Here is a 72,089-nt window from a genome sequence, read left to right on the forward strand (position 1 = left end):
TTACAGAGCAGAGGGGGTTTAGTTGGAACAAGACATTTTGGTTCTGTTACTATTGCTTTATCATTTAGTTGCATTAAAAGATGGATAAATGTCATTTAGGACCTATAAGGAGGTTAAATGTCATTTTTAGTCTTTAACTCACAATCATCTGGACAATCGTGATTATTTCTCTGTACCAAGAAGATCTACAAGCGTGACGTTTCTTTTTAGCTCTGTGTCAAAACGACTGCAGTAAAGGCAAATAATTGTCATCTCTACCCCTTATAAGAACATAAAATCCAGGATCTTATGCTAATTTTAAATGCCAGTAGGAACTGGGGACGTTTTTCTTTCCATAACACGTTTCCAGTTTCCAACATGGAAAATTGAGGCCATGAAACCGACAGCTACATGTTGCGGACAATAAGAAGGAATCAATTTTACATGAATGCAAGTAGCTGGAAAGTTAATAATCTGCATTCTTGTATAAAATAAACCAGGGTGATTAGAACTGCTGGCCAACATGATAAACGGCTGCTTGTTCGTACTCTGGAAGGAAGTGGGACTGATGCAACTCCAGTGGTTTTCATCTCATTGAGGTAAAAGGGTAAAGTATGGCACACAAAAGGCTTTAACTTGTCCTAGTAGGCCAGAGGTGCCCAAATCCAGATCTACTGGTCTTCAGCTTTTACATGCAACCGTTCAGAATACCTGAATTGAATGAATGGCTTCTTTTCAGGCCTCTGCAGAGCGGAATGACATGCAGATGAGGGAATTCAGCCTTTAGATTCAGATGTGTTGGAGAGAAGATGCTTTTAAAAGCTGGTTAAAGTCTAGTTAAACATGCTGCTCTTAGTTTAGAAAACACAAAACCTAAAAGAAAAAGGAAAACCAAGACGGTATAATTAGCTTTACTCATCGAAAAAAAAAAACCAAATCAGTCATCCCACCAATGGTTTCTGAAAATAACCATGTTCTTCAGTGCATGTTTCAACTGGACGCACTTGGATTTAAAGCAGGGTTGTCTCTGCAACGCACGCTGCAGCACTTTTGCAGGCTGCTGCACATCAAAGCTATATGACCAACTGACTGAAAACCCACGGGTTTCGTGAAGAAATCAGCAAGTGCAAGGAGGCAGAAGCACATCCCCCCTCCCCGAACTGCAACCACAGAGAACACGAAGAAAACACCAAGTTAGATCAAGTGGTGGTCTTTCAAATAGAAGAAACCAAACTAAAAAAAACACATCTGAAATATTTACAACAAAAATCGTTCTAAACTGGTCTTTGTCAGCTGAAACAGACAACTTCATGGATCCGTTTGAACCCGTTCAGTCAGAAAATAGGTTTATATCTGCTTCATCATCAGCTTCCTGGAAGACAATCAACACTTAAAATTTATGAGCGCATTAGAGCAAGTTTAGGTTGCAAGACTTTCTTCTCACGTGTCCAAACGCATCCCACACAATAAAACATTCCACAGCCAAAGGAAACTGGTCATGACACGCCAATGCGGAAAGTGTCCTTCTAATGCCCTTTACTCCAAACTGACCCATCAAATTATTAGAACAAGTGTCATTTTTACAGAAACGATCCCTTTGCTTACAGTAATACAGGCTTGTTGACTGATCCTGACACAAACTGTTGAAGTATTAACCTTATTTGAGGGTTAAAAACAATCATTATTGGAAGCAGTGCACAGAGGAACCACAAAGAACGTCCCAGGAGGCAACCAGGAGAACTGATGGCCCGTCTGGATGATGACGTCATTAAAGGCTGACAGGAACCAAAAGTTCATTAAGGGAAAGTTGTTTTTTTAAATACAAAGAAGAAAAAACATCACAGCTCTGCCTACACAGTTACCCTGGTAAGTAATCTCAAGCAAAAAAAGAAACTTGTGTGGCTTGATGTCAAGCGGTTAGCTCAGAGAAGCACATGCAACATGCTGGTGCGGATGGAGTTTTAGTTGTTCAGATCTACAACTTGCTCAGTTTTCCTCCATTATTTGGATTAAATTTAAATGAAAAATCTTAATTATTTCTGATGTAGTGAAGGTTTTAGTGACATGACCGGTAAAATAATCAGATATTTCTCCTTCCAGAGAAAAAATTACCAAACTAAATCATGTGATAAGAAGTATTCCAGATAGTTACATAACTATCATTATTTACTTGTTTGGAAACAGCTGGGTAATTTATTTGTATTTATCATCTTTTAATGATGCCATCTGGTTGCATACTTGTTATTTCTTGTGGTCATATCTGCAAAGTGCACTTTTTATCTAGAAAGCCTTAAAAAAAGCAAACGGACACAAGATTCAGGTCAATTTTAGTTATTTTTTCTGGATTAATTTTCATTAAAAAGGTTGTTATTCTTTGTAATAGTTATGGGAATTATTAAGTTATTCCATCTGTGACAGCCTAATTTTATTGGCTTTTATTAATATTCATGCTCAAGGGTCCATTTCCAGTCAGGTTCCACCAAGATGCTTCACAAGAAACGTCCAATCGTCATTTACTGTTGGCATAAATATCTGTAGCATGAGTATTAAAGTAACTGCAAACAAATATTTAATAAAATCAGCTCTGAATAAAAAAATAATGAGTCTGATCCATTAGTTCAGGTGGGTTTTTCTATTTTGAAGACAAAGAGATGCTCCCCGACATGCTGCATCTTCACTGTGTGTCAAACCAACTTATCTGATAGCAGAAATCCTTCCCATATAAAAGAACTATACTACTGCTGCTGACACAAAGACAAATTATGTAATAAAGTCCATTGTGCACAATATAAGGTCAACTGTTTTTTTACAGAACAGAAACCAAAGCTGGCCGCTTTTACAAGATGTGCAAGATTTAGCTCAATTTCTTCTGAAATGCTGACAGAAATCAGCTCTCATAAAAAAAAAAAAAAGACATGTATAAAATGTCACATAAACAGACTAAATTTAACTGAAATGTGGCTTAAATTTCTCCGCTTAAAACTAATGCATAAATCCAAGTCACCTCTAAAGATCACAGATATACAGAAACCACTTTCTGCTATAAATTCCTTCACATACTGCAGAAAAGTAGCCTTAAGGACTACCAGCTACAGAAATAAATGTACAAGAAAAAACCCTTGAGATACTCCCACATTACATTTTGAGGAATATTATGCAACACCAACCAAATCTAAACAGTGTCCAAGCAAACCTAAAATTTCAGTTGGAAAAAGCATGAAAATTTTGTCAAAACATGAAATGTATTTCAGCAAAATATACTGGATGCTACGGAAAACTGCGATTCTGTGTGTTTAAATGGTTTTATATGACCTAATATGTGGAATAAAAAGAAAAGATTTTTCCATTAAAAGTCTGTTTAAACAGGCTAAAAGTAACATGACAACGCAGACTTCCAGGTTGGGCTTTTTAACGCCATCTTTCTCGCAAACAGACGCCGTTTCCTTTCCTTCACATCGGCTTGGCACTGTTGCTTGCGAGCTTAAAAATTACATTTAATTACTATTTTAACCTAAAACATGCGAGTTTACCTAAACGTCGGTTGTGGAGGAGAAGAAAATACGTGTTGTCAGGAGTAAAAACTGGAGAAAGAAAGACTTCGTGTGCACTTACCACACCATCCCATAGGCGCCCTCCCCGATGTAGGAGAGGTTGGTGTACCGAGGCCCGACGTCGAAGGCCTGGCCGCGGACCAGCTCCGTTCCCGGTCCGGGGCTGGGGCCGCAGCCAGCAGGGGCAGACACCGCAGCTGTCGCCATTATGAACACTGGCTTTCTATAAGGCTATCTAATAAAAGAAAAAGCGCAAATCAGGTCCTAAAAGTGTGTGTTTTGTGTTAGTATCCGCCGCAGCAGAGGCCTTTACTACGTGTGGAGGAGTAGCGCCGGAGCGAGCACGCCGCTGCTGAGCTGTCGCAGGGAGGCAGGCAGGAGCGAACAGCCGCGGAGAGGCTGCTGCTGCAGGAAATAACGGAGATGGTCATGTGATCCCGTTTTCCTTTTTTTTTTTTTTTTCCTTCCTGCAAATCTGTTTTTCCTTTAAATACAAAAATGACCGGGCTGACCACTTCTTTATAGTTTATAGACCTTGATAGGAGTACTCAACTACCATCTGGACTAGTTTAACTAGTTTATGGATAGTATCTGCAGGGAAAACAGCCTGACAGTGATGATAACATTGTTTAAATAGTTCTTTCTGTATCTGTTTGCTTGTTTAGTTTAGATGACAGTAAAATATGCATTGTACCAGATGGAAGCTCTCTGAGATAATCTCCCTATGCAGTCCTTAAAGGGGATATTGTGTGCATAAAATCACTTTTATAAGTGCTTACAATTGTCTTGTGTGGTGTTTTAAGTCAGAAACTGACAAAAAAAAAAAACTCATATAAAAAGCAACCCCAGGACTAATTAGTTTTTAGCAGACTTTGAAAATAAGCATTTAAACAGCTTGTTTTAAAATCTCCATTTTTATGATGTCATAAACTCTTAAGCTCCTCCCTCTGTTGGTCTTCAATACCACCCATGTCTGTGTGGGGTTTGCTCGCCCGACCCAAAGTTTAATTGATATATTGGGCAGCATGTTGGCATAGTGGTTAGCACTGTGGCCTCTCAGCAAGAAGGTCACTGGTTCTATCCTTGGCTGGGGTGGGGTTTGGGCAGTGGCGTGTACGTGTGGGTTCTCTCCAGGTACTCCGGCTTCCTCCCACCATCCATGCATGTTAGGATAATTGGTTACTCTAAATTGCCCATAGGAGTGAGTGTATGTGCAAGTGGTTGTTTATCTCAGTGTGGCCCTGCGATGAACTGGCAAGTTGTCCAGGGTGTACCCTGCCTTTTGCCCAAAGACTGCTGGGATAGGCTCCAGTTTCCCTGCGACCCTTAATTGGACGAAGGGGTTAGGAAAATTAATGAATAATTGATATATCAGAGAATTGTTTCATACTGGGTATAAAGGCAGTCAATTTCCACTTAAAACTCACATTTACATTACACAAATGATACAAAGTGTATCACAAAACACTAATAGCATATAACAACCTAAAAACAACACAATATCATACAAATGCAGAAAAGCAAATCTAATCAGTACTATTAGATAAAATCAAGAAAGGCTCTTTCTGATTAAAGTATGTTTTATTCTAAAGAAGAGACTGATTCTGCTGATCTGGCCTCCTCAGAAAGTTAATTTCAGAGTTTAGGGGCTTTGACCTCAAAAGCTCTGTCTCTTCTGGTCTTCAGTCAGGACTGGAATAACTAGAGGCCCTCAGCCAGAGGATCTCCAACTTCTGACAAGGTTATAACAGCCTAAAACCAGTTCTAAAACATACTGGGAGCCATTTGAGGGAGGCTAAAACTGAAGCGATGCTTCTGATCTCTCAGTTGATCCATTGTTCATTGATATCACATCAGAAATGTTTTCCATGAAAATATGGCTGTCAAAAGCCATTTTTAAGGAAGGATAAGGATAAATGACACAAAAACTTAACTAAAAAATCAGTGGCCACAGGTATAATGGGGCTAATGAAGAGCTTTGGAAAGTCCTTCAAGAAGTCTGGAGAACTATTCCTGCGCTCTAATTACCAGAAAGTTTCTCTGAGGGTTCAGACCGTTTATTAAAAAAAGGTTGGTCATACCTAATGTTGACTTTCAAGCTTCAACACGTGTCCATATACGTTTACATTTTTGTAAATTGCTACACCTACTTACGCTTTTTCTGGCAGTAAAGACATCAAAAGCGGCTGAAGATTTGCACTACGCTGAAGGCTACATGACTTTTATTTCCTTGTAGGATGTGGCAGCCACAACAAACACATGTACCAGTTTTGACACAACACCCCCTCTGTTTAGTTCATTCATGACCAGATTTTTTAATACATTACAAAACAGATCCATAATGGGATTACTGGGCCAGAAGTCCCAACCTTTAAAATCTTTCAGACAAGTGCACAAAGCAGCGTAAATGAGATGCATGAGAAGTAGTTGCCTCCTGAGACTGCAGACATTGAATACCTGAGCTCTCCATTGCATGAATGGATGTCACCTTTTTTGTATTCCTTTTTTATCTCAGTTTCGTTTTGGTAAAACCAGTCCAGTCTGCCTCTTTTGTTCAGCTTAAGCAGCAGCCAGAAACCCTGATGCATTCTTTCACAAGTGATCACACAACAAATTCAATTCAACTTTATTTATATAGTGGAATTCAGTGGAAAATGGAATTCAGAGAAACCGCTCCTTTTAGCATTAGTGTATCGCCCACCTGGACCTTACTCTGAGTTTCTGACCGAATTCACTGATCTCTTGTCTGAGTTAGTGCTGACTACTGATAAGGTCATTGTACTAGGTGATTTTAATATTCATGTTGACGATGAAAATGATAGTTTAAACATTTCCTTTAGCTCTATTCTAAACTCAATTGGGTTTTCACAAAATGTCAATGGAGCCACTCACTCTCATGGCCATACTCTTGATCTTGTTCTAACATATGGTATTGAGACTGATAAGCTCAAAGTATTTCCTCAAAACCCTGTCTTGTCCGATCACTTCTTATTAACCTTTGAATTCACTTTATTTGATTACTCACTGACCAAAAATAAATTCTACTATAGTAGATGTTTATCAGACAATAATATTACAAAATTTAAACAATCAATTGAATCAATTTTTTCACATCTACCATGTGTTAGCATGACTGAGAGTCCCCCTTTAAGCCTTACTCCTGCTCAGATTGATCAACATGCTGATACTATAACAGCTTCAATGCGTACAACCTTGGATAATGTTGCTCCCCTAAAGAAGAAGAAGAAATTAGGTAAGATTATGAAGGCTCCCTGGTTTAATTCCCAGCTTCGAGCTCTAAAACAGGCATCAAGGCGTTTGGAAAACAGATGGCGTTCATCAGGACTAGAGGAGTCTCACTTAACCTGGAAAGAAAGTTTAATCGTATACAAAAAAGCCTTACGTACGGCAAGAACAGCTTATTATTCATCATTGATAGAGGAAAACAAAAACAACCCTCAGTTTCTTTTCAGCACTGTAGCCAGGCTTACTAGGAGCCGGAGCGCTGTTGAGCCATGTATTCCTTTCTCACTTAGCTGTGATGATTTCATGTATTCTTTCAGGAATAAAATTGACACTATTAGAGATCAAATTCACAATACTCTTCCTTCTACCTATAATGTTGAGCCTGTTGTGGTCTCTGAAGCATCCTTAGAACCAGGATCTGACTTGTGTCTAAATAGTTTCTGTCCTGTCCAACCCTCTGAATTAACTAAATTATTGCTTCATCTAAACCATCCACCTGTATCTTAGACCCTCTCCCAACGAGCCTCTTTAAGGACATTTTCCCTTTAATTAATACATCACTACTAAGTCTTATCAATATGTCTTTAGTGACAGGATATGTACCACAATCATTTAAAACTGCTGTAATCAAGCCTTTACTTAAAAAGCAATCTCTGGATCCAGAGGTGATAGCAAATTATAGACCTATATCTAAACTCCCGTTTATGTCCAAAATTCTGGAGAAAATAGTTTCAGCTCAGCTACATGCCCACCTGAGCAGAAATAATTTATGCGAGGAGTTTCAGTCAGGATTTAGAGCTCATCATAGCACTGAGACAGCATTAGTGAAAGTTACTAATGGCCTTCTTATGGCCTCAGACAAAGGACTTGTGTCCGTACTTATCTTGCTTGATCTTAGTGCTGCATTTGATATAGTCAATCATAACATTCTGTTACAAAGACTAGAACAGGTGATCGGAATTACAGGTACAGCGTTAAGCTGGTTTAAATCATATTTATCTGACAGACTTCAGTTCGTTCATGTAAATGACAAGTCCTCCTCCCAAACTACAGTAAGTCATGGAGTTCCTCAAGGTTCTGTACTTGGACCAATACTCTTCACGCCATATATGCTCCCTTTAGGCAAAATTATTAGACAGCATGGAATAAACTTTCATTGTTATGCAGATGATACTCAACTATACTTATCCTTTAAACCAGATGAAACAAATCAGCCCAATAGGCTACAAAATTGTCTCATAGACATAAAGACTTGGATGTCTAGAAATTTTCTCCTCTTAAACTCAGATAAGACTGAAGTAATTCTCGTTGGATCTGAAAAACTCAGAGCTAAATTTTCCGGTTTTGTAATGAACCTGGATGGCATTACTTTAGCTTCCAGTGCTACAGTGAGAAACCTTGGAGTAATATTTGACCCTGACCTGTCCTTTGGTCCACATATTAAGCAGGTTACTAAAACAGCCTTCTTTCATTTACGTAATATAGCCAAAATTAGGGACATTCTGTCTCGGAGTGATGCAGAAAAACTGGTTCACGCTTTTGTTACTTCGAGACTAGATTACTGTAACTCTCTATTACTGGGCTGTCCTAAATATGCCCTGAAAAGCCTTCAGCTGATCCAGAATTCTGCAGCCAGAGTCCTGACCAGAACCAGCATGAGAGATCATATTTCTCCAGTTTTAGCCTCTCTTCATTGGCTGCCTGTTGAATCTAGAATAGAATTTAAAATCCTTCTCCTTACATATAAAGCCCTCCACAACCAGGCACCACTATATATCAAAGACCTCATTGTTCCTTATATACCAAGCAGAGTACTTCGTTCGCAGACTGCAGGCTTACTTGTGGTTCCTAGAGTCTCAAAGAGCCGAGCAGGAGGCAGAGCCTTTGGTTATCAGGCCCCTCTCTTATGGAATAAGCTCCCAGTTAGTGTTAGGGAAGCAGACACCCTCCCCACCTTTAAGACAAGGCTGAAGACTTATCTTTTTGATAAGTCCTATAACTAGGGATGGTTAGCATCCCTTAGTTATGCTGCTATAGGTTTAGACTGCTGAGGAACATTTCCTGATACACTGAGCTTCTTTCTTTTTCTCTTTATCTCTTTCTTTTATCCCCCCCCCCCCCATAACAGTGTTGCATCATTAACATGTATGTCACCTGTCTCAGCAGGTCTCCCTGGCCGGGAGTAGCAGTTCCTGTTGTCTGTTGTCTTTCTGTCCTCTTCCCCCCACACAGCAGAGGCAGATGGCTGCCTGTCCTGAGCCTGGTTCTGCCGGAGGTTTCCTTCCTGTTAAAAGGGAGTTTTTTCCTTCCCACTGTTGCCAGTGTGCTTGCTCAGGATGGGAGATTGAGTTGGACTCAACTCAATCTGTTGGTTTCCTTACATAGGCTATTATGAATTGGCCTTCATTATGTTTTCCCCTCTGCCTGTAAAGCGTCTTGAGATGGCATTGCCGTGATTTGACGCTATATAAATAAAGTTGAATTGAATATAGTGTCAAATCACGGCAATGCCATCTCAAGACGATTTACAGACAGGAAAAACAACAAAATACATTTTATTTTCACATGTTGTGAGTCTGCAAAGACACAAATTACACACATACTAGATTATTCCATAACAAGCCAACATTTGGGTGCAGATAGTTTGAGACATGATATCTCAGTTATTTGAACCTTTTCTTTCCTTTAGATGAGGAAGAATGAACAATGATAGTGACAGTTTAGGACCTGCATTGCCATTGTAGTGATAGTAAACACAAAGTTGTTTAGCCCAACAGCTGTCAGCTTTCTGTTGTTCAAGGTGATGGAACCTCAATGACTTCTCTCAGTTTTAACATTTCATGAATCAGGACATAATAATGATTTTTAAAATGTCCCACAGGTCTCAAAACTACTCATACATAACTTCTAACAAATTAACATTTTACACCGCATCATTATTTACTGATAAAAGTGAAGCTCAAATGCAGAAGCAATGAGTGTGTTGCATGAGTGAATGGGATACCGGATCCCCTCGTACGATCTGTCCGGTCCCTGTACGACAGGTGTCAGAGCTTGGTTAACATTGCTGGTAGTAAGTCTGATTAGTTTCCGGTGAGGGTTGGACTCCGCCAAGGCTGCCCTTTATCACCGATTCTGTTCATAACTTATTGGACAGAGTTTCTAGGCGCAGCCGAGGTGTTGAGGGGATCCGACTTGGTGGCCTCAGGATTGGGTCTCTGCTTTTTGCAGATGACGTGGTCCTGTTGGCTTCATCTGGTGGTGATCTCCAGCTTTCACTTGAGCAATTAACGGCCGAGTGTGAAGTGGCTTTGATGAGAATCAGCACCTCCAAATCTGAGACCATGGACCTCAGCCGGAATAGGGTGGATTGCCCTCTCCGGGTCGGGAGTGAGATCTTTCCTCAAGTGGAGGAGTTTAAATATCTCGGGGTCTTGTTCAGGAGTGAGGGAAGGATGGAGCGCGAGATCGACAGACGGATCGGTGCGGCGTCTGCAGTAATGCGGGCTCAGCGCCGGTCTGTCGTGGTGAAGAAGGAGCTGAGCCAGAAGGCGAAGCTCTCGATTTACCAGTCGATCTACGTTCCTACCCTCACCTATGGTCATGAGCTGTGGGTCGTGACTGAAAGAACGAGATCTCGTATACAGGCGGCTGAAATGAGTTTCTTCCGCAGGGTGGCCGGGCTCTCCCTTAGAGATAGGGTGAGGAGCTCGGTCATCCGGGAGGGGCTCAGAGTAGAGCCGCTGCTCCTCCACATCGAGAGGAACCAGTTGAGGTGGCTCGGGCATCTGGTCAGGATGCCTCCTGGACCTCCCTGGTGAGGTGTTCCAGGCACGTCCCTCTGGGAGGAGACCCCGGGGAAGACCCAGGACACGCAAAGCTGGCAAACGTGGCTGGGGAGAGGGAAGTCTGGGCTTTCCTGCTTAGGCTGCTGCCCCCGCGACCCGACCCCGGATAAGCGGCACGAAGATGAAGATGATAGTTAAAATAAAGAAATAATCCACCAAACACCAATTTCCTAACTTTATTGTGCTAAATTAAGACAACTGGCTGAATTTCTGGGGCAAACTTGGTCTAATTTAGACAGCATGCACCCTACTTTGAATTGGACCACATTCATCTAAAAAGATTGATTAATTTGTTATTTGAAACTATGAAAACGCAGCTGATCTCACAATATAGAATTAGTCTTACACTTTTGTCTGTAGCTTTCCACCTGCTACAAACCTCCCCAAAACCCCATATTGACCATGTTATCTCACCAAAACTCTCATTTTATCATTAAGAAACACAAGGACAAGTAGTTATCTTCCAGTCAAGGTTGTAAATCAATCTGAAATCTGATTATCAATCTTTTAAATGCCTAACTTTCACTCAGCATCTGAGAATAAATGTTCTTATAATGAATATCTGTCAGAAATGTGCCAATAAAAGCAGAAGGCAGATGTCTGAAATTCACTTCTGTCCAGGTTAGTTGAGAAGCAACAGCTTCAATACATGAACCTCTGGAGGATGTTGAACCCTGAAAAAGAAAGTAATCAGCGAGGAGTCTAGCTCTTTGGTTTAACTCACGGCTGTGTGCTTTAAATCACATTAAAAGGAGGCTGGAGAGGTACAACATTAAACTAATGCAGAGGTGTCCAAAGTCGGTCCTTGTGGGCTGCTGTCCTGCAGGTTTTTTTGTGCATCTCTGTTCCAACACATCTGACTAACATTGAATGGATCAAGCAGCTTATGAAGTTCTGCACAATGAGTCAGGTGTGTTGAAGCAGGTATGCATTGAAAACCTGCAGGATTGTGGCCCTCGAGGAGCAACACCCCTTAACCAATGACTCTGGTCAGATCCAAACCTATAGATGGCAGTGTGGGTGAAATCCTACATACATGAGAGGGGAAGTAGCAGGAAGTACTTCACAGAAACGCTGTCAGCTCTGGTCAAGTTGCATGAAGTTCGTGATAACACCACTTCCTTTACTTGCATATCAATTACATTTCTTTTATGAAAACATACAGTTTGGAGCGATTGATGGAAAATGAAGAAGAAAATGACAAACAAGGGAAAAAATATTTATGGCTCACATTTAACTTTCTGAAAGTTGATAATAACAGGTGGAAAAATATTACCTTTGGATTTCCCCTCATACAAAGCATACAAAGCAAAAATGTATTTATTTAAAAATATGATTTGATGTTGATGATAATAACTGAACATCTCCAACCAGAGCTGATGGAGATCACCAGATCACGTTTAAGATTTAGCAATAGGTTGACCAATTTGGCCATGAGGAAGCAAATGGGCGTGGTGTGTTACAATATTTTAATACATTTCAAAATTACTCAAATAAAGAATGAATACATGCATTTGTATGCCCACTGGCTACTAGATGCATTATTTAAATTCCACATTAACACAAATCACTTGGCAGCAGCTCAATAGATTTAGGCATGTAGACGTGGTCAAGGTGACCGGCTGAAGTTTAAACTGACCATCAGAAGAGGGAGAAAGGAAATTTTAAGTTGTTTTGAATGTGGCATGGTTGTTGGTCTGAGTATTTACTGGGATTTTACACACACAACCGTCTCTAGAGTTCACAGAGAAGGTCTGAAGAAGAGAAAACATCCAGCGAGCAGCAGTTGTCTGGACCGGGATGTCTTGTTGATGTCAGAGGTCAGAGGAGGATGGACAGACTTGGAGACCACTGATTCCATGTAAACACCTTCAACCTTAAAGCAGATGGATCAGCAAAGAACAAGAACCAGAGGCTCCAATTAACACAGGTTCCCCAAAAATTAGGCAATAGAAGATTAGAAAAGCATTGCCTGGTCTGATGAGGCTCCACATTTAGATGGTAGGTGATGTGGAAACAGCATAAACGCATGGATCCATCCTGGCTTGTATCAGTAATTCAGGCTGCAGGGGACATTTTCTTGTCCCACATTGGGCCCCTTAATGGCATGGTTTAAACACCACAGCCTACCTAAGTATCACTGCTGACTATATTGATCTCTTTGCTGGTCTGCTAGCGATACTAAGGATCTGAAATGTTGACATTCCCTGTGTACAAGGCTGGATTATCCAATGGGCATTATGGGCGCTGGCCCAGGGGCCCAGACCCATTGGAGGTCCATGTGGGGCCCATGTAGGACAAACATCAGCAGTTTGGACATGAAATAAAATGTATATCAAAGTATAGGTACACCACAGTGTCTAGTGTATTGCTGTTGGTACCACTGGCTGAGAGATGTCATTTCACACTGTATCATTCACAATTTCTACAAGGTTATGTTGTGGAACTGGGCCCCTGGAACACTCTGTGCCCAGGGGCCTGTGCACTTTTAATCCGGCTCTGTCTGTGTAAGACATATCTTTCATATTTAATTTACCATTCATTTCACCCTGTTTTCATTTACGTTTATTATAATGTTTTTATTCATTCATATTTTATAGTCATATTCATATATATGAATATTTAAGACTACTAAAACATGACAAGGTTGCCATTTTGTTGAATCGATGACACTGAGAATTAAAACAGTTTTGGAGTAAAAAGTAGGTCCAACCCATAGACTGTGTATAAAGATATAAACATAGATAAAGATAAAGATGAAGATAAAGATAAAGATAAAGATAAAGATAAAGATAAAGATAAAGATAAAGATAAAGATAAAGATAAAGAATATAAACATCTATGGTCCAAACGGGTACTAGCATGGTGGACTTGATAAAGTTGCGTTTGACGTTTTATTTTATTTTGAAAACCAAAACCGGATACAGAAATCGTTCCGCCACTAACGTGACCACCGCTCGTGCGCTGCCCTTGACTGTCACCGACGCACGTGAGTCTTGCTGTGATGCAAAGCTTTAAACCAGCACCGTAAACCCGGCAGAACTCCACTAAACTGGACTCCAGTTCTTTAAACCTGCTGAAGTCCAACTTTACAGCCTCCGACTCGGTTCGGTAAAAATGTCCGGTACCGGGAAATCTGTCTTGTTTCTCCTGCGGCGCTGTGTCGCAGCAACACGGATAACATTACCGACCAGAAGCATCGTTCAGCACCGGAGCTGGACCTCGGCGACCCGGACCGCCTGTCCCCGGGCTTTCCGTCAGCTCCAGGCCGCAGTGAGGAGCAGCGAGCGCGGCTTCTGCACGAAGGTTTCCCTCCTACTCGTCTGGTGTTGTTTTCTAGCAAAACAAACCCAGAAGCTCTCTCTTTTTATCATCTTTTAAATCAAGCTTTTAATTAGTTCTATTTTTTTTAGACATTCTTTTTCTCTGATTGTCATTTAATATTTTTTATTTAGTGTGTATGTGTGTGTGCCATTGTGGATCCTTATTGGTTTGATGAGTGTTTTATGTGTGTATGTATCTACGTGTGTGTGAAAAGTGAGTTAATGTGTAAGACTTTGGGTAAATTCTATATTTTTGTATGTGAAGGCGGGTTTTTAACCTTGTTTTATTCTTGCTTTTTATTTTGTAGAGCAGTTTGTGCTACTTTTAGATGAAAAGTGCTATAGAAATAAACTTTGATATATTGATTGATTGAAATCTGTTGTATGTAGTTACACTGTTGTTAGTGCTGCTCTGAGGGAGTTTTCCCATCAGTTTTTCCATCTTCTTACTTCCTTGTTATTCAGCTCTACCTAAATAGTAATATTTTAATATTTTCCCAGACAGGAACTCCTTGTGAAGATGATTACCCACCACTGCCGGCCTACCAGTCTGAAACAGAGACCACTAAGGATGTGTACATAGTGAAGGTGAAAGGTCTACCCTGGTCATGCACATCACAAGACCTTCTGCAGTTCTTTTCAGGTGTCTATCTGCAGAAACATTAATCTCTGTCCAATATATTTGTGTGTATATTTTGTTTAAAGGTTGAAACTTTAATGTATAAAAAGAATATTGCTGTTCTTCAGAGTGTCGGATTCGTGATGGAGAAGAGGGGATCCATCTGACAGTGGACAGACTGGGAAGGCCGTCAGGACAAGCCTTCATCGAGATGGAGCACGAGGAGGATGTCAGTAAAGCCCTGGAGAAGCACCGGCAGTACCTCTGTTCACGTTATGTCGAAGGTGCGACTGAATGATTGTACGCAGACTCATGTCAGTTAAACGTAGACCTGCAGCCGGCAGCGTACTGAATCTGATCATAATATCTGCACTCTGTGAGCTGTTTCAGTTCAGGAAGTGAACAAATGAAAACCTCGGCCTTCATTTAAAAACAGTAATGAAAGAAAAAAAATCATTGTTTTTCCTTTTAAAATCCCAATTGGAAAATGGATTTGTGCATTTTCTCCATCTCCCTCTGAGCTCTCCAACTACAACACAATGTTATCTTGATTTTTATCTCATCTTTTACTCCGTCATCCTTCTGTTTCCTCTTTTCGTCTTGAGTTTCTTTGCTGAATACGCCACGGCATGTGTTCAAAACGACTCGTGGGTTTCTATCCGCTTGCTAATGTGTGACTCACTCAGCATCCCAGAAGAAGTTGTCCAGTGTGGTTTCTCTTTGATTCATGGATTTGAGTTAAATATTGCCATATCTTTCACACTTGACGTCTTTTTCCTGGTACCAATGTGTGTTTCTGTGTTTAATTTAGTTGCATTGGTGTGTCTGTAATCTCAGAATGATTCCTCTGACAAACCACGGCACACAACATCAACTTGAGTCTATGTAGATAATAAAAAATAAATATTTATGTTCCGTTTTAGTGTCTGAAGTGACGAACAGCGATGCTGAAGCCATCCTGAAGACCACCGTCCAGGCTCCGGCGAACGACGGGGTGGTGATGCTCAGAGGGCTCCCCTTCTCCTGCACCGATGACGACATTGCACACTTCTTCTCAGGTATGCTACCTGAGCATTTTCAACTATTTTAACTTTAAAAAAAAAAGAGTAACATAGCTCTCTGTCTTTCCAAAATAAGCATGTTATTGTTTTAACCTAAATCAGTTTAAAATCAGACAAATTCTCACCTGTTAAGGAAAATGTTGAACGCTTTCCAGAGGATCTTGTGTGTTTCTGCAGGTTTGGACATCGTGGAGGATGGGATCACCATCGTCAAAGACTTAAAAGGAAGGAATTCTGGAGAAGCCTATGTTCAGTTTTCCTCTCAGGAAGCAGCTGATAAAGCTTTGCAGAAAGACAGAGAGCTCATAGGACACAGGTAGGAAGCTGCAGAAACAGTGCTGCTCATTAAGCCTCAGGAGATGAATGAAAATAAATCTGTTCAACCTGAAGATTTTGATTCAAAGATAGATTTTAAATGTGAGTTTTAGGTCCAAGATGTGCTTATTTGGTGATTAATTCTAATTTTTGTTTCATAATGGAGAAAATTTTCAGGTAAGAACTGAAACAAGCTAACCAGTGAAGGTTGTTGTGGGTAGTGCACCCCCTGCACCACTCTGAGCCCAAACAGGGTGAAAGATTTCTCCACAGACTCTGTAAAAAAAACAACCTTGCATTGTTTTTTTACAGAGTCCGTTTTAGTGTCTGAAGTGACAAACAGCGATGCTGAAGCCATCCTGAAGACCACCGTCCAGGCTCCGGCGAACGACGGGGTGGTGATGCTCAGAGGGCTCCCCAGCCTCCAGAGTTTTGATGCTGAACTGATAGTTTGAACTAAGAGGAGCTGACGGCAGATTTCATACCAAAAAGGACGGAGCGCTAAAAAAGCTATTTGGAAATGAAGCTGGGGTGACAAACACAGGACCGTCTCCTTTAGTTGATCTATTACTTGATCACAGAGAAGATATTTGTCTGCTTTGACTTTGGTCTTTTGCACACCAGAGGAAAGCTCGAGGACCAGTGACCAAAACAGCCAGTTATCCCACCTACTTCTTCCTACTCCTTTTCCAACATATAGATTGTTCCCTTGTGTATATATGTGTGTATATATATATATATATATATATATATATATATATATTTATTTTATTTTTTTTATTTGCGTCACATGTGACCCCTTAATTTTGTTTGCTTTGTCGTTTTATATTCATGTTTGAGTTATAATCTAATTACTGTTTGAAATAAACAATAAACTATACTACTGCATGTCTGCAGCTGCCCCCTAGTGGCGGCAAAACGCCACAACATGCAGCATGGATAGGATGCCAGTGCAGACAGAAACTACTGTCCTAAACTCCGTCCCACTAATCAAATTTTAAATGTCCGTAGGTACAAAATAATTTTATTATTTAAATATTTAAAGTTTATTTATAAAATGTGTTTATAAAATTGATTGATTTCATATACGTTGTCAGTGTTATTTAACCTTTTCTGAGCCAAGGTACATTATTTCCATTGAAAAGATCACAGGGCCACAACACAACCACAAACCGAGAATGTTGAAAAATGAAACTCTGTAGCCAACATTAACAATATTAGGTTGTTCTTGTCAAAATATCTTGAATAAGATGACTTCCTATGGCACACCAGCAGATTTAATAGATCATGTTTGCTTTCATGACAACTGTGGGTGGAGTCAAGGTTTTTTATTTTAACTCCTCCGTTTAGAAGTAATTTAATTGCAAAGTTTGGCATTATAAGGGGCGTGTCCTTTTGATTGACAGGTAGCCGATATCCCGCTGCAAAACGGTAAAGTGAAGCACAACTGCAGTTTCTAGCTGGCTGACAGCGTGATGCTTTAGCCCACTTACCTCCGTTAGCGGGTTAGCTCTTAGCTACAGAAATGATGTCACTGAGGCTCCGCCCATCTTTTCTACAGTCTACGTGTTTTTATTGTGTGTTTGTTGTTGTGCTGTTTGCAGATACATCGAGGTATTTCCCAGCAGAAGGGACGAGATACGTTCGAGTTGGAGGAGGAAGATGAATCAAGATCTTCCTCAGTCTGCCAACAGGAGGACCGTGTTGGCCTCGCAGACCAACCTCAGATCGGTCGCCCCTCAAAGCTCACATGAGCCGATGCACTACGTCCACATGAGGGGTCTTCCTTTCCAGGTTTCTGGAGAAGACATTGTGAAGGTGACCAAACTTAAAAAATGGATTAAATGTCCGATGTTTCATGTCATGTTACTGAAAGTCATCTGTTCTCCTGCAGTTCTTCTTTCCGTTAACGGTGGCCAAGATCCTGCTGGAATGTGGACCTGACGGGAGGCCGAGCGGAGAGGCTGACGTTTACTTCAGCTGCCACAAAGACGCCATGGCCGCCATGTCCAGAGACCGGAGGAACATTGGTACATGATCATGACGTACCTTATGAATAATTAACCGTAAATTTAGACGCGTTTTCTAACCCTGACCTGCTGAATGTGACGTTATTTAGTGGTTGCACTGGTGGGCCTGACTTTCCTTTTCTCTCTGACTGTCTGTTTTCTGAGTTTCTTCCTCACCTGAGCAAAAAAAAAAAAGTCCAGTGAAGAGGTGTGTCTCCACCTTTGATTGGCTTGTTTTGGTTTGAAATTAAGACGGACGTCCCCCCCCCCCCCCCAAAAAGGCTTGGTTAAAAACAAAAGAAGAAGAAATCCAAAGAAAAACTGGAAGCGCTGCATCTGTTTGTGGCGAAGCATTAGAGGGAAAATATTCTGGCTGATAAACATCTCCAGCTTGTGTCAGACTCACCTTGTGTGTCTGAGCTGCTGCTGGAGGCGTCCTGCAGAAGATCTGCAGAAATAAGACTTTTAATCATGGTTTTATTTACATAAACATGTAATTTTTTTTCCCTTAAATTCAGCCCAAGTAGATAATTATCAGGAAAAAGATTAAATGTGAATCCAGAGAAGGAAAATTTGCCATCATAATCTTTCAATTCAGTGAAAATGCTTGAATTTGTTTTTTAAAATACTTTTTATTGTTTGACATTTATGCTTTAAATAAAGATATTTTCCTAAACCTCTTTTTTTTTTTTCCACAATAAGTTAAATAATTATCTAAATGCAGTGATCAGACACAATCATTAAAATGGATTAAAATAAGCTGCTGAAAATTCCCTTGCTGCTCCACCCAAATGAAAAAGTGGTACACCAGTGTAACCAGTGCTAAACATAGTCCAGAGCCCTGGGTATGGACCTGTTCTAATGGTTTTATATTTATTGATCAATGACTGGTTCTTCTTTCCCTTGTAGGACACCGATACATCGAGTTATTCCTCAACTCTCTACCAGACTCTGACTGACGGTGAGAAACACGAACTTGCATCCAGAAAGTCACAACTTCTTCATGGAAAGTCTAAACGTTTTAATTGTGAGATTAGGGCTGGGCGATATATCGAATATACTCCAGATATCGTGGCTAGTCCCCTGTGCAATACAGAAAAAGGCTATATTCCTCATATTGGAGTAGCCTGTCGTCATGCAGTTTTTAGCTTTAGGTTTTCTCCCTCTTCTTCGACTCTCTGCACCGCTTTGCACAGAGAGTTAAATCAAGCCCACCTCGTTACGTACATAACGTGAGCCACGTGCTACGTCATGAGAGGCAGCGTGTAGCAGCTTTTCTAGCAGAGATTTGGTAGCAGTAGCAGCGCGAGTTACAAAACCTGGAGGAAGAAGAATTTGTTCTGAAGAAAAATAGTACAGGACCATCATCTGGCGGTGGTTTGGATACCGGAGAGAGGATGCTGACCAAACAACTGTCATATGCAAAGTATGTCGCTACAAAAGGGAGTAGTACCACAAATTTAAAATGTGTTTCTGCCACTGCTTTAACTGTTCAATAAATACGGTTTTGATCAATTTGCTTCGTTACAATTTCATCCTTTTGGCATGAATGTTTAAAATCAGCATATCTTAATGCAGTATGAACAATTATGTTTTAATGGAGACACAAAATCATCTAACTGATGTGATTGTATGCACCAAAGCATTCATTCAAGGCTAAGGTAAGTATCGAGATATTTATTGTAATATGCCATAAAAATATTGGGATATTACTAAAAGGTCATATCGCCCAGCTCTATATGAGATCTATTAAATCATTTTTATAAAAACACAAACTTTAAAGGGATGCAGTGTAACTTTTGGCCACTAGGGGCGCTAAACCTCCCCACAGGCCAAACGACGCTGCTGCCAGATAAACAATCTCTTCTGTAAATAATAGTTTTGAGTTTGAGATGAAGCAGTAATTCATGTTAATAACTTATTGTTCTTAAATGATAGCATTAGCTTAGCTTGTGGGACACAGACTGTATATAAAGAGATGGATGAGGTCTCCTTGACGTCACCCGTAGCTACAGAACTCCGAGCTTTCTGTAGCTAAAAGCTAACCGAGCTAACCCTGAGATAACAGGAGCTAACCAGCTAACGGAGGAAAGCGGGCTAAAGCTAAGTCACGTTGTTAACTGGCTAAAAAACCACGGTTGTTCTACGTTCTTCTTACTTGAAGCCGGTGATCAGGTACCTGTCAATCAAGAGGACATGCCCCTAAATATGCCGAACTTCGAGATTAAATTACTTTTAAACGGGCGAGTTAGAGAAAAATTCACTCCCCCCACAGTTGTCATGAAGGTAAACCTGACCCATTAAACCTAAAATGGATTTTAGAACCAGGTTGTAAACATGTTTATTTCTGCTGTGAAGTTGGTCTTTTTAATATGGGAGTCTATGGGGATTTGCTCTGTTTTGCAGCCCCTAGCGGATGAAGGGGGAACTGCAGTTTTATGCACTTCACGTAGGCTTCACTTTTTACCGCCGGAGGTTGCCGCTTGGTGGGACATTACCAGGCCAGTTGCTACTGAAATTTCTGGCCTATAAGATGCTACTTTTTTAAGATTTTAACCCTGCAGCTTAAACAATAATGCTGGTTATGTATGAATTTTTACTAGCCAAGATACTAGCGATCGACGTGGTGTTGAAGATGGAAATGGAGCCAGAAATCATCCATTTTTACTCCCATTATCACAGCCGGTGGGAAGTTTGTCATTCTGTATTTCTTCTCCTCTGCAGGTGAACGGCAGCACGCAGATCCGAAAGACACAAAGGATTTTCCTATTTATTCTTCAAACAATAAAACAAACAGATCAATAAACATTCCTGGTGTCAAAGAAAATGTCACTTTTGTCTTGATTTAATAGAATTTAGTAGTTTTTCCCTGTGTCTTTGGCGCAGTCTGGAGTTACATGATTTTTTTCCCCCTCAATCCCCCCATGATACTAATCAGTTCTTATCTGTTAAAAGGCCGTTAAAAGGTAAAGCTGGCTGCGGGGCCTCAGCTTCAGTTTGGTTCTGTAATTCTTTTTGTCATAAATATTCCATGTCTGTATGTCTAACTTTGTACGAAGTGGCTTGAACCGTGATTTTCCCCTCAGGGATGAATAAAGTATCTTTGATTTTTTTGCAGAGATTTTAGTGAGTTGAGCCCAGTTTGATTTATTTTTAGGGAAACTTGTTGAGACATCATGGTTGCTTCGTGCCACAGGTTTGATACCAGAAAAGACGACATGGGAAGACATGAAGTATTTCCTAGTTTTCTTTCAGTTAAATGACACTGAAAATACGGACAGAAAGATGAATACTCCTGCTGGATCGAGGACCAAGGAACTGGCGTGGTCCTGGTTCGAGACTTGGCCGTGCTTCAAGTTTCCTGCAGAACTTTGCTGTTGGTGGAATTTTCTGTGTGAAACTCAAAACCAGAGAAAACTTCTGAACTCAGCACGAAGATTTTAGCTTCAAATCAGGGCTAGAGTAAAAGTTTGTACGCTGACCAGTAGGGGTGGGAAAATCGAATTTAAAAAAAATAAAAAATCAGGATTTTTTGTTTCACAATTTTAAAATATTTTTGTGAAAAAATTATTTTTTTTCAATTAAATTAATTCATTATAAATTTTTTGTCATTTTCATTGGTTCTATTGATCTTTTTACTGGTCTTCTTGGGTGTTATAGCAGCAGAATGATGATCTGGCTACTGGGTTGTTTTCTCCCAACTGAAATCAAGAAAAATGACTAGCAAAAAAGTTTTATAAAAATTTTTTGTTTTTAATCTACAAAAATCAGCAATATTGAAGAATTTTAAGAATTGCAATTTAAATCGAATCGGCACCCAAAAAAATCGAATTGGGACAAAAGCGTATCGTCACATCCCTAATGACCGACCACTTAACCAGGTACAGTTGTTTACACACTTAGATCCAATCGACCAATCATGTGGCAGCAACTCGGTGCATTTAGTCCTGCTCAAACGGAGCGTCAGAATGAGGGAAAACAAGGAGATTTAAGCAACTAAATGCAACTTGCAGACAAATGTGACGGTAGGAAAAAGCATGCTGATACCTGGAGTGTGACAAAGTTTCTGCTCTGTTGTGAAAAAATGTTTGTGACACTCAGCTCTAATTTTCAGATGCAACTGGATTTCACACAAACATTAAAACTATACATGCTGCATAAATGCAGTGGATTGGCCTGAAGGTCAGCGGTTCGAGCCCCACATGATGCAGCTCTGAGGGGGTGGGACATACATCTGACAGCTGGTGGATGGTGGGGGTTGTGTCAGGATTAAATATTTAATACACACACATAATTAACCACTCATCTGACATTCTGGTCCACATTCCTTACCAGTAAACTGTAATGGGATTTATTAGTACTCTTATCAGTATCGACAAGTACTCAGATTATTTAAAAAAAAAAAAAAAAAAAAAAAGTGGCATCGTTGCATCTCTAGTTTTTAGTTTTCAGGAGCAAAAGAGGTGAAATCAGAGATTTCTGCTCCGACTCGTCTGTAATTCTGCATCTTAAAATAAACATTTGTACGCCGTTAAAATCTGGTAAAAGTTTATTGTGGATCTAAGCAGCGCTTCCATCTCACACATTCATGAGCTCAACGAGTGCCTAAAAGGTTTTTAACTAGTTTTCCTCAGCTCCAGATGCAGATAGCAGCAGCACGGGTCCCTTCTGCCAGCAGAGCATCTCAACACGTCAGCTTGATGTTCACACATCCACATGTTGGAGGTTTTCTTTTTCACCTTTTTATTAATGCCACGTTTAACTGATGCAGATTAGCAACACAAACACACAAAAAGAAAAAAACCCAAAAAAACCAGCTTTATAAACTTCCAGCCTTGAGATTGATCAGTAAAACATGTTTACATTGAGATTAGCATAAAAATGGCACACAGGAAAAACTGAATCTGATCTGGCATTTCCTCAAAGCATGCAAACAGAAACCGCAACAAGTATTTATTATAAATGTACTCAACTGATTCTGTGTCTGATCAGTAACTTGGTTGAGTTTTTTCTTTTTCCTCTTTGTTTCTGTGCAGCTGCAGCATGTTGTAAACTCATGACTGGATTTTTGGTGATTTTAACTTGCAGTTCTTTTACTTAAAACTTGTTTCCACCTGTTTGTTTGTGAAGCCGCTGCATTTTGCTGGAAACTGAAGTCTAGCTGCTTCCTTCTGTTTCCAGCTACGCTACGCTACTGGTCTGATGGATCAATTTTCTGTCAGTTCTGTATCTGATGATCAAATACTGATATCAATACTGCAATACGACACTAGATATAAAGGATTTCATTAATTGTTGCAACATCATAAGACTTAAACATTTGCCTTAAATTCCACTCAACATGCTAAATTCTCTGAGAAATAATCTTTTAGTTAAATTTATTCTCTAAAAAGCTTTTCAACACAAAGTTTTCACCAAAATACTGAAACTTTTAAAGTGATTATTTTTGGTCTAAAGTGTTAGACATGATGGATTCTGTGAGAATTCCCCTGAAAGCATAAAAAGAAAACCACACCTGCATGGATGCTTAAAATACTGACTAACTCATCCAGTTTATCTGTTTTAGCTTTAAAATGGAGCTTAAAAGAACAGTTTCTATGCTTTTTGACGCCTGAGATGATCCAAACTGTCTTTTTTTTTTTTTTTTTAAATGTTTTTACTTTCAGAGCCACATGGCAGCTAAACTTACTGGTGAACACACTGAACCAGTAAAGGCAGCAGTTCAGTTTGGACTCCGCTAACTGAGCTCGTAAAAAATCTTCCACCGCGTTTCAAAAGTGCTTTTTTTTCCTCAATGCCTTTCATGTCTCATCATCATCATCATCATCATCATCTTCTTGATGAGGGCTCATGTTGGCGTTGAAGCGTACTGGTGGAGTAACTGGGAGTAGCAGGAAGTGCACACCGTCTGTGGGAGGATAGAAGAAGGCAGCGGCAGCTCGTTGGAGGCGCAGCCCTCGCAGAAAACGCCGCTGCAGTTCTTGCACTGTCTCTGGAAAGGAAAGAAATATATCATCTGATTGATAAAACCTTGTTATAAATGGATGTTTTGGCGCTCTGGGGTTCAGGTTGACTCTGCAGAGTCCTGGGAATAAAACTACACTAAACACCACACAAGAAGCTGGTCCAGCCTCGCAGCAGGTTTTAGCTTTCATCACTCTTCAAATAACAATAATTTCCACCTGATCGTTACAGAAGTTCAGAGAGTCGGAGGTTTAAACTCCGCAGCGGTTTTTACCTACTATTTATTTAGTTTGTTTTGTTGTTTTAATTCCGTATTCCTTGCATGACCTCTTGGTTTTTTTGTGTTATTTATTTGCATTTGAACTGTTTTATTCTGTTTTTATTTTGGCCGATTGTGTCCAGCATTTTGTTTCAACTCTGGCTGTTTTAAAGGGTGTTTCATAAAGTTATAAAGAGTTGAGCGTCAGTCCAAGATGGACAAAATATAAAAACAAAAAGGTGAATGCTGACTTAATGCTGACTGACTCGCAGGCTTTGGAGCAGCTAAAGTCATGCTGTTCATGAAAAGGACGCCTAAAAACCGTCAGGAGGAGGAGGAACCTCAGAACTGCATCCCTGCTTGTTGCTGACATTTAAAGATCCAGACCCAGACCCGAACACGTCCCACCCTGCTGTGGACGAAGTTTCTCATGAAATAAACCGGCTTCATTGCACGTAAAAGCACAGACGTCCCCCTGAAGGGATCCCCACCCCGTCTCAGACGGAGCTTCTCGTGGAGGATGGACCGACCAGACGAATCTCGCTTCTTGTGTCGAGACAGGCTGTTAAATCAGGTGTGTTGGAGCAGGAAACATGGACATCCTGCAGGACAGCAGCCCATAGACATCCCTGTCCTACTGGGTAGAGACCCAACACCAGGGCCGCCGTGCTGCTGGTTTTACTGGTTTACCCGACTCAAACCAGACGGATGCAACAGCTTGTTGTCAAGTTCTGCATGTTAATGTGAATCAGGTGTGTGTGCAGAGAAACACACAGGTACCAGAGGAATTACCCATCTTTTCTGATCAGGAACAACGCTGTGACCCACAATTATTGACTGGTTTGAAATAATATTCAAAATATTTAAAATGGAGAAATGAACATACTCGTTAAGAACTCAGATAATTTCTACTTCATTTGGAATAAATGGATTCATTTTATATCAGGAATGACTTTAGATAACTCCAGGTTAATTCAACTGTTCATTTTTTTATTATATATTTATTATATACACTTATATACATAAGAATATGTTCTGCATCGTGCGCTGTATTATGTGGATGGATGTATTTGTGTATACCTCTATAATACTTTTCCAGGTGACAGACAGCATGACTGTAAGCCCCCTGTTCTTTAAGTGTATTATTACTGTTGCTGTTTTCCTTTTTTTTTTGGTGGTTTGTTTACTTTATTATTATTACTATTATTATTTTCTTTTTACAAAACTGAAGAGAAGGAATTTTTTACCTGAAATGCCACTCTTCCTAATAAAAATGTTAATTACAAAAAGGAACAACGCTACATGTACGTACATATTCACACGAGTCTGGCTGAGGTGAGGAAATCCGACCTGCCTGCAGTCCAGACGGGGCGTCCAGAACGTGGAAAAACAATAAATACATGCGATAAATGATGCTCCAAACTGTTGAAACTACGGATCATCCTAGACTTGAACTTTTCCAAACAGGTCTCCTGAAGTTGTGAACGTTGGTGGAAGAAACGACGACCCTCAGAAGGATCTAAAATCTCCCGTTGCAACATGATATTTTTGTTTGTAACATAAACATGAGCCATCATACAGGGTTGAGGTTTTTTCTGTCCCTCCGTGCTGATTTCATTTCCCAGCGGCCATTTGGATCCGCCCCAGTTTGTACCTTTGCTTTCCGGAGAGACTCGTCCTGTTTGCACAGTGAACACATGGTAGGCGGGCTGGACTCCACCTGGGACTCTTCCTGAAGCGCAGACATGAAAAAATCTTATTAGTTAACATCTCAGGATCCATTTCTGAGTCAGATCGGAGCTTTAAAGTCTCACCTGCTGGTCTCCAGCTTGTGACAGCGACCTTCAGGACAGTGAGACGAGACACATGATCAGTTTTCCCTCCATTACTGTAAAATCAGAGTCTGACCTGTGGACTCACAAGCTGGAGCTCAGACTGGTTTTGTCCTCCTGTCCACTCTGGAACTGGTCATTCCCCCTTTTGATGGACGGCGATTCGCGGAGACTCTGTTCAGAGAAGCAAACATCACGTTAAAAGATGAAGCCAAGGGTTCTGCCTGAAGCTTCGGCTGCATCTTTCTTTCCTAAAACAGGAGAAATACCTTCGGCGGGCTCTCCGGGAGCTTCTTCTCCCTCCGAGCAGAGCTGGACTGTCTGGATGCAGCAGCCAGATGCTGCTCGGCCTTTCGCTCACGCTCCCGTCTCAGCTCCTGCTCCAGAATACACCTGAAACAGACGGCAGGATGGCCGAGGATCAACGAACGGATCGTTTTATGTCGACAGTTACGATGATTTGCTTCGCTTTCAGAAGAAAAAAAAAAAGAAAGCCTTGAATGAATAAAGATCACCTGGAAAAATCATCAACAAGCATTTTTCACTTTAATTTTCATCATTTTCTGCCCAGTAGATTAAAACTAAGTATATGTGACAGATTTCTGCTCAGGTGTCGAGCTTTTTTTTTCTGGTTTAAAAAAAAACAAAAAAAAACAACCTTGTTTTTCTGAAACAAGGAAATTTTGCACCAAAAATTTTCCCAAATGAGATTTACCAAAAAAAAAAAAAAAGTTCAGTTTTTTCAGTTTCAATTTTTTCATTTACAAGATCTGTTTTGTCTGAAATGACATTATAAAAATATCTTTAATTAAAAGGTACAATTTTACATTAAATAAATGATAAATTTATTTTCCCAGTTAAGATTTCTCTGAGCTTTTATTCCATTCTGACAAGTTTATAAAAAAACAATTTGCTTGTTTTATGTGTTTTTTTTTAACATAAAAAAGTCCTTTTGTTTTCCTGAAGTAAAGCCCATTACTTCTCCGGCATTTAGACACTAAACAGGATGTCTTATTAAACATTTACTGATTTCACTCTTTTTTCTTTCTTACTTGGGTTTTATTGCATTTTTACTGTTTTTTTCTGTGTTTTTACCAGTTGTCTCCTTAGTATTTTCTATTAAACCAAAGATAGTTTTTATTGATATCATTAGGATGCATACTTTTAATTTGATGTTAATGCTGTTCAGCACTTTGGTCATCGCAGGTTGTGTTAGATGAGCGACATTAATAAAAGTTGAAATGAACTGAACATTCTTCCAACTTCTGCAACCATTTTTTCCTGCAGGAAGCAAAGGCAGAGTTTCTTTATCGCCTGCAGAACAGAGCTTTCAGCATCACGCTGGTCGTCCATTATCGTGGAACTTTAAAGTACCTCAGAAAAGAATTTCTTTTAGTTTAAATAAAAAAAAAACAAAACAAAACAAAAAAACCACATTTCAAAGTCTTAAAAAAAAAAAAAAAAAAATCACATGTAATTTTATTATTTGTTGTGGTATTTCAGATAAATCTGGCTTTATTTATTTTCCGTGCCTCTAACTGGCTTCAGTTGAAGGCAGGCTTCACCCCGCAGAAACTTTTATAAGATCTGTTTTTTTTCTAAAGACTTTCTAAAAGTTTCCCATTTCTCAATGAAGAAACCAAACAAACAAACAAACAAAATAACCTCAGAAACGATGACCATCGTAAAAACAAAACTGCTCTTCTCAAAAACCCCCCGAACACCAATGCCGCCTCCTTCACACACACACACACACACACACACACACACACACCAGATGAGCTAAAAGATGAATAAAGACAAATGTCTTTACTGAAGAGGAAATGAGACCCTTTGCAGTGTTTCTGTGATTTTCTGTTTTTCCAGTGGAAACAAACGCAGCATCCTGTAAAACCATCATAGGAAACATTCTCTCGTGACGACAGAGTTATGTGGGGTAGGATTAATATACACAAGTTTATCACATTCCTTCTCCTCTGATTTTCCTCTTTCAACCTTCTCTCTGGCTTTTAGATTCATTCAGAAAAACCCAGAACAATCTCCCTCTAAACATGTCAGAGTCGACACGTATTCCTCAGTGCAGGGTGATGCACGTGGCCTCATGTCTCTATACGATACATGGTCGTCTGTAATGATGAAGAAATGCACCGTAAGGAGGTTAAAAAGTCTGAAAATGAGGATTCAAAGAAGAATTTACTGTAAGAAACGTAAAAAAAACAAAACAATCACATTATCATCATTTTCTAGAACAAGTGTCGTACCTGTGTTTCCTCAGCTGCTCCAGCTCCACCTGCAGACTCTCAATTTTATCTCCAAACTCCTGTTTGAAGAGCCGGTTCGCCTCCGAAGCCAGATCCCGCTCCTTCTCGGCCTGTTTGCATCTGGTGTGGGGTGAGCGGGTTAAAAACAAACTTATGACAAAACAAAAACCTGATGAGGCCAAACAGGATCGGGAGAAAACGTCAAAATAAAAACTGAAGTTTGGAGAAAAATGTGAAAGAAAGGAAAGTCTAAAGACTGAACTTCAGCCAAAGAAGAGGAATCAGGCCATTTTGTTATTGTTTTATTAGCCTAATGATAACTACGGTTTACATCAACGTTATGTCCACGTACAGTTGGAAATTAGTCAAATCATTTTGCCCTTTCACGTCTTACTTCATCCTGCTTCTGTGCTGGCTCCCCACGCTCGCATGCAGACCCTCACATGACAACACGATATCAGCCCGTATTTTATTCTCAATCCGTTGGTCAAAAATATTCAAGAACAGTCTGTAAGAGGGGCTGAAATCTTTGGGATGGGGTTACAACAGGTCTGCTACCTCACAAATATACGAAATCTTTCAATCTTTCAGACGCCAAACCGTCTACTCGCCAAAAAAGGAAACAAAAGGCAGTAATGGGGGAAGTGTGAAGATCAAATCGAAGCGTAAACCTGATGTGGCGAGCACATCTGTCGGGTAACAGAGATGACGGGAAGCTAAAAGGATCAGTCCACACTAAAAGCTGAAGCTGCAGGACTCCTGCAGGAGCTGGGAAGATGGTTCTTATCATCGTCAACAACAAAGAGGGACTTTGTACGGAAAACAGAACATCCTAGTTTGGTTATGTCTATATTAGGCGGGGCTGAATGTCTACGGGTCTCTACTGCTGCAGCTGCAGCAGCTTCCCCGCCGAGGAGTTCAGGTTTCTGGCCTGCTTCACTAAATGTTTCTCACTGACGGAAACAAAACAGAGCGACAGATGATGAACAAAACAATGAGAATGAAAGTGGGAGGAGAAAAGAGCGACACCATGGTGAGAAGTTGGAGCAGGGAAACACTTCTGTGATGAAACGCCGCCGGCCGTGAAGAGGAAACTGGACTCACCTGGTCTCCAGTTGCTTTATGGTCCCTGACATCTGGTTTATTTTCTCCTCGAGGCGAGTGATGACTTCAGTCTTCTGTTTCGAGCTGGCGTCGGCGCTCTGAGGAAGACGAGGCAGTCAGACAAAGTCCTTCCTCAGCGGTAACTCACATCCAAAACCACATCAGGAGATTTTAGGAGAACTGGGATATGTGATTCACCTGCAAGGCCGGCGGGATTTCTAGACTTTATCCTTTTAAATCCAGGTGAAAAACATTTCTTTTTTCATGCACGACGTCTGATCTTGCTTTTAATCATCTTAATCTCATTTATTTTATGGTCATTTTTGCTATTTGTGCTGTTTTCTTCTCTATAAAACATCTGTAAAGCTTCTGATGTTTTTATGTAAAGCACTACAAATTGTTTTGTAGATGAACTGTGCTTTACAGACAAACTTTACGTACCAAACCTAAATAAACAACTAGCTATAGTTAGTACGGGTGTCCCAACATGCTTTTGTCCCCATTCCATCCTGATTTTTTGGGTGCCCATTCAATTTAAATTACGATTCAAACAAATCTTTGATATTGCTGATTTTTGTAGATTAAAAACAAAAACAAAAAAATGATAAAACTTCTTTTTGCTCGTAATTTTTCTTGATTTCCGTTAGTAGGAAACAACCCACTAGCCAGACCATCATTCTGCTGCTATGATGCACAATAAGACAATTAAAAAAATTAAAAAAAAACTATAGAAATTACAAAAAATTTATAGTGCATTCATTTTATTTATTTGAAGAAAAAAAAAAAAACGATTTTTTTAACAAAAAAACCCCAATTTTAAAACTGTGAAGAAAAAAATCCCGATTTCCGATTTTTCGATTCGATTTTTCCACCCCTAATAGTTAGTAACCCATCAGCTAAGTTTAGTTTCACCACAGATGATTTTCTCCTCATATTTGTCAAAGAAACAACTGAGAAGTTCAGTAGCAGCTTCTTTAGAAAGAAGCATCACAGATACGTGGATTTAACAAACAATCCCAGTGCATTAAATGGGTTTAACTGGTGGAAGCCAGCAGTGCTGGGCTGCATACTGGCTCATGTCTACAACTGGTCCAGACAGCCTCAGCAACATGTATGAAGGGGACCTTTTCCACTGCTGCACCGGTGGAGCGGTGAAAATGGACTTAAACATTTATGTTTATAGTTGTTGCCGTAGTGTCAAACAAGCTTCGCAGACATTAAACGCCGCGGTGAGGCGCCCGGACGGACGCCGCCTCACCTGCGATTTGTGGCTGAGCTGTTGGTTGATGGTGCGCAGGTCCTCCAGCTGTTGTCTGAGCTCCACCAGAGCGTCCTGCTTCTCACAGATGTCTTTCTCCAGCATCTTCATGGACAGCTCCATCTCCTGCTTCATCCCAATCTGCACCTCAAGCTCCTTCTCCACATCCTGCAAACACACACACACACACACACACACACACACACACACACACACACACACACACACACACACACACACACACACACACACACGTCAACTTTAGACAAGCTTCTCACAACCAATGTCTTTGTGCTTCCCATTTCTTTTCACATTAAACTAAATAAATTCACAAAGTACTGACTGCATGAGCAGCTGATTGGATTGGATGGTTTTTTCTGGGATAATAGTCATAAAACTATTATTTCACTGTAAAAATGGTCAATCTAACAGAGTTCTACAAGCTAATGTCAAGCTAAAAAGTCAATTAGAGAGTTATACATAAAAACCAGAATGTGTGAGATTATTAATGTTTGTCTTTTTTTTCTTACCTACTTACTAAAGTGAGTTTATTTATTTGCTTATCAAGTTAAATCCCCCCACAGAGACACTGTTAGAGTTCACGTTGGACCTTTCACACCCAGTTTTAGCTGTAAAAACCTATTTCTAGGCCTCCAGGTACCAACGAACAGACACTGCAGAAAGGAAATGTCTTAATACGAGAAAAAAAGACTAAACATGGTAGGATTTCCTGAAATAAGTCAAAATGCTCAGACTTTAGAGAGAAATATGTTAAAACAAGCGGTGAAACACAAGTCTGTTATTACGTATGAACAGCGTTGCCAACTTAGTCGCTATATCGAGCGAGTTTTTGGACATTTTCTGCTTGGTGGCACAGCCACATGCGGCCCAGAACCAACTTCTATGTGGCCCAATTTATGCAAAGAATAATGATATTTATAAAGAACCTTCTGGACTGATTACTATTTGTTTATTTTTTTGTCAGATTAGAGCGCCAAACCGATGTGTTTAATATGCAATGAGTGTGTGGCGTGTGTATAGATTGTAATGTGAGGAGGCGCCACATTGAGAAGTTTAGTTTGATATGATCTTTTTATCTGGAAAGTTATGAGAAAAATAGTTTTAACTGGAATTTTCATTATTTTATTTTGTGCATTTGCCCTTGTCTTGTGGGACTGAGTTTAAAATAGAAAAATTAATAAACTACTTATTTTTCTAAATGTAAATTTATTTTTTTTTATTTATTATTTGTTTATTTTTACAGCTTTAATTTTTCTCACTTTATTTACTGGTTCTGACCTTTTTTTTTTCTCTTTTTTTAAAAAAAAATCTGGCCCACCTGAATATCTAACTGAGTAGCCCTGCTCTAAATACTCACTAGGAGTGAGTGTGAGTCTGAGTGGTTTGTCTCTCTGTGACCTGTCCGGGGTGTAACTGCCTCTTGCCCAGTGATCACTGGTGATTAGTGGTTCAGAAAATGTCTGACTGGCTATTTCTGCTGTCACTGGAGACTGACATGAAAGCAGGTATCTTTGATTTATTTCCAACATGCCCCTCCCTCATGCAGAAGCCCTGAGAGGAGGCCCCGTGTTCACCCAGCTGCAGTCAGAGCAGGAAGTGATCGCCTCTGATCCGTGACCAGACTGAAAATTAAAAGATGGGCGGGGCCTCCGTGACGTCACCCGTAGGTTTCTGAAGAGCTGAATTGAAGCTCGGTGGGCGGTTCCTACCATCGACATCTTGGCAGAGGCATGTGTGTCGTCTCACCAGGAAAATACAAATATGGGCAAAGAGGGGGGCTGTGAGCATCATGGCGGATGATTGACATCGAGTGAACTCCAAGCTGCCTGTAGCTACAAGATAACCGAGCTAACCCGGAGATAACAGGAGCTAGCCAGCTAACGGAGGTAAGCGGGCTAAAGCTAAGTCATGTTGTTAACCAGGTAAAAACCGCGGTTGTTCTACGTTCTTCTTACTTGAAGCGGGAGATCGGGTCCCTGTCAATCAAAAGAACACGCCCCTAAATTAAATTACTTTTAAACAGGTGAGTTAGAAAAAAACATGTTTATTTCTGTTGTAAAGTTGGTCTTTTTAACATGGGAGTCTATGGGGATTTGCTCTGTTTTGCAGCCCCTAGTGGATGAAGGGGGAACTGCAGTTTTATGTACTTCTACATAGGCTTCACTTTTAACCGCCGGAGGCTCCGTCCATCTTTCATATACAGTCTATGGTTTCAAAACTGTACAAACAACCTCAGAACCAGCCTGTTAAAGACGCACTACAGCACTGTTGCTGTTTTCTCAGTCACATGACCCCTATTGACGGCTAACTGGGCATCCATTTTGCATCTCTCCAGCCAGTAAAATAATCTCTTGTTCTGGTCCCTTCCCTCTGAATCATCCACAGTTAAAACTTTCTAAACAGCCAGTGTTTATGTCAGTCTGCTAGCGTGCAAAGCAACAGGAAAACTCATAAAAGATGTCACCGTGTCATCAAACGAGTCTAGGAAGTTACGTAAGGTGTCTTTAGTGAAGTTTCTTTTTACATTTTGAGAGAAAAGATCTTAAAACAAGAGTGGAACGACTGGAGACGCTACGATGCAGGTGGTGTTAGTGGTTTAGGTGGGACAGCAGGTTGTCCAGTAACTCCGGGTCCTGGTTCATCCTGGCGTTCCACAAGCCTCCATACAGACCTCGTTTTAAGACCTTCTCTCTCAGGACAAAGAAACAACACTAAAAAGAGGCAGTTTTAGTTTTTATTTCCTTGGTACTCATGTTAAAGCAGCAGTGTGAGCAGCAGGAGTGTGAGCCGAGTGTCCAGAAGCCACAACTCACCAACCGAAGCTGAGTTTCCTCTTTGAGCTGCTTGCGAGATTCACTGAGTGCCTGGCCGTCTGTGGCTGAATCACTTCGTGTCGCCTGAAGGAAGACAGGATCACTCTGTAATGTGTGTCGGACAGATGTTTAACAGAACATTGTTTTCTCAGCTGCCTTTATGTTTATTTAAGCCTTATTTAGTCAGGCAGCTTCAACCCGTTAAGCATAGAATAGAATAATAGAATAAACTTTATTGTCATTGCAACAAGTACAAGAAAATTTAGAGTGTCATTTCAGTTGATGCCTGATTTATTAAATAAAACATCATATAAAAAGATAAAGATAAATAAAATACACAAACAAAGCAGCAGTGTAGCGTCTGCTGCCGCAGCTCAATCATCTATGATTGGCAGTATTAAAAAGATGACTGTCGGGTAAAAACTGTTCTGACATGAAAAAAGTGACGTCTTCACACATCTTATAATCCCAGAACCATAATCTCAGATGTTCGTCAAATTCATGCTATAAGTAGGTAACAAAAGATCCCATTTAAAGTCACCTTTCTGGACTCCAGCTGGTACGAGCTCTCTTCCTTTACTCTCTCCACATCTTCTTGTAAAGTAATGATCCGGTTGTTTGCAACTGCGAGCTGCAGAAACCAAACATTTCCCAACATGAGTAACAGGAAGGAGAGGAAGTCGCTGCAAGGTGAAGGACAAGCACTTTAAGTCACCTCTTCTGTCAGCTTGGTGTTGGACTTTTCCAGGGCGTCCACCTTGGCCTGGAGGTTATTAACCGAGGCGCTGTGAGCGGAAAAAGCAGGGAAGTGAATCGTGAAGATCAGCGAGGAGGAAATGATGTGAGACGATCGGTGGGACGAACCTTAAATGTCTGTTCAGCTCTTCCACGTAGTTCTTCTGATCGAGTATCGCTGTGATCTGGCCGTCGCTGGAAGAACACACAAAAACCAATCAAAACCGGTTCGTGTCAAAGTTTCACACAAACGGAGCTGCAACATGAGCCAGAATGGGGACTGGGATTAATGGTTGCTTTAAGTTTAAGGATTAATTCAAAACAATGCAGACTGTAACAGAAGATAAAAACAGATTATTAAAGATTCATTTAATATTTAATGATAAAAAAATCATTTAAACCCAACAAGCTCTGCAAGTCCTGGTCCAGCACATCATCTGCTAAGATCAGGGCAGCTGCTCCACCATTGTGCTGCCATTAAGCAGCGTCTCACTGGTCGTGCTGGTGCGCCAAACTTTTTCATTTTTCCAGTTTTTACAGCAAAGCTCAGCAGCTCATTTTATGGAACAATTTACCAGTGTCAATCAGATCCATCACTTCTCAGCAAGGCTATATAGCAAGCTATATGTGTGTGTATATGTATGTGTATATATATATATATATATATATATATATATGTATGTGTGGCTATATTGCAAGGGCAGCTATATTCAGCTACTTACAAACAACTTGCTCTTGCTTCTGATATTGTTTTATTCTTCTAAACAATTTTACTTTGGGTTCTGCTGTAGAATGGCCCATCAGGATTGTTAGTTAAATGTGTAAGTCCATGGATATACTGTACTTTTCTGGTAAATGTATTTTATTTGTCTTGTACCGAGGGTTTATAGGGGCGATTAGAGAGCTTTTGTCCAGTGTTTATGTCTAAGTAAGGACTGGATTGTTATCTGTATCTGTCTGTCTGTGTTGAGGAAAACGAGATGTATCATCTCAAGGGGCTATCCTCTCAATAAATTTCAAATCCACACTTTTGATCACATAGTCATTGTGTTGTGATCAAGACATTGACGGTATGTCACATGCATGATACAAGCGCACAGAAAACACACCGAACAGCTGGAATTCAGACAAACGTTTCCAGAAAGATGAACATGGACGGTCCAGATAGTAGTAGTCAGAGTATTTTTCCTGCTCCGGTGTTGGTGGAGAACATCATGTTCATCACGGGGAAGCACTCAGAGGAACCATCAGTGGGTTTAAATGGATCCAGCGGTTTTATTAACATCAACGTACTATATTCTGGAGCTGCTGAATATCTTCGTGTATTTATAACCTGTAAGCTGCCGCTGTACGTCTGACCACGGCCAGACGGAGAGCTACCGAGGTCAAAACATATCCAGCTTTTCTGCGTTGACTTGCTCAGACACGAGAGAAAACTCTTAAATTAGTGATGATAAGGGAGAACAACCAGGTTATGGTGAAATTTCTCCATATTCCATTTTTTACAATTAGGGCCGTGACAACATGCTTTTGTCCCGATTCGATTCGATTCCGATTTCTTTGGGTGCCGATTCGATTTAAATTGCAATTCTCACAATTCTCATTGATGATTTTTGTAGATTAAACACAAAATAAATGTAAAAAAAACAACAACAACTTTTTTACTCGTTATTTTCCTTGATTTCAATGAGGAAAAAACAACAAAGTATCCAGACCACCATTCTGCTGCTATTAAGCCCAAGAAGACAAGTTAAAAGATCAATAAAAACAATCAAAATTACAAAAAGTTTATGGATTATTTTTATTTACTTGAAAAGAAAATGGATTTTTAAACAAAAAATTGATTTTAAAATTGTGAAGCAAAAAAAAATCCAGATTTTTGATTTTTCGATTCGATTTTCCCGGCCCTATTTACAGTCGTTTCCCGTTTCAGTGATTCTCGTCTGTGTTGTTCTTTGCCGTACGATGCTCTTTGTTTTAAACCAACGACGGCGTCCAGCTGTGGATCAGAGGGGAAAACTTTAAACGGTCTTTTAGCCGCAACACGCGAAGCAAAATTCCAAGATCCTGACTCCTGTAGTTGGCAACAAACTGGCGAACCAAACAAGCGGCGGCCTGAACTCGCCACAGTAGATGACGTCATGACGCAGCACTAACTCGGCTCTTTGGGTCCAAACCAGAACCGGTTCTTTGGAAGTTGATCCAGCTTAGCCGTGGCTCTGGCACCAGCACCAAACAGCAGACTTAAAAGACAAACTAATGGCTGAACCTACGTTATTGTTCAGGTTACAGAATCTTTTTGGGTATTTTGCTGCACTAGAAGCCCTAAAACTTGTGGTTTGGGTCTTAAACACAGGTTAAATAAGAAACAAAGCCAAAAAAAAACACAGATATGAGATCAGAAAAGAGTCCTCACCCCTCTGCACTCTTGCTGTGGTGTCCCCCATCTTTGAGGTACATTGAGAAATCAATCACGCCAACCTGCAGAGGTGATGCCATTACGGCAGGATAATGATCACAAACAGAAGCCGAAGTACCAGAGAAGAGAAAGAACTGTCTGACAGGAGGAATCTTTTTACTGCCAGTCACTTCCAGACCCGACAAACTTACAAATGAGGAGATTTCTGAGCAGAAATGTGGCTGAAAAAAGCCCTGTTTGATCAAGTAGAAGTGAGAGTGAAACCTGCGAGTCCAGGTCTTCTCCCTTCATGCACAGATTGGCATCGATGACGTTCAGCCCAACAAGCAGCCCGGCAATGACGGCGCCCTCCTCCTCCATCATCAACGCGTTGGGCTCGTAGAATTCGCTGCAGAAGCGACAGAAGACAGTCGTGATCCTGAAAAACACCTTTAATGTCACCCTGGATGCCAGGTGCTTTCAGGAAACGCACCTGAGCAGGTCTTTTCTGTTGATGATGGTCTTCATGTAGTCGGAGAGCTTCTTCTGCATCAGGGCCAGGCGTAACCAGGCGCGTCCTCTTCCCAGAGGAGTCCTGCCATCCAACACAAGATAGCCCACACATCAGCTACAATATGGCCCATGAGGCCTAAAAATATAACCCGGGTTTTCCATCTGGCCAACCAAACTGTAAAAAAAAAACAACTAAAAATAAAATTAAATAAGTTAATTACAAAAATAAATGAGGATAAAATGAATCAAAATGAAAATTAAACAAATAATAAAATTTAAATCCTAAATTCAATGAATAATAAAAGACTAAAACAAACGAATAAACTAAAAAAATAGAATTTAAATAATAAATTAGAACAAAATGAATCAAATGAAAAAATTAAGAACAAAAAAATGAAGTTTTAATCCTTAATTCAAATAATAAAAAAAAATAAAATAAATAAACTTAAATAAAATTCAATGAATAAATTAGAACAAAAAAAAATCAAATTGAAAAATTAAGAACAAAAAATAGAATGTAAATCGTAAATTCAATTAAAGAATAAAAGAAAAAAAACTAAAAATGAAATTCAATAAATAACGTAGAATATAACAAATCAAGTTAAAAAAATTAAGAACAAAGAAAATAAAATAGAAATTCTAAATTTAATCAATAATAAAAGACTAAATAAACCAATACAAAAGTACCAGCACCATGTTGCAGTTTCTCTTCTGGCTAACACACAAACTCAGCGTGAACAACTGCTACGCTGGCTCTACTGGATACACATTAAGCGATAAATCAGGATTTTCATGCATATTTTTTCCGCTTTGAAGGTTTTTTTCTCACTCCATAGCTGCATTTATACAACTTTATACTCTACTCAGTGTCCATTAATTCAAGCAGCCAAACATATTTATCTCCACAACCTTTTTATTTATGTGGAATCATAAAGATTATATTGTTTTTAAAGGAAAGATGTGTTATGAACAGTTAGGAACATCAACCTCCTCTAAGCTGGGCAGGAATGGAGCTGCTGTCACATGTTTGTTGTATGACTATTAGATTTTATTTTGGCTTTAAACAGCTGACATTTGGACTTGTCAAAACTGATGAGTAAATCTCACGCTGTGTAAATGTCCGTCTCCCTAAGGTGCCCGGGTGGCAGCGGGACTTTTAGCTTTCATTTACACTTTACAGATGCAATTCTGCCATTTAATTACTATGAAAAATGATTTGCTTTTTAACATTTATGAAGTGTGTTACATCGAGATGCATCAGTTAAACGGTGAATCGGCGTTCCCTTAAAGAATATGAATTATGAAAACTGGACTCACTTGAGGCCAGGCAGGTCTTTTACACTGGCAGTGATTTCTCCTGCTTCAGGCGTCAGCTTCTCCACCAGCTCCAACGCTCCCCAGAAGGACTTGTTCTGCCCCAGGAAGGTCTTCTTAGCTGATGATCGACAAGGTTTCTTTATCAGTTTTTATTTGTGGAAATCAGCTTAGTTTCCTTCCCGTCTGAATCGGATTTGTTGGTTTATCCGTGACGAATACTTTAGAAAAGCAGCTGATGGATTTTACGCTCATTAAGAGGTGAAATAAAATGATCAGGACCGTATATTTAATATCAAATCATTCCAGGCTGAAATCACATAAAAACAGCAGTTTTAACAGGGTAAAATTTCCTGCACACACTTTTTAATCCGTGCTTCAGACAGTGCTCCATCACGACGAAGAACTGCTGGAGGGGTGCGTAGTCGGAGTCGAGTGTACGTCCGAGGTTGAGCGCCGACTCGATCAGACCCTTGATGCTCAGTTTGGCCATGTTCATCAAGTTGAGCCTTTCGATTGCAATCGGATCCTTGGGATCTAGAAGAGGGGAGGAAAGGTAGAGTGTAAGCCTCGTTATTCTCAAACTTTCCATTTCATATCATCACACTATGATATAAACACGGTCAGGTCATGAAAATGGAGTCATTTCTTCACTGAAATCTTGAGTCCAGGTTGCCATTTGTGCCAAAATTTGAAGAAATTCTCTGAAAACTTTCCTCATATAAGGTGTTGCTGTGATAATGGGGAAAGCCTAATGCCTCTAGCTAAAGCCATGCATGGTGCAGGTGCAGAAATAAAGGTGTTTTATAGCATTTATGATGACAAGAGTCGCATTCTGACAGCAGGAATCTGAAAGATGCAGTGTTGCAAGTATTATTTAAAAAACAAAACATTTTTCTGATCAGGTAGTGTATATAAAGTATATAACACAAATTAAGAAAAACAAGCTAAAAGCAAAAGTTCATCCCTCTGAAAATTGCTTTAACAGTAAAACTTTACTTTTACCTGGTTTAACAGAGAAAATAATGCAAAGCTGATAAATTCATCAGTTAATTCAAGGTTTGATCCGTTAAAACATATCTGTGGTTAATTTATTATTTATAACAGCACTTAACACCAGCAGGCTTTTAGTGGAGCTCCACCATGACATGCTGCCATTATTTATATTACTAATGGGTTTATACTTTGCTTTCATGTTGTTTACTTCGGAATAAAACGCAAAAAAATTTAAAACACTTAATAAAAGTCATCTTGAGATGGCAATAATTAGTTCCATTAAGGCTGCTGATAACTGGTTAAAAAATAAAAACATTGATGTGAAACATGATTTTTGTTTCCTTTTGGTTCTTTATTGTTCTGATAGACTTGTAAAGATTTTCTTATTGAATATAAACCTCCCAGCTCTTCATTAAAATAATCTGCGACTAAAGCAACCATCAGTGAAACGTTTCTAATCTGCAGAACTTTTTCACATTGATGCCAAAACTCGTGTCTGATCTGAACAGGAAAGCTTTCCTCACCACACCAACCTGCAACCTTCAAAATAAAAGCTTTATTCACTATAGTTAAACTGGAATATATTTATATTTCCTTCCTTGTTGTGTTGAGCAACATGTAGTGACACCAACTGAATATCTGCTGGCTGGTTGAAAATAGTCCAAATACAAGTAAAGTAATACAAAAAGATCAAAGTAGAAAAAAATAAACGAGAGAATTAATTGAATATAATAAACAAAAAATAACAATGTAAATTAAATATGATTGAAATAGTATAAAAATGACTAAATTTTTAGAAAAAGGTAGGAAAAAGTAACAAGATATAACTATAATATTTTAATTTTAATCAAATAAAAACATAATAAAGTATGTTTGTATGTTAATTGTAGGCTAATGCAGGGATCTCCAAGTCAGGTCCTCGAGGGTCGTGTTCTGCAGATTTTACATGTTTGCCTCCTGCAACACACCTGATGAGAATAAAAATGATCTCCACAGTTTATTGTCAAGTTGTGAAGAAGTCTGTAAATGAGACGTTCATGTGAATCAGGTGTGTTGCTGCAGGAATGCATCCAATACGTTGGCGGACCGGGTTTGGATCCCTGGGCGACTGTATGAACAGATCAACAGATGAACTGTCGAATCTGTGCACGTGAAATACTTCCACAAAAACACAGACATTTTCCCACATATTTCTGCACAAATAAGACACAATTTTCACTTCTAAAGAGAATTTCTAACCTCAAACTGTTTAATGAGCTCAAGTAAAGAGCAACATGAGTTATTTATACTGTTATTATTTACTGTTATTCATACACACTGTTTATATATACTGTTATTTGTACCTACTGTTATTTGTACATACAGTTATTCATACACACTGTTATTCATACATACTGTCATTTATACACAGTTACTTATTCATACTGTTACTTGTACCTACTGTTATTGATAAATACTGTTATTTATACATACTGTTATTTATAAATACATTTACTTATACACTGTTACTTATACACATAGTTATTTGTACGCATCGTTATTCATACCTACTGTTATTTGTACTTACTGTTATTTATACAAAATGACAAAACTAAAAATGAGATGATTACCTCAGAAGAGAGAAAAGATGCCTAAATTCAGCATTAATGTCATTTTTAGTCCTGCCTGTTGAACAGATTTTCTGGCAGAAAATGTGTAATTATTTATATCACTGTTCTGCTGTAAAATCCTAAATTTAACTTTAAATGTGAAATGTTTTAAATGCATTAATGAGGTTTGTTTCGTTAGTGCATGCAGTGTTGAAAGTTACCATGGTAACTTGTTACCATGTGTAACAGAGTAACCCGGCAATGATGCGCTCAGAAAGTGACGCAACAGTGTGATGATTTACGCCGAAGATTGCACGTGTGAAGTTTTTACAAAACTCAACATCAGCTTTAATTCAGCAACAGCTAATGATTGATAGACAAAGCTGTCTTCAGGATGATTCCAGCCGTTTTAAAGAAGGAAACAAGTTTACACAAAGAGAAAGTGCCAGAAATCAGCTGAGGAGGCTTGTTGTTTGGCTGCATTGGAGAGAAAGTGAAAGGACACTCCCCGCTGAAATGCTTGTTGAAACATCAAACCGTGAACATAAACAGGAAGGGGTGGGAGACCTTAAGAGGGACAGGAGAAACATCTCCATCATCTGGTCGATAATCAGCAGACATGAAAGTGGTTCCAGTGTTGTTTCTAAATGACTAGGAAAAAAAAAGTTTCTTCAGGAAGATCCCAAGTCTGACCTGGATCAGGAGACGGATGAAAATGTGCGTTTAGTTCCACTTCCAATCATTAAATTTCCACCTATCAACACAACTGTGAAGCTAATAAAGTCTCTGAACAGAAGCAGCACTTCCTGGTTGCTTTGCTGCCAATCCCTGCCTCATCTACAAGCGGCGTCATCCTGCTGTGCAACTCTCAGGAACATTCATGATGACACAGCTCCCGCAGGATGTGCCATCCCAGGTCACGGTGGGAAGCTCGTAGCATCGCCACGCCCTGAGAGACGCCACCAACCTCCACAGCTGAAACGGCTCGGCTTTACCTTCATGCACCGGCTCCGGGTCCGGCGTGAGCGAGATGTCGTTGAGCTCGCGCAGGCAGAGCCACTCGCCATCCACGGAAACGCGAAAGTTGCAGAGATAGATGGTCTCCCGGGCAGCCTGGGTGATCTTGTCTGTGGTGGGAGTCGGGGTTTCGCTCTGAGGCGTCAGATCAGACATGATGACTCAGCTTTTGTCGGGCAAAAAGGAAAAATCAACCCTACCAAGAGATGGGGGAGAGGAAAAAAAAGAAAAGGAAAGGAGAAAAAGGCGTCGCAGCTTTTGTTCTGGGAGCTGAAAAATACAAAGAGGATGGGGACGACCCACAGCAGCTGGTGTTGGAGAACGGGGCTGCTTTTTCTTCCTCTTATGTCTGCATCCTCTCCTCTTCCTGGATGCAACAGAGAAATGCACTGCTGTCTGAAGAGCAGCCTTCCCCTCACCTCCTCCTCCTCCTCTTCTTCAGCCTCTTGTTATCCCTTTTGTATCAACGAGGGGTTTAAAAGGCAGCAGAGCGAGGTGGTGGAAATCACAGCCCTCCTCCGGTCAGCTTAGCCCCGGTTTGCTGTGGCTGGGGGGGTCTGCCTTGTGCACCGCAGTCAATGCACTGGGTGGGTGTTGACCAAGATGGCTGCCAGTAGTGCTGGGCACAGCAACACACGGTCACGTGAGCAGTCGGTGGTGCATGCGTAAGTAAAAGAGGGAACGAGGGAGGTGGGGGGGGGGTCCCCAGAGTAACCAACCAATGCTAATGATGCAGCAGAGGACTCAGCTGTCTGTCATGCATCAACAGCATCCCTCTGAGCTGAAACAGAAGCCTGTTGTCTGACAATGCAATTACTGGGATGGATGCAGCGGGGAGAAGGCGTGATGAGGCGAAAAGTCCAGGAGAGGTGATATCAGCTCAAATCTCATCATTTTAAAAGTGATAAATGTGGAAGAAATGAGAAAATACTTTTTTTTTTTTTTTTTTTTAGGAGAAAACAGCTGAAATAAAGATTTCACTCAACTGCAATTTTTTTTATGATGAGACACAAATAAATCCTGAATATAAACAAAGTACCAATTGCTTCTTGTTAAAAGAAACTGTGTAAAAAGAAGGGGAAGAATTTATTTGATAGAATGAAAAATATTCTTTCTATCTGCTTAAATTGCTTCAAAGAAGCTCTTTCATATAAAAGAAAAACTTTAGTCGATGAGGCTTCGCGCTGCTGATCTAGGCTGCAAAGCTACTAGGGTGGATATGCTTTTGTCCAGATTCGATTCGATTTTTTGGGTGCCAATTTGATTTAAATTGCAATTCTCACAATTCTTCCATATTGCTGATTTTTGTAGATTAAAAACAAAAACAATGTATGAAACTTTTTTTTTGCACGCCATTTTTCTTCATGTCAATGAGGAAAAAACAACCCAGTAGCCAGACCATCATTCTGCTGCTATAATACCCAAGAAGACAAGTAAAAAGATCAGTAAAAACAATAGAAATCACACAAATTTTATAGTGCATCAATAATTTTTTTTTTTTTTTTTTTAAATCAATTTTAAAATTGTGAAGGAAAAAAATCCTGATTTCAGATTTTTCGATTAGATTTTCCCACCCCTAAAAGCTACCAGGAAAAAACCTTCAATTTTAATATTAAGAGAGCGATTTCTATTAACTAACTTTTTTTTCCTGTCTGTAAAGCGTCTTGAGATGGCATTGCTGTGATTTGACCCTATATAAATAAAGATGAATTGAATTGAATTAACTATGAACGTGGCGTGGATGTTGGTCTGAGGATGTCAGACACGGAGAATTTACACACAACCATCTTTAGGTTTGCAGAGAAAAGATCAAATATCCAGTGAGCAGCAGTTGTCTTGTTGGTGTCAGAGGTCAGACTGGTTGGAGATGACTGAAAGGCAACAGAAACTCAAATAAGCACTCAATCTAATCAAGATCTGCAGAACATCATCTCTGAACACACAACACGTCCAGCCTGGAAGCAGATGGTCTCCAGCAGCAGAAGACCACACCAGCTTCCCTTCTGTCAGTAAGAACAGGAAACTGAGGCTACAATTCACACAGACTCACCAGAACTGGACACTAAAACACCATAAGCTGCCTGAGTCCTGCTGCTGACCATGTCCATCCCTTTCTGAGCACAGTGTAGCATCTTCTGATGGAAACTTCCAGCAGGATGATGCACCATGTCACAAAGCTCACATCATCTCCACCATGACGATGAGTTCACTGTCCTCCACCAGATCTACATCCAGCAGAGCATCATCATGATGTGCAGCAACTGTGTGATGCTTCATGTCAACATGGAGAAAATCTCTGAGGAACGTTTCCAGCATCAAGAATTAAAGCAGTTCTGGAGGTAAAAGAGGGTCCAACCCAGTACTAGTGAGGTGGACCTAATAAAGTGGCCAGATAAAATTAATCATCTTTATATGATCAATGCCTGACAAGTAACAACATTGGAAACATTTTATATATTACTGACAACAGATCACCAATTACATATTCATTTTCATAACGCAGAGTTTTTGCTTAATTTATTTCATGTATGGGGGAATGTGTCTTCTTTTTTTTTTTTTTTTTTTTAAGTCATTTACCTCTTATTATTGATTAAAGATGAAAAATATTTTATATATTTATATCTATATCATGTAAAGCACTTTCAGCTGCTTTTGTAAAATGATGTTTTATAAATAAAGTTTTATTTGATTTAAAAACAAAAGGAAAACAAATGTACTGAAGGTTTAATTTACAATTACATGACAGATTTTAAGGAGGTAGCAGCAACATCATGCACAAATTAAACAATTAACCATGAAAGAGGGAGGTTATATAAAAGGTGCAAATGTTTTATTCTTCATAAAAGTTTCCAATTAGATGAATGATCATGTGACCAGTCCGAGATTTATTTAATTTCAGCGTGATGCTTTGAGCCTAATTTCAAAAGTTTATAACTTTAGTGACTATAACTTAATCAATGAGAAATGGATAGTGAATGCACATGAGTGATTGTGTGGAGAACATTTATCAACTCACAAAAGTGAGCTTTGTGTAAATACAGCGTTACAAGTTGAGTAACAGGGACTTCTGGGTCCTGCTTGCTAACAACACGACCAAGGCCGGATTATCCAATGGGCATTATGGGCACGGGTCCAGGGGCCCACACCCATTGGGGGCCCATGTAGGGCATATATCAGCAGTTTAGACATGAAACAAAATGCATATAAAAGCCAGATAGTAACACCACAGTGTCTAGTGTATTGCTGCTGGGACAACTGGCTGAGAGATGTTAGAAATGTCGTTTCACATTGTTTTATTCACAATTTTCACAATCAGTGTGTTTACATGGGAGTTTTAATCCCTGTTTGATTCTGAATAAAAGTTAATTCCACTTTAAACTGATGAAAAACGACCATGTAAACATTTAATTCCTAATGCTAATTTCTAGTCAGAATTAAACTTAATTCCGATGTAAGTGTCTGGTTTATTCGCATTTTAGTTCCTAACTATTTAATCCCTCTGTCATGTAAGCCTTCATTCCCCTCTAAATTAATTCCGGTCGTTCTGAGCATGCTCGTTACCTTGTCCTGTCCTGATGACGCGCGTTGTTTTTCTTCTTGTCTTCGGTGGTCTATCTTTCTTCTCCTTCTCAGTTGCTGCAAAAAGTGAAGTAGTATGCTCGTGTTGAGCTGCTACTTCAAAATTGTAAGAAATATAGCGGCGAAACTGGTACTTATGTTGTTTTTACAAGTAACAACCATAGACTGTATATAAGAGATGGACGGAGCCTCCGTGACGTCACCCGTAGGTTTCTGAAGAGTTGAATTGAAGCTTGGTGGGCGATTCCTACCATCGCCATCTTGGCAGCTACGAAGCTAGAACCTACAGCTACAGCTTAGAAGCTAACCCTGTAGCTAAGAGCTCACAGAGCTAACCAGCTAACGAAGGTAAGCGGGCTAAAGCTAAATCACGCGGTTAACCAGCTAAAAACTGCAGTTGTTCTATGTTCGTCTTACTTGAAGCAGAAGATTGGGTACCTGTCAATCAAAAGGACACGCCCCTAAATATGCAGAACTTTGAGATTAAATTACTTTTAAACGGGTGAGTTAGAAAAAAAGTCACTCCCCCCACAGTTGTCATGAAGATAAACCTGACCTATTAAAAAAAAAATGGATTTTTGAACCAGGCTGTAAACATGTTTATTTCTGCTGTGAAGTTGGTCTTTTTAACATGGGAGTCTATGGGGATTTGCTCTGTTTTGGAGCCCCTAGTGGATGATTGGGGAACTGCAGTTTTATGCACTTCCGCATCGGCTTCACTTTTTTACCGCCGAAGGCTCCATCCATCATTCATATACGGTCTATGGTTACGATTGAAAAGACGAGAAGCAGGGAGCGATCTTTGTTCATTTCTGGTATACGTCAAACGTCACGTGCACCCTCTGTCCAATCAAAAACCTTCCCAACCCACCACTCTAAAGAGGAATTAAGTGAGGACGTGTTTTATGTAATCGTTTATTCGGAGTTTATTGCGAATAAGCTAATTCTTAGTTATTTAATTCCGAATTAAAAAAACACCATGTAACCATACCCATTGTTATGGTGTGGAAGGGGGCCCCTGGAACACTCTGGGCCCAGGGGCCTCTGCACTTTTAATCCGGCCCTGAACACAACACACAGTTATGATACCAAGGCCAAGAGTTAGCTTCAGAACAACTTTAACTGACATTTTAGAGCTTATTATGTTAACCTTGTTGGAAAAAAATAGATTAGAGGATGAGATTTCTCCAAAGCTGATATTTCCTACTTTTACCATCTTGAGTGATTGGTGGGAGGAACTTGTCTGTTTAGGGAAGTTAGTTAACAAACAGCAACGCAAAACTATGGAAAATCATGTTATTCTGAGATTGAAAAAGCTCACATTTGCTTTTGGAAGTTTGTAAACACTTACTTCTTGTCCTCGACTCGATTCTTTCAATCCTGAAGTCATACTGTCGAAGCGGGGTGGCTGACAGCGAAGTAGCCTTTCCAAAAGAGCTTAAAGCCTCCTTGAAGTAAATCACAGAGGTCGGGGAGAGAGTGTCATCTGGGCTGTCAACGTGTCCGTTTTCATCTGAGGAGTTTTGTCTCTCTGAACTTTCTGAAACCCCTGAAGATGACTGTGGTGGCACATCTCCAGGCTCTGCCATTCTTCCTCTGGTCAGACCTGCTTCATGTGATCCGCAGGTCGGCTGTCAGTCAGCGGGCAGATAGCCAGGTGCAGATAGCCATGCGCCGCTGTGGTTAGCTAAATAATCAGTCAGCAAATTCCAAGATTTCCTCAGTGAGTACTCCCCCTTTCCGACCTGTTTTCTACAACCTCCTCCAGTCCCGGAAATAGCAGGGTATTAGCATTTTGGTCAATGCTGTTGCTAACTTCGCGAGAGTTTACGCGGTCCAGCGAGCCTTTACATGGTCAGAGATAGTAAACAGGGTAGATGTGACGCTAGTACAAAATGCACGAATCGCCACTGTCTTCCCATGGTTCATTGCGGCACCAGTCTAGTGTTGAGAGCACTGGGACATCTTTCTGTTTACAGTCTCTGGACTGGACGTAATCTGTGTCACGAATTCTTTAGTTTCACTTGTTTTGCCTCATAATGATGACTCAAGAAATTAATATTTAAATAAATATGCTTTAACATTAAAGGTGCAGTATGTAACAAAAAAAATCTGCATATGGTTAAAAACTGTGTTTTTATTGGTATCTTATTTCTTTATTAAATAAGTATTATTGTTTCATTTATTAATGAGAAATTCAAATAGACTCGCTCACTGTGGGTCCATATCATGGACCGTACATGAAAGATGGAAAAGTGAAGCCTATACAAAAATTAATTTTAGGTTTAATAGGTCAGGTTTACCTTCATGACTACTGTGGGAGGAGTGAATTTTTTTCTTTAAAAGTTTCCGTTAAAAGTAATTTAATCTCGAAGTTCGGCAAATTTAGGGGCGGGTCCTTTTGATTGACAGGTACCCAATCTCCTGCTTCAAGTCAGAAGAACGCAGAACAACCGCAGTTTTTAGCCGGTTAACAACGTGACCTAGCTTTAGCCCGCTTACCTCTGTTAGCTGGTTAGCTCCTGTTATCTCCGGGTTAGCTCGGTTAGCTCTTAGCTACAGAAAGCTCGGAGTTCGCTCGATGTCAATCCTCCACCATGACGATCACAGCCCCCCTCTCAGCTCCACCTCTTTGTCCATATTTGTATTTTCCGGGTAAGACGACATGCATGCCCCTGCCAAGATGGTGATGGTAGGAACCGCCCACCGAGCTTCAATTCAGCTCTTCAAAAACCTACGGGTGATGTCACGGAGGCTCCGTCCATCTTTTTATATACAGTCTATGGGTGTTTCTCAATTCAGGGTCTGCACACTTCCAAGTGCGCAGACTGCGGAGGCAACGAAGTGTTCTACGTGGTCTGCACACACCGAAGTGCGCTTATTGCCAGTAAAATGAGACGGCCTATCTAGTGGACGAGAATTACCCATAGTGCTCCAGTCCTCCGTTGCCTGGCAACTACATATGACAAGTTTATCTAAACATAAACATATGTATACATATAATTTTTTTCTTTTTTTTTTTAAATCCTTTGTTTTCACTCCAGATGTTTTCTGTTCCTCTCAGTCAGACTTCTGCACCTGTTGACAGGTATTTTGTCCCACTGTTCATCAGTAAAATGCTCTAATTTGTCCAGGACTGATTTGTGTTTTTTTCTTTTTTTTTCTTTAACTCAATTAAATGAGAAAACAGTGTCTTATATCAACATGAGGCAGTGTCTTATATCAACTGGATCATAATTTAGCACATTTTTAATTATTATCCATTATTTCAGTCTCCAGTTATCTGAGTGACTAATAAATTCAGCATTTTCTTGAATGAAAGCTGATGAAGACATCTGAGGACGACTGGAATGAAATTCATTTGTGGTAATTGGACACAAATACGTGTGTTTACACAAAAATAAATACATAAACAGTCTCGCTGGTGTGGTACCTACACCACCGCTCTGCTGCTCATTATCTTATATCAGGAACGCAATGAATTCTGGGATAGGAGAGGGTGCAAAGGATACATCTCTTGTATCCTTTGTTTTAAGCTAATCTGGAGCCAAATGAAGTGCGCATTTGAAGGGTGGATTCGAAGGAGCCTTTGAATTGAGCCAGCACTTAGCGCGCCACGATGACGCATGCAGCCGACGAATCCGCACTTCAAAATGTGCAAACTCTGAATTGAGAAACACCCAATGGTCCATATAAATTACATCTGCCATTTTTTTCCTCACTTTAACTACGGCATCTCTGAATGGACAAACAACTCTGTGTGTGAATCTCTAACCCCCAGAGCTTTAAAACTGCAGTACTAGCTTTGCTTGAGTGAAGTTTGGGATAAGTCACTGAAAGGGCCATAGAGGAAAGCCATAAAAATGTACACAATTTTGAAGTAGTTGCCTGTAGTGAAGTAATTGTTGCACCTGAGAGCTCTCGATCAACTCACAGATGAAAACATATTTATGTCTGGAAGAATTTTGGCCTCTGACAGCCACCGTCTATTTCAAACCGCGCTTGCTATTTGAAATAACCAGATTTCAGTAATTCATACACACTTTCCTTTTAAAGTTATTAAACACACACACACACACACACACACACACACACACACACACATTCATACACAATTTTACTAATATATGACCATTTTTTTTATAATACACATTGATAAACAAGTAAAACCCTAACCCAAAACGGCAACTGTAAAGTGTAACAGTGAGCATCTTTCCACTACAGTGCTTTCAAATACATAGATTGAACTTTTACACTCAATATAGCGAATCTAATGAACTTAGAAATGGTAGAAAACTTTGTGGAATGCAACTGCAAGAGTCATGTACTCTGAAACAATGTAAAGACTCAGGAGATAATCAGCCTATCAGATCTCTGCATAAGACCATTGTTTGTCAAAATACTTAGGTTTTAGAGCAGTACAAGAACTTGTACACCTGAATGCTTGATTAGTTTAAATGACCAACACTGTTACTGCATATAAGAAGATGAGAAGATTCTGCTTTGTGAAGAAGCTTAGATCCTTCAGAGAATGCAATGAGACTCTGGAGATGGGCTAATCTGTCGTGGCCAGTGCATTTTACTGTGCATTGTTCTGCGGAGGAGGCAGCAATCATAGCAGAGATGCCAACAGGATGAAGAGACCCATTCATAAGGCTTGAAAAACATCAACTAGAACTTGCAGACATTTGGGTCAGGGCTGCAGGTCACAAAACAAACTTCTCTGCATCGTGGAAAATCCATCCCACCCCATTCATGAAAGATTCATTCAGCTCCACAGTCAGAAAAGTCATTCATCACTCGCCCGCAGATCTCAGCCCTGCACAAGTGAATCCTCAACTGAGTTTACATTTATGTGTAGTTCACTTAAATATATAAATTCTCTAGGCCATTTATGTACAACTTTCTTACATAGTTGTTTGTATAAAATGTTTCATTAGAGACAAACAGGGACAGGGATTATTTAAAGGAGTCATAACCTGGTCTTTTCATGTGCCCACTGTGCTCTAATGGTTTTTAAATAACCGTTTAAAAACTTATTAGACAAAATTTTTTTATAAAAGTGCTTTTTCTGACACTTTATTCATAATAAACATTTTCTCGCGAGAGTCCACGCGAGATTTTAATCAACCTCGACATCGATTAAAATAATGTTAATGAGGTGCTCGCTGATTGGTCGCTGGAAGTCCGGAGTCGGAAAGGGGGCGAGGCCAGTAGTCTCCTTGCTAAAAACATTAGCGGCTAGTGATAGCAGCTAACCCGACAGCGGCATCTTTCTGAATTCAGCATTGATGTTTGAACCGGACTCTGAGCCCGAGAGAGAAGATACCGAGATGGTGGAAGGAGCACGTTTACAACAAACTGTCTCTGAATGGTAAAGTCCTCATTTTAATGTCTGCTCGCCTTGCCTGTTCAGATAGCATGTTGACAACGAGGCATGTCGTTCATGTCTCAAAAACGTCTCAGTTTTATTCCGTGTTGGACCGTTTTTTAAACAACAAATGTACTTTTTTTTTTTTTTTTTTTACACAATCCGAAGTTACAGATGTAAAAAATGAAACGGATTTTGACTGAACCGGTCGGTACGTTCAGTGTTCAGCTGCCGGCCGGTCTGCACCCAGATAAGCACACACACATTTTAACCACACGGAGTTTCACGGAGCTGCGCTTTTTATCGAGGTTTTATTTACCGTCACATGTTTTTCTTAATTAATTAGCTTATTCAGATTTCCCGTTTTAGCCAGGAGTGTGAAAAAAAAAAAAAAAAACAGCAAGATGATATTACTGTGCTTAGAAAATAAAATCTCTCTTTTTATTTCCTTAGGTGCTGAGAAGGATAAAGCAGGTCCAAACTCCTCCATGTCTGACTCAACATCCTGGCGTGGAACCAGTCTTCTTCAATGCTTTTTCATTACAAAATGCAGGAAACATTTATGAGCAGGATTATGTACATTTACCTGTCGGAGGGAATGAGAGGAAAGTTTCTCTTCAATGCCCCAAAATTCAGAAATAAAGCTAATCAAATGGCAAATAACTGTAAAATAACTGATTATGTTCTTGCCATTTCATATTACATATAACAAATGGTAACTTGCTGCAGTCACTTAGGACAATAGCAATTGAATTAAAGTAAATACACAACTTTACCATATACACATTTATGCATCTGACTTCTGAAAGTAACATGTAAAGCTGAAGTTAAAAAAAATACAGCTCTTTAAAAACACAATATCTTTATTAGTGTACAGAAATAAAATCAATGCTCATTTTCAATGTAATAAAATAAAAATGATCATTTTCACTCTTAGTTATTGATTCTGTTGACACAGTAGCTGAGTTTTCTGGGTTTTATGTGGACTCTCGTGGTTCTGGAGCCGGATGAGCAAGCCTACACACCATCTTCATCCTCATCTGACTGGCTGAGATGTTACCTTCACTGTTGTCATCTGGGTTCCTTTTCTGCACAGAACCAGATACTGACATCAGAACAAGCAATAAAAGTGCCTCTTAGCTTCCATTAAAAATGTATATGTGTTTGATTTATTATCATTATCTGTATGTAAAATTAATCAAACAAATGACAAACCTGTATTTCTGAAGAGAGGGTGGAAAGTCCTTGATGACAGCTGTGTTCCAGTTGTTGCCTGCATTGTAGGGTCAGTCTGCTCCAGCATCAACTTTTAGACATCAGTAGACCGCTGGTGCTGCGCATGGCGTGAGATGTGCTGGACTAAAGTCTGCAAATACAAGTTATAAAAATATCAGATAATCACATAAATAGATTGTAGGTGTAAATAGCTGCAGTTTAAGAGTAATCAAATATTGTAATAGAAAAAGATTAAATCAAACTTTATAAAGCACTTTCATGCCAAAAGCAACACAAAGTGCTTTGCATACTTTTATTTTTAAAAACCTGATTAAATAAAACAGGTTTTCACACACTGAAATGTTAAGATAGAATTTTAAAAACACACTTATTTTATTTCGCACAGTTATACACAGACACGATTTTCCCTAACCTCTGTGTCTTCACTGCATGTAGATAAAATAAAACATATCTTTCAGATCCATCATACCAGGAGTCAGACCTCCACATCCACAGAGGCTGCAGCTGCAGATATTATTCCTGCACAGCTCCCGTTTTACAAACATGACGTAAAGATGTCAGAAGGAGGACGAGGATTGGAAATAAAATATCCTCCCTGCCGATATCCTATAGGTGCCAATATCAGACTACATGATGGTCACCTTGTTAAATTATCATTATGATTATTACAACTGCATGTCATTTTGGGGAGAGCAAGCTACATCCATCATGAGTACTTACTGTGTGGTAACAGGCGTGAAAAATAATAAATAGAGAAGTCATTTACAAACATTTACGTGGCAGAGCATAGGATAGATATAGGAAAATAAAACCTGGGGCTCATTTGTACGCCGCAGAACGTTAAACCTCCAGGCTCGTCCCGTTAGCATATCCGTTAGCATTAGCATTACCGTGATTAGCTCAAGTCACGTCTGTCACACAAAGCAGAACTTTATAGCAGTAGTGACACTTACCGACTGCATTGATGCTGAGCCGCTTACAGCTGCAATTGCCCCTCTTTCTAACTGAGTTGATGCTGTCTTCACCTGGTATTTTCCCAAATGTTAGCAAAATGCGGCAGCCGGCAGAGATGCAGGTGCATTATCAGCAAAAAATAATGTAATCCATATGTCCCTGGTAGTTTGGTCCGCTGATGAAGGGAGAGAAAAAAAAACCTGCCGATGTTGGTTTTGCTAACAGACAACCGAGCAGTGGACATGATCGCTGCTCGCACATCTTCACACAGCTTGTTGCTAATAGCAACTGAGGCAGGTCCAGCAGGTGTATTTAGGCTGGAAAAGGGGCTGGTTAATGCAAATAAAAAATTTTCTCCCCGGGATGAAAAAAAAAATGCGTTTGCGAGACTTCAGCCTTGCAGCCAGTTTTGCTGCAAACAAAGCGTCCAGACGTAAAAACCCGGTCGTCTTCAACAGAAAGGCTTCCGGGGATGTTACCACTTCCGCCCAACACTAATACGCACGTTCTCTTTCATAATATTTCGCTAGATGTCTCACTATGGGATGCACGCCTCTGTGCAGCTCTCAGAAGCATTAATCTCATTACGCCAATCCTGATTGGCTGGTGAACGTGTCCGTCCGCATCAGGTAGTGCCATCTACCTTAAAAAGCTCATGCGGACGGCACCGCCTCATTCAAACACCTCTTCTCACTCGGAGCATATCTCGGGTCTGGGCTAGCTAGCTAAACTGTCCGCAGACTGACCTTTTAGCTTCGGTCGCCGGGCGCTACCTAGCCTTTAGGCACATTTTATCGCTTCGTTTGGTCACACCAGACCATCTCCTGTGCTTCCTTACCCCACCACGGCTCGGTCGTCACCATTTTTCAGCCTCACCACGGCGAAAAATAAAATTTACTGCCGAGCATTAGCACACCAGCTAACTCCTCGGCTCTCACGGTTAGCACACCAGTTAACCACCTCAATTCCCCGCTCGCTCACCAGCTCGCTGGGAATGGAGGCAAAGAACCCTCACACCAGAGGTGATGGAGACTCTGGGGCCCGTTCCTGTCGATGCGGGAATAAAATTTCGAGCAGAGACCCACACCAGGTCTGCTCGTGCTGTCTGGGGCTGGAACACGCCCGGCTAGCAATAGATGTCCCGGGCTCGTGTCAACACTGTGCGGTGTTCACGGTAAAAAGTCTCCGCAGACGGCTAGCTCGCCAAGCTAGCCTGTCTGGACATGACCCTTATTTCACCTCCACCGACGTTGCCGTCGAAAGGGGAGGGGATGGCGGTTCCACTGCGGTAGTGGTACCGGAGGCCAGTGTCAGCTGGGGCTCCCAGCTCGACCTGGCCACGGACCCCCCACAGGAGGAAGACGTCCTGGACCTGGACTATGGAGAAGATGAAGATGTCGCCTCGAGTCTCCTCATATCAGAGGACGAGGAGGAGGACGACATCTTTAGTACTTCGGCCCGGGCTGCAAAGCCCACGGCCTCCACCACCACTCGGGATGGAGGCGAGGGTAGCTCACCAGCTTCTCCCCTCCCCAGTTTGGACATGCTCGACGTGTGTAAACGCGCTGCTGCCCGTCTGGCTATCCCCTGGCCGGCTGTTGTAGCGGAGACCGCCAGGTCCCGCTACGAAGGGAAGAAATTACCCTCAGCTAAGATTGTGGCAAAACAACTTCTCCCCGTCTTCCCTTGAGCTGCTGGACGAGGTGACGCGCTCGTGGAGGGACCGCCCGTACAGCAGCAGGAGCCCGGTTCCCGGGGCCTCATCCCTCGACTGTGAGGCGATGGAGAGCTTGGGCCTGCTCCAGATGCCTCCAATGGAGCCACTCGTGGCAGCTCACCTTCACCCCAGGCTGTCAGCAGTGTCTTCCAGGAGCCCCAGCCTGCCATCCAAAACTGACCGTTTTCAGTCAGCCCTGACTGAAAAGGCGTACAAGGCGGCTGCGCTCTCAGCCAGAGCGCTCAATGTCCTCTCCCTGCTCACAGCGTATCAGGCTGAGCTGTGTGAGGACTTTGGACAAACCCAGGACCCAGCAACGTGGGAGGAGATTCCGGTTGTTGCATCGTGGCCGAAATGAAGGTGCAACACCTCTCAAATTCTTAGCTCCTTTATTCTGCACTCTCGCACATGTTACACACACGGTTCTTCTCCATGCGGCATCTCTCTTATTCTACCGTTCTTCTATGTAACATGGCATACACAACATAACATAAAGGCAAGGTCGCCCTCTACTGGTGTAGCGTATAAAATACATAAACATAACTAAATATACCTAATAATATCCACGATACCACATCTCCCCCACCTTTAAGCAAAAACCCGTCCTGCTAGTAACACAAAAACTCTTAACAAGTATAGCATTCATGTTATAAAACAAACACAAAATGACTTAGCTCATGACTAAGCATAAGAATGATGAATAACATTCTAACAAACAAAATCCTTAAGGTGCCCAGGAGCCCGTCTCTCTCTTTGAGAACGTCTTAACTCTGGCTCTGGGGGTAACACTTTCTCTGCCTGAATATTCGGAGCAGGGGGTATCCCTGGCTCTACCTCCGAACTAGAACTCTGTTGTTCCAACATTAGCGGTTTGTACATTTCAGGTAAAGAAGCATCAGACGTAGTGTCTGGATACAACACTCCCTCTCTGTCAACCTTTAGCTCTGGATCAGGTAATCTAGACCTGACCTGATCTACATGCCTTTTCACAACTTGACCAGAACCAACACAAACAGTATAAGATAAAGGTCCTGAACAGTCCTGAATAACACCAGGAATCCATTTCGGTCCATAGGAATAGTTCCTGATGAGTACATCATCTCCTGATGTAAATCCTCTTCCTTTACTGTGTGCGTCGTGACACTCTTTCTGTTTCAGTTGCTTTCGTTGAACTTTGGTCTTGACATCCGGAACCATCAAATCCAACGCCGATCTCAGTCTGCGCGACATCAAGAGTTCCGCAGGCGACAAACCCGTCGTTGCGTGCGGTGTGATCCTGTAGTTGAATAAGAATCTTGACACTTGTTTGGATCGTCCCTTCTTTCATCTTTTTCATCCCCTCTTTGAAGGTTTGAACTGCTCTCTCCGCTAGTCCATTTGAAGATGGGTGAAACGGGGCAGATCTCACATGATTAATACCATTCTGTGTCATGAACACCTCAAACTCCGCGCTCGAGAAACACGACCCATTATCAGACACTAGCATTTTTGGTATTCCGAAAATACTGAAACTTTGTCTGAGTTTTTCAATAGTAATCTGGGAGGTGCAAGAGTTTGTTGGATACACATCCAGCCACTTTGAATGAGCGTCCAAAATCACAAGAAACATCTCTCCCAGGAACGGTCCAGCGTAGTCCACATGAATTCTTGACCACGGCGATTCAGGCCATTCCCACGGGTGCAATGGTGCAGGGGCAGGTGCTTTCTGATGCGCCTGACACTCATGACAAGCCTGAACAGTTCTCTCGACATCATGATCCATGCCTGGCCACCACATGTACGATCTAGCCAGCCCTTTCATTTTAGTCATCCCTGTGTGAGCCTGATGCAATATTTTGAGCATTCTACCTCTTCCTCGTGTAGGGATTATTACTCTAGCTCCCCAGAGAACACAGCCATCTCTTACGCTTAACTCCCTTCTTCTCTGGTAGAAAACTTTGAGGTTTGAATCAAGAACTGTAGGCCACCCTTTTAGGAGGTACTCATGTACTTGTGATAAAACAGTATCCTTAGCAGTCCACTGCTTTATTTGATCCGCTTGTATCAATGGTTCATCCAACATGTCCATCATTAGAACTTGCTCAGTCCCCTCCTCCTTTCTCAGTTTAACTGGGACTGGCAATCTGCTCAAAGCGTCAGCGTTTGCGTGATGTTTGCCTGGTTTGTAGACTATGTTATACTCATATGCACCGAGTTTCACAGCCCACCTTTGCACTCTTGGTGATCCCATTTGTGGTATTGGCTTCTTCTTGTTAAACAGAAAAATCAACGGCTTGTGATCTGTATAAATCACGAAGTTTCGTCCGTACACATATTTGTGAAACTTTTCGATCCCAAATATGACTGCAAGTCCTTCTTTATCCAACTGCGAGTATCTCGTCTCGGCAGGTTGTAAAGTACGGGACACAAACCCAATTGGTCTCTCACTTCCGTCTTCCATGACGTGAGATAATACCGCACCTACTCCATAAGGTGAAGCATCACACGACAAAACCAATTCTCGGTCCGCTGAGTAATGTACCAGAACATCAGATGTGTTTAGCATGTCTTTTGCGTTTTGGAAAACTTCTGCTCGCTCTTTGGTCCATTTCCATTGAACATCCTGTCTCAAAAGTTCATGCAACGGTGCCAACTTAGTTGCAAGGTTCGGCAAGAACTTGTTGTAATAGTTTAACAGTCCCAAGAACGACTTGAGCTCTGTAACATTCGTAGGGGCAGGGGCCTCCTGGATCGCTTTGACCTTTTCCTTCACAGGGTGTAATCCTTGTGCATCCACTCTGAACCCTAAGTACTCCACTTCATCTTGAAGAAAGGAACACTTGTTTCGTCTGAGACGTAGACCCGCCTCCTTCAGTCTCTTAAGCACAATGTCCAAATTCCTGAGGTGATCAGCTTGGTTCACTCCACTGACCAAAATGTCATCCAAGTACAAAGCGACCAGAGGAACTCCACTTAAAAGACTCTCCATCGTCCTTTGGAATATGGCCGGAGCTGAGGCCACACCAAACGGTAGTCTGTTGTAGGTGAATAATCCTCTGTGCGTGTTCACTGTAAGGTATTTCTTGGACTCTTCATCCATGAGTATTTGTTGATAAGCATGACTCATGTCTAACTTGGAGAATTGCTTCCCTTTAGCAAGTGTGTTGAACAAGTCCTCTACTCTGGGTATTGGATATTGCGCCAACGATGACACTGTGTTTACTGTCAATTTGTAATCTCCACACAATCTAACTGTACCCACTGGTTTCAGGATGGGAACTACCGGGGCTGCCCATTCTGAATATTTCACCGGGGTGATGATGTCATCTTTCAGAAGTCTGTCAATTTCCTCGTCCACCTTAGCTCTCATAGCATAAGGAATGGATCTGGGGCGGAAGAAACGTGGAACGGCATTTTCCTTCACGTGAATGGTAGCTTTGGTGCCTTTCAACGTACCCAGTTCTTCCTTGAACACTTCCTCATGTTCACATAGCACTTCTTGTAACGTCACAGTTTCCTCTTTAGTATTTCTTTCAGAGCGAATACTATGAACTTGTCTTGCTTTGTCTCTGTCTTTTATTTCTGTCCAATCCAGTTGAATGTCCTCCAGCCAGCCTCGGCCTAATAAGGTAGGTCCATCACCTTTTACGACCACTAGGGGCAGCTTAGCTCTTTGCTTACGGTACTTGACCTGGACTTGAGCTGTTCCCAACACTGTCACGGGATGCCCTGTATAAGTTTCTAACTTAATCCTCACTGGTCTGATGGTAGGGCTTTTCCCTGATTTCCACATTGTTTTAAATGTTTTCTCACTCATCACAGTCAGACTGCAACCAGTATCAATCTCAAAAGTCACTCTTTTACCATTTATTTTCATACTCTCCGTGTATGGCTCAACTTTTCTCAGAGATCTTTCACTCATGCTCCCTAGCTGGAACTTCATTCTTTGTAATGTGAAAGAATCTTCATCCGAATCCTCCGAATTACTTTCCTCAAGCTTTTCTTTGACTTTATGTGCACGATAGCCTGCACGAGCTTGTTCCTTTTTAACTCCAGGTTTAACATTTCCTGTTCCCTTGGTTTTATTCCGACAAGCTTTGGCAATATGGCCCGTTTTTTCACATGCATAACATTTCTCTTGTTTGAACTTACATTCGGATCCCTTGTGTTTTCCTTTACACCGGTAACACTCTGGAACTCGGTCTCTCGTGAACGTCTCTTTGTTCATCTTGAAGCACTTCACTGTTACTCTTGGATTTTGGAGGTCCTGTGCATTCTTATTTGCAGTTTCCGCAGCCACGGCAATGGATAAGGCTTTCTCACAGGTTAACTCTGTTTCTGCTAGGAGTCGTCTTTGGATACGGTCGTCATTAATTCCACACACGATCCTATCTCGCAACTTTTGCTCTAGCGTGTTAGCATAATTACAGTCCTGTGCCAGTCTACGCAGTTCAGCTACGTAATCCACAACTGATTCATTTGGCTTCCTACTGCGGGAATCAAACTTGTACCTCTGGACGATTTCACTTGGCTTTGGGTCGAAGTGGTTTTTTTAGCAACGATACTAGCTCCGTGTAAGTCTTCTCTTTTGGTTTACTCGGGCTGAGGAGATTCCGTATTAATCTGTAGGTAGATGCGCCGACCACAGAGGAGTATAGCTCTCTGCTTGTCTCCATTATCTATCTCATTGGCCTCAAAAAACTGATCCATTATTTCACAGTATTCTTCCCAGCTTTGATTTTTAGCATCAAACGCCGCCAGAGTGCCGATGGTCGCCATCTTGTCTGTACCTTACGGTGCTCTTTCCCTCACCCTTAAGACTTTAGCACGACAGCCACGTCCTCACTTCGCCTCTACATCCGCCAGTTCATCCACGTCGCCAAAAATATCCTTGACGCCAAAAACATCCTCGTCGAGTATCCCATCCTCGTCGCCAAAAAAGATGTTGCATCGTGGCCGAAATGAAGGTGCAACACCTCTCAAATTCTTAGCTCCTTTATTCTGCACTCTCGCACATGTTACACACACGGTTCTTCTCCATGCGGCATCTCTCTTATTCTACCGTTCTTCTATGTAACATGGCATACACAACATAACATAAAGGCAAGGTCGCCCTCTACTGGTGTAGCGTATAAAATACATAAACATAACTAAATATACCTAATAATATCCACGATACCACACCGGTCATCACCGACCTGTGTCTCCGCGTCCAGCGCTGCGCAGTCCAGGCCACGGGGAGAGCGCTGGGAACTATGGTGCTGCAGGAACGGGCGCGGTGGCTCAACCTTGCCAACCTGTCAGACAGGGAGAAGGACGACGTCCTCGATTGTTCCGGAGGGAATTTTTGGCTCAGCATTGGCCTCAATGCAGCAAAGATGTGAAGCCAAAAAGAAGGAAGACGAGGCTCTCCGGCTCTGCCTTCCCCGAAAGCCTCCTGTTCCCTCCCCCCCCTGTGCAGCGCAAGGCCCCTGCGCCTGCTGCCCCCATGTTTCGCAGTTTAAAATGCCTAAACAACCGAAACTTCAGCCCGCCCCGCCAATTTTGCCCGGTCGGGCCAGCTGGCCTAGGAAACCAGCGGCTACAATCGCAGCTGCGCCGGCACCCCCCGCGCAGGCTGCCACTTTCCAGGCCAGGAAGAAGAAGTGAGCAGCCTGAAAGTTGCTCTCTTCACCGGTGCAGCTGGCAGTTCCCCGTTCACCAGCTCTACCTGTTTGGTTTCCGAGTGTGCATCCAGGGCTTTCCCACGCCCCCACCTCCTTGCTGCCACGGACCGTGCCGAAGCAAGACGAGGGAATTGGACATTGGACCGGAATTCGCCCGATCCTGGATCTACGCGCTCTGAACAGACACCTGAGGAAATACAAATTCCGGATGCTGACACATGCATCTCTGCTGCGCCTTGTTCGACAGAACGATTGGTTCACTTCTGTCGACCTTAAAGACGCGTATTTCCACATCCCAATTTATCCTCCCCACAGGAAGTACCTGAGGTTTGCCTTCCAGGGGATCTGTTACGAGTACCTGGTACTCCCCTTTGGCCTGTCTCTGAGTCCGCGAGTGTTCGTACGATGCACAGAGGTGGCGATAGCCCCGCTCAGGCGGCAGGGCGTCCGCTTGGCTACATACCTGGACGATTGGCTGCTTTTGGCACAATCAGAACAGGAAGCCAGGGCTCACACACAGATTCTGGTGTGGCACCTGTCGGACTTGGGTTTCAGGTTAAACACCGAAAAGAGCAGGCTGTCTCCGGTGCAAAGCATAATCTTTCTGGGATTATCCCTGGACTCGGTGACCTTCACAGCGCGCCTCTCGGCAGAGCGGGAGAGAGCTTTCAGGGCGTGCCTCGCACTTTTTCGTCTAGACAAATCTATTCAATTCAGATTATGTCTTCGATTACTCGGACTGATGGCATCTGCAATTCTTGTAGTCCGACTTGGCCGCCTCCACATGAGGGAGTTTCAGCTTTGGGTGGCCTCGTCCGGCCTAGACCCCGTGCGTCATGGCGCACGGAAAGTGCTGGTCACTCCGAGTTGCGTCAGGACTCTGCGCCACTGGCGGACTCCGTCCTTCCTGACGAAGGCCAGCCTGTGAGGGGGCTGTGGAGTGCGGACCTCCAGAAAACTCACATCAATTTCCTGGAGCTTTTGGCGGTGTTCCTCTCCCTGAAACACTTTCTTCCGTCTTTGGTCGGACATCATGTTCTGGTCAGGACGGACAATACAACGGCGGTAGCGTACATCAACCGCCAAGGAGGATTACGCTCCCGTCAGTTACACACACTGGCACGCAAACTGATCCTTTGGAGCTGCGGCCAGTTTCTCTCCTTGAGAGCGACGCATGTACCGGGAGCTCTGAACACGGGCGCGGACCTGTTGTCCAGGGGCGCGCCGGTTTACGGGGAATGGAGGTTGTGCAACAGATCTGGATCCGTTACGGTCGGGCCACTGTGGATCTGTTCGCTTCCAGGGACAACGCGCAGTGCGCGATGTTTTTCTCCCTGCGCAGCATGGATGCTCCCCTGGGCATCGACGCGTTAGCGCACGCCTGGCCGCCCGGTCTTCTTTACGCGTTCCCTCCCCTGACATTGATACCTCCCACTCTGTCCAGAGTGAGAGAACAGGGTCACGACCTGATATTGATAGCTCCGCATTGGCCTGCGATGCATTGGCTGGCAGAGAAATATCAGCTGCTGCGCTTGCAGCCCTGGCAGCTCCCGCTGCGCAGGGACCTGCTGCTGCAGGGGGGAGGGTCGGTCTTTCACCCACACCCAGAACGCCTGGCACTGTGGGCTTGGCCCCTGAGTGGCACAACTTGTCAGCCGTGGGGCTCCCACAGCGCGTAATTTCCACTATACAGAGTGCGCGGGCCCCCTCCACTAGGTCATTGTATGACTGTAAATGGAGGGTGTTTGAGGAATGGTGCCGCAAGTACAGCCACATTCCTTTTCAGTGCTCGGTGGGGACGATCTTGTCTTTTTTACAGGATCTGATTGACAAACGGAAAGCCTTCTCCACAGTTAAAGTGTATTTGGCAGCTATTGCTGCCTGCCACGTGGGGTTTGGAAAGCTGACGGCAAGCCAACATCCGCTGGTCTGCCGTTTCATGAAAGGAGCACGTAGGCTTCTTCCTGTATCCAGACCATTGGTCCCGCCATGGGAATTGGCCGTGGTCTCGGAAGGGTTGAAGGGTCCCCCTTTTGAGCCTCTGGAAGGAGCGGATTTGAAACACGTGTCTCTCAAGACAGTGTTGTTGCTGGCTTTGGCTTCAGCGAAACGGGTTAGCGACATCCATGCCATTTCAGTGCATCCTTCGTGCGCTAAGTTTTTCCCGGGTGATGTGAGGGTAATTTTGAGACCCAACCCGGCTTTTGTGCCCAAGGTGGTGGGCTCCTGTTCCCCTATAGACTTGGTCGCCTTTGGTCTCTCCGCGGGAGAACAGAGGTCGTTATGTCTAGTTCGTGCAGTCCGCACTTACATGGATAAGACTAAGAGTTTCAGAAGGAGCGATCAATTGTTCGTGTCCTGGGTTACTCCTCATAAAGGAAAGCCCGTCACGAAACAGCGCCTGTCCCACTGGATGGTGGAGGCAATCGCTCTGGCCTATACGAGTCAGGGTTTGCAGCCTCCTGGGGGCCTGCGAGCACACTCGACTCGGGGCTTGGCCGCATCATGGGCCTTATTCAGGGGAGTTTCGGTTCAGGACATCTGTGCCGCAGCGAGTTGGTCCTCGCCTCTCACTTTTGTCCGGTTCTACATGTTGGATGTCTCCGCCCCGTGCTTAGCACGCGCGGTTTTGACGTCCTGAGGACTCTTTCCTGTAGGTTGGCGGACGCTGGATAAGCTTGTCTGGCAATACGGGAGCTACCACATCCCATAGTGAGACATCGAGCGAAATATTATGAAAGAGAACTTTAGGTTATTTACATAACCCCGGTTCTCTGAGTAATATGAGTGAGATGTCTCACCAGACAACCCTTCTTGCTTGCGCGAGTGAGAAGAGGTGCTTATCTTGAATGAGGCGGTGCCGTCCGCATGAGCTATTTAAGGTAGATGGCACTACCTGATGCGGACGGACACGTTCACCAGCCAATCAGGATTGGCGTAATGAGATTAATGCTTCTGAGAGCTGCACAGAGGCGTGCATCCCATAGTGAGACATCTCACTCATATTACTCAGAGAACCGGGGTTATGTAAATAACCTAAAGTTTTAACTCGAAAAGGTGCAATTTCCGGGTGGTGACTCCTTTAAATACACATTGCTCACAATATTTTGTAACTAGAGATCAGGTTCTTTAATTATGGTTTTCATATTTCAAAATATAAGATTATGTGGTTTTAAATTATTTTTTGGGAGTCTGGGCTCATGAAATGTAGTTGTGATTTATTTGTTTTCTCTTCTTAGTTAAACAAGTGGAGGTTCTGCTGTAATACCCATCATAGACAGTAGAGGGAGACACATGACAAATTAAAGACAATGGGTGAGCTCAGTTTCTTTCTCTGTAATTATCCAAAATGTAATTTTTTAAATATGAAATATAATTCAAGGCCACGAATGTTAGCTGGCTGATAAAATTTTTTGAATGTGGTACCAGGTTTTAGAAAAGTAACTTTCATAATGTTATAATAAAAACAGAATCTGTGAATTTCCCCATGGGGATGAATAAAAAAAAATCTGTCTAATCTAAATGTAACCTGGTTTTGTTTTTTAGATTATACTGCATACATAAATAGATTTTTGTGATTTTTTTTTTTTTTTTTTTTTTGGCAAAACATCTCAAAAGTTTGCCAGCTTGACCTTAAGTCCTTTGAACAATCCACAACAACTACACGCTCCTCCTATTTCTTGTGTTTATAGTAAAACACTAACGTACTACTTTGTATAGTTACAGTAAGTACAGCTGGTTGCAGAGTTTTGAGGATGATGAACAAATCCAACCTGCATATTTTCAGCATGCAGTTAGCTATAAATATTCAGACAGTACATGTGCAATGCTTAGCATACATCTATACCTAATGAGCTTTAAATTTCAGAAATGAATTTTGATATTAATGTATTACATTGCTTGAAAACCATATTAAAGATGCATTATGTAAGTTTTTGACCTGAAAAGTCCGCCTTGTTTTATGACAGTGACATCTATCATGTGTATTTCTGGAGCCGCTGCAGCAGCATCCCAAGTCCAAGAAACCAATATTATAGAACTTTTACATCCGGGATGTGACGTGATGTTTGGCTTCGTGACAAAACAAGGAACTGGCTGTTTTTCAAATCAAATCAAATCAAATCAAACTTCATTTATAAAGTACTTTTTCTACAATAAAATGTAACACAAAGTGCTTTACATTATATAAAAACACAACAAAGAAAATTCATCAGCCCATCCCTCCTCACATTCAAACGCATACACACTCATACACACACCCAAACAACATCAATTTTCAACACTACTCTTAAACATTACGCATTCACCTACCTAGTTATTTATTGCTGAGCACAGATGAGCCTGGTAAGGAATACCATCGCAGGAGCCATCTGCACCAGGAGTCGATCAGACCACAGTACCAGGGGCACTATTACAGACCAAAACCATGAAAGGTGCTCCTGCAGCCATGGCCATTATGACACCCGGTGCAGAGGACTCCCTCTGAGGAAACACCGGGAAATATCCTAAAAATGATAAAACACATAAAAATATAATAAAATAAAATAGTAGTTATAATAAAACAAGAAATATTTCAAGTAAAAACAATACAATAAAGATTATAAAAGTAGATTTAAAAAAAACCCCAAAAAACAAAAAACACACAACATAATTGATTCAGCAAATAAATGCAAGAAGATTAAAAAAAGAGAAAGAAATAAAACGAGTTGTATTTTTCTGGCTGGAGAGAACTAACAAGTCAGGTAGGATGCAAGATTGATGAGATTAGCCGTCGATAGGGGGCACGTGATAGGAATATGGCAAAAGATCTGTAGTGTGTCTTTAAGGGTAAACTCTAGCATATTAACCCATTCCTCATTCTCCTTACCATTCTCTCATAGAGAAGTTACAGACACATTTCATGTTCTGTGAAAAGAACATTTAGTCTGGTCTACAGGACCTGTCTTGGTATGTCAGACAAAACCTCAAAGGCCACAGTCCTGCAAGTGTTTCAGTGCTGCAACACACCTAACACAAATCTGACTTAATTAAAAGACTTGTGCAGAGCTTAACATCCAGTGTCAGGTCTGTTGCTAGCTTCAAATTACTCATACCTGCAGAGTGACAAGATTTGTTCTCGAATTTTAAAATGACTCAACATTTGTTTAGTTTTTGTTTCCACAACATGAAAACTGGTGAATTTGTAGCATCAAAACAACTGCTTTGCTTTGCTAACACCATTATCATCTTTAAGTTAATCTCCCTCTCTCAGAAAATAGCAGGGTTAGGGTTCAGTTCAGCTCTTTCAAATAAAGGCTCTTCCCACAGGGCAAAACCTTCTTGTTGTTGAGCGGCTGCACATAAGGAGGTTCGCTGGAATAACATAAATGAAAATTATGTCACTGGCTAGATATAATCTTTTAAAGACATAAACTTTTGTTTCTTTTAAAGCTGGGGTAATCCTGCTCAGAGACATTTTTTTGTTACTCTGGGTGAAGTGGTTCCTCATCCTGATAGTCGTCCATACATTCTGTAATCATGAACAAAAAGAAAGTTTACTCAGTTTGCTGTAAATCTGTAAAAACTCTGACCAATCCAAAGGTTCAGACCCAAATGGAGTTGTTCATTTCTTATATTTCGTAAGCTTCTTCTCTCGGCTCCCCTCCTCCCCCTCCAGCAGCGCATACCTGATAGCCACACCCTGCATATAAACAGCGTGTTAGGATGAAAATACAAAGTAGTGAAGAAGAAACTCGGAAGGCAAACATGGCTGAGAAAATGCAGGAAGGATTTCCCGACCCGTCTCCTCCCGCTTAACAGCAGAGAAAGAGAAAATCGTTGGTGGAAAAAGCTGCGAATAAAAAAGCCTTGGATCACGCAAGGAGCAGAACCAGAGGGGGAGGAGCCGAGGCAGGGGGAGGGGCCAAGATAAGAGGAGGAGCCAAGACAGGGTGCTACTTTCACATCTTGCTAGTTCCCCAACACCAGATTTAAGTATTGTAGATTAAATGATTCAATTATATCTTGCCAGATTTGCGTTCACATGTCATACCCTATCACTTTGTCTTTGCTGGTTTTCTGTATTTATAGACTTTGGCTTAATCCATAATATTCTTTTAAGAAATTTTCCTTTTGAGATCAGCCTTTAAGTCCTTCCTCTGCACAGTTATGTTTCATTGTCTTGCTGAAATATGCAAAGCTTTCACTGTAAAAATGACACTTTGGTCCAGAGAAAGATGGCAGCAGCCCATACAGTGATTTCTAGCAGAAGCCTATATTAATTTTTCTGTCAATTATTTTAAAAATAAACTTCTAGAAAAAGGCCTGAAGAACCAGTATTGATGTGTGCAAAGATGTCTCCGAATTATACTACACCTCATTTGCAGTTTCCTTAACCAGAAGAAAAACATTGAAGCGTAAAAGAACTGTGGTAAACATCCACCAAAGGACAATGGGAAAACCTCGTTTAGGAATTATTTATGATTAGAATATCCTAACCATTATACCATATTAGACATCAGTCAGTCTTCTAATCCAATCCACTTGACTCATTAACACATTATAAATAACACATGGATATTAATGTGTTATACATATGTATTCTAAACACAGAAATTCCCCACTTCAAAAACACTAGAAAAAAAACCACTGAAATGTAGAAACTTCAATTGAAAAGAAACATTTTTTTAATAAGTGACTGTAAGGAGCTGGAAATTCACCCCACACACACACACACACACACACACACACACACACACACACACACACACACACACACACACACACACACACAAACACACACACGAGTAGTAGTAGAAAACACAGCTTTATTAGAGCCAGGGGATGAGTCTGATAAGACTTGGCTGGTCCTCAGGATCAGAGGGAGCTGAAAAATCCAGAAGGTCAGGAATTGGGCAATAGTCAGAATCCAGAAGCAAACCGTACTTAATAAGGCGCCAGGCGGGGTTCAAGGTCGAAAGGCAAGGTGTGGGTCGACATCCAGAAGTCCAGAACAGGCAGAAGGAATCCGATAAGGAAAGAGGGGAAATCCGGGAATCAAAGCTGGTTGGCATAGGGATCGAGGTCATCTGCTTGAGCAAGCGTCGAGAGTATGACAGGGAAGTGTTGCGAACGTTGTTCCGATAGGTTGATTCAGCATGCCAAAAGTCACATGAGCACACTAACCGGGGCCTCGTGACGTCAACTGTGCATGTCGAGTACCTCGCAGGAATTTTGAGGGGGCTGGGCTTGTCAAAATCGAAGAGGAGGAGGAGGTTCTGGTTGCGGTTCTGGTTAAAAAAAAAAAAGCGCTAAACAGATTGAGGGAAAGCATCATATTGGTATTAGATTAGAGTAGATCATATTTAGTTGACAGACATTTACTGACAGACATACAGGACAAATAACACATACACTCACAGCCATTTACATAGAAGCATATAGTTAGAGTAAGATATTGAATACATGTAGAGCAGTGTTTCTCAATCCCGGTCCTCAGGACCCCCTGCCCTGATTGTTTTATAGGCAACCCTACTTTAACACGCCTGGATGAAATAAAGGCTGCAAAGAACTTCATGAGGAAGTTCAATAATCTGACTCTTTGGAGGAGGATCATGTCTAAAATATGAGGGCAGGGGGGCCTGAGGACCAGAATTGAGAAACGCTGGTGTAGAGAGTGTTTGTGAGGTTGAAAGAGATTGTGTGATGACTGAGAGGTGTGTGTGTGAGGAGACAGACAGTCAGTGGTATTTGGCAGAACCCTCTCCAGAACTGAAGACCCACTCAAATACTGAGCAACACAAAAAACTTTGTACCCAGACCTCTGCAGACTTGCTAAGAGACATTTGCAGTTACCAGCTTCATCTGTGCCATGTGAATGGCTCTTCTCCAAAGCTGAGGTAGAGGTACTTAGAGGAGCAGATTAAAGCCCAACATCATTGAGAAAATTCTGTTTTTTTAAAAAATAAAAATCCACGACAAGTCAAAGTTACACAAGCATGTGTCAGAAATCCTTTTTATTCAGCTGTATGAAATCAGTAACATGATCACCATTGCACAAGCACTCCTTCCCATCCAGTGGTTTAGTCCAGGGTATACGTGGGTATACGCAAGCATACCAACTTCTTTTTCAATCAGCATTGAGCATAGCCACTTCTAAACCCACTGTTATGCAGCTTTTACAATTACATACGTCCCTACACATGTACCTACGTCTCCCAGCACCTCAGCTAGGGTTACCAATGCTACACTGGTGCAGGTAACCATCAGCTGCATCAACTTTAGTTTGAACATAGACATAGTAAAGATATATATATATATATATATATATATATATATATATATATATATATATATATATATAAAATTATATATATATATATAAATATATATATATATATATATATATATATATATATATATATATATGTGTGTGTGTCTGAGCCTGTCTCTCACCAGTCTGTGTACTGGTTTAGTCATTTCATAACTCTTCCTCTCTGAGACCAAAGAGCAGAAAATGTGTGACAATGAGCAAATATACTGATGGATTTTTGGGTTAAACTATATAAAGTAGTCTTACATGTCACTTTTTCAGTTTTCTGGGCTATTTTTTTCCCTCTGTTTTTCTTTTTTTTTTTAAAACAAGGATGAAAAATTGAGAGTATACCCACTTCATAAGGAACCACACTACTGTTCCCATCTGTTTACATTTACAACAAACGTCATTGCAAATGCTACTGTGATTATAGATTTTTTTTTAAATTAAATACAAATTATCTTGTTATCCACACTAATGTCACATAACAGCCTTATTTTATAATTTCTATGGATGCTATATAGATTATATAGATTACACATTGTTTATTGAACACTTAGTCAAATGAGACAGCGATGACAGTGCTTTCCTTCTGATGCATTACGCACCAGATTCAACAGATGGAGCTCTTTGACCAGGTCAAATGTTTCAACACAATACATCAATTTCACTTAATGTTTCATGAGGCCTCCTTTTCACCATCCCTAGGCTGGCAATCTTGAAGTCAGTCAGAGAATGCAGGATTTCAACTTGGCTAGAAGCTGTGCTGATAATAGGTGAGGTTATATAGTGGAGACCAGGTGGAAATTTAGGAAATCCAGGTGGAATGGGTTGTACTGACTGTCAGAGTGGAAACCATGGCAAGAAACAGAATGGCAGTCAGATGATCAGAGATGAATTGTATCCACTGATTAACCCCGGCAGAGCAGAGCAGAGAATGTGACAAAAATACTATAAAATAAATTGAAAGTCATGAAATAAACTTTAAAGATTAAAATGCACAACAAGAAATTACAAGATTACGTTACATTAAAGTTAAAAGACTAAAATGAATCAGGAGACCATAGTACTGCCATGGTTCATGCTCTACCAGGCCTCTCATGTTTGCCTTTTCAATCAAGTTCATTTCTTCCACCTGGGCTTCCCTCATTGCTCCCTTTTCTCACCTTTCATTCATTTTCCGAACCGCTTATTCCAATTCAGGGTCGCGGGGAAGCTGGAGCCTATCCCAGCCGGCTTTGGGCAACAGGCAGGGTACACCCTGGACAGCTCGCCAGTCCATCGCAGGACCACACACAGAGAGACAAACAACCACACTCATGCTCACACTCACTCCTAGGGGCAATTTAGAGTGACAAATTAACCTATCATGCATGTCTTTGGATGGTGGGAGGAAGCTGGAGTACCCGGAGAGAACCACAGTGCTAACCACTGCGCCACCGTGCAGCCCCCTTTTCTCACCTGTCCTCCTCAAACCTTCTCCAGTCTGTCTGCTAGATTATTTACAGCCTCGTTAAAAAAAAAAAAAAAAAAAGTTCTGTGCTAATTCATTAAGTCAAGTGAGCTGAAGCAGAGATACATAGAGAAACTGCAGGATTTTGGCCCTCAAGGACCGGAGCTGGTCAGCCCTGTCATATGAATCTTATAAGTTTATTTTCCTGTTAAAAATTCAACTCATATCAATCAGAAATGTAACTCAGACAGTTAAAGCTTCTGAACAACAAAGATAAACAGGATTATGATCCTTAATACATGACAGAATGATGAAAAAAGGATATTGAAGGTTATGAAAGGATCATGTAAAACGTGAGCTGATTTATATAATCTTCTAAGAGGAATCGAAACGTCTGATTATGGTTGAACTCACAGTACCCTGGGAAGAGAGGATGGAGGAAGCCAATGAGAGGAAACGCTCAAAGTAGCAGGAACTTGTGGAGGAGTTCAGGGACATTCTGTAAGCCCATTGAAGTAGGCTGCAGAAGCTTTGCAGGTTGCTCTCTCTATAGTCCTTGGCCAACTGGGAGGGATGGGGGCAGCCAAGAACAGGGCCAATAGATCCGCTAGCGAGGTAACAGAAAAGACCTCGAGGTGGCTGTGGCTGAAAAGGGCAGATCTGTGGGTAACTATTGGGACGTAATCCAGGACTTGATCACCCCGGCTGGTTGCCTGGGTGAGGGTATTTGATGTAGTGAGACCCAAAACACCTGATGAACCCTGGGATCCATCAATGATGATGCGTGTCTGTCATGCCCTGCCTTTCTGGTTCTACTTGCCCTCACTTGGGCTGTCCTCCCTCTCCAACCACCACTGCACCTGGTCAACCTGATGTACACACACCTACCCTCAATCACTACCTTTAAAACCAGCTCAGTCCTCCACAGCAGTCACCAGTCCGTCGTCAAACTCCTTTTACAACTTCTTTGTTGAACTTTTAAAATAAAAAACAACCTTTGGAATTGTCAAACCTTTTGCAGCGTGAGTCCTTCCCATAGACTGTATATAAAAAGATAGACGAAGCCTCTGTGACGTCACACATAGGTTTCTGAAGAGCTGAATTGAAGCTCGGGGGGGCGGTTTCTACCATCGCCATCTTGGCAGGGGCATCCGTGTCGTTTCGCCCAGAAAATACAAATATGGGCAAAGAGGTGGAGCTGAGAGGGGGGCTGTGGGCGTCATGGTGGATGATTGACATTGAGCTGCCTGTAGCTAAGAGCTAACCGAGCTAACCCGGCGATAACAGGAGCTAACCAGCTAACGGAGGTAAGCGGGCTAAAGCTAAGTCACGCGGTTAACCAACCAAAAACCGCGGTTGTTCTACGTTCTTCTGACTTGAAGTGGGAGATTGGTACCTGTCAATCAAAAGGACACGCCCCTAAATATGGCAAACTTCAAGATTAAATTACTTTTAAACGGGCGAGTTAGAAAAAAATTCACTCCCCCCACAGTTGTCATGGAGGTAAACCTGACCTATTAAACCTAAAATGGATTTTTGAACCAGGCTGTAAACATGTTTCTTTCTGCTGTGAAGTTTTTAACATGGGAGTCTATGGGGATTTGCTCTGTTTTGCAGCCCCTAGTGGATGAAGGGGGAACTGCAGGTTTATGCATAGGCTTCACTTTTAACCGCCAGAGGCTCCATCCATCTTTCATATGGGGTCCATGGTCCAACCTGTTACTAGCATGGTGGACTTGATAAAGTTGCTGTTGACGTCTTATTTTATTTTGAAAACCAAAATCGGATACAGAAATCGTTCTGTTTTGGAGCCCCT

The 72,089-nt window shown here is 41.4% G+C and overlaps 3 protein-coding genes across 5 annotated transcripts in view; 1 reads left to right on the forward strand and 2 right to left on the reverse strand.

The window, feature by feature from the left end:
* Positions 1 to 3,906, reverse strand: part of mapk1 (mitogen-activated protein kinase 1) — a 40,655-nt gene extending 36,749 nt beyond the window's left edge. Inside the window, exon 1 of the mRNA XM_079251913.1 lies at positions 3,592 to 3,906. Coding sequence (XP_079108039.1) covers positions 3,592 to 3,737 — 146 coding nt within the window. The 5' untranslated portion in view covers positions 3,738 to 3,906. The remainder of the gene's footprint in view (positions 1 to 3,591) is intronic.
* Positions 3,907 to 13,595: 9,689 nt separating this feature from the next.
* Positions 13,596 to 20,766, forward strand: grsf1 (G-rich RNA sequence binding factor 1). Of its 2 annotated transcripts, XM_079251861.1 has the most exons (9): positions 13,596 to 13,930; positions 14,449 to 14,590; positions 14,695 to 14,850; positions 15,490 to 15,624; positions 15,805 to 15,943; positions 17,547 to 17,760; positions 17,837 to 17,972; positions 18,861 to 18,912; positions 20,676 to 20,766. In XM_079251861.1, exons 1-8 carry the CDS (start codon positions 13,742 to 13,744, stop codon positions 18,908 to 18,910), a joined length of 1,161 nt encoding a protein of 386 aa, XP_079107987.1. In that variant the 5' UTR covers positions 13,596 to 13,741; the 3' UTR covers positions 18,911 to 18,912; positions 20,676 to 20,766. The 2 variants fall into 2 exon arrangements, with proteins under 2 accessions (XP_079107987.1, XP_079107986.1); XM_079251860.1 differs by lacking the exon at positions 20,676 to 20,766 and having other exon boundaries at positions 18,861 to 20,597.
* Positions 20,767 to 23,582: 2,816 nt separating this feature from the next.
* On the reverse strand, positions 23,583 to 47,396 carry rufy3 (RUN and FYVE domain containing 3). Of its 2 annotated transcripts, XM_079251954.1 has the most exons (19): positions 46,956 to 47,396; positions 45,587 to 45,661; positions 38,787 to 38,960; positions 38,427 to 38,544; positions 37,090 to 37,191; positions 36,882 to 37,005; positions 36,615 to 36,679; positions 34,328 to 34,393; positions 34,179 to 34,248; positions 34,005 to 34,094; positions 33,464 to 33,547; positions 30,630 to 30,797; positions 29,372 to 29,469; positions 28,268 to 28,387; positions 26,276 to 26,399; positions 26,095 to 26,180; positions 25,989 to 26,016; positions 25,829 to 25,906; positions 23,583 to 23,943 (listed from the first exon to the last, which is right to left on the reverse strand). In XM_079251954.1, exons 1-19 carry the CDS (start codon positions 47,191 to 47,193, stop codon positions 23,800 to 23,802), a joined length of 2,052 nt encoding a protein of 683 aa, XP_079108080.1. In that variant the 5' UTR covers positions 47,194 to 47,396; the 3' UTR covers positions 23,583 to 23,799. The 2 variants fall into 2 exon arrangements, with proteins under 2 accessions (XP_079108080.1, XP_079108081.1); XM_079251955.1 differs by lacking the exon at positions 45,587 to 45,661.
* Positions 47,397 to 72,089: the final 24,693 nt, after the last annotated feature.

Source organism: Telmatherina bonti, assembly GCF_933228915.1.
Source record: "Telmatherina bonti genome assembly, chromosome: 13".
Lineage (NCBI taxonomy): Eukaryota > Metazoa > Chordata > Actinopteri > Atheriniformes > Telmatherinidae > Telmatherina > Telmatherina bonti.

Bases quoted from the DNA above. Each gene is read 5' to 3' on its own strand.
- grsf1 (XM_079251861.1), top strand. From the start codon at position 13,742: ATGTCCGGTACCGGGAAATCTGTCTTGTTTCTCCTGCGGCGCTGTGTC. The intron at 14,591-14,694 runs GTGTCTATCTGC...GCTGTTCTTCAG, and splicing joins CCTTCTGCAGTTCTTTTCAG to AGTGTCGGATTCGTGATGGA. The intron at 15,944-17,546 runs GTAGGAAGCTGC...TGCTGTTTGCAG, and splicing joins AGAGAGCTCATAGGACACAG to ATACATCGAGGTATTTCCCA.
- rufy3 (XM_079251954.1), bottom strand. From the start codon at position 47,193: ATGGCAGAGCCTGGAGATGTGCCACCACAGTCATCTTCAGGGGTTTCA. The intron at 26,017-26,094 runs GTGAGTCCACAG...ACTGTCCTGAAG, and splicing joins ACCAGTCTGAGCTCCAGCTT to GTCGCTGTCACAAGCTGGAG. The intron at 25,907-25,988 runs GTGAGACTTTAA...TCTGCGCTTCAG, and splicing joins CACAAGCTGGAGACCAGCAG to GAAGAGTCCCAGGTGGAGTC.